The sequence below is a fragment of the Zootoca vivipara genome, chromosome 3 (assembly GCF_965207765.1).
Source record: "Zootoca vivipara chromosome 3, rZooViv2.hap1.1, whole genome shotgun sequence".
Taxonomy (NCBI): domain Eukaryota; kingdom Metazoa; phylum Chordata; class Lepidosauria; order Squamata; family Lacertidae; genus Zootoca; species Zootoca vivipara.
The window spans coordinates 50098986-50171074 of NC_142586.1; the positions used below are offsets into that span (position 1 = coordinate 50098986).

The 72089-nt window shown below is 42.9% G+C and overlaps 1 protein-coding gene across 2 annotated transcripts; it reads left to right on the top strand.

Annotated features, from left to right (window-relative positions):
* Positions 1 to 50984: 50984 nt before the first annotated feature.
* On the top strand, positions 50985 to 56628 carry MARCKS (myristoylated alanine rich protein kinase C substrate). Of its 2 annotated transcripts, XM_035109112.3 has the most exons (3): positions 50985 to 51053; positions 51351 to 51542; positions 53419 to 56628. In XM_035109112.3, exons 2-3 carry the CDS (start codon positions 51444 to 51446, stop codon positions 54178 to 54180), a joined length of 861 nt encoding a protein of 286 aa, XP_034965003.1. In that variant the 5' UTR covers positions 50985 to 51053; positions 51351 to 51443; the 3' UTR covers positions 54181 to 56628. The 2 variants fall into 2 exon arrangements, with proteins under 2 accessions (XP_034965003.1, XP_060128624.1); XM_060272641.2 differs by having other exon boundaries at positions 50985 to 51542.
* The last annotated feature ends 15461 nt before the right edge of the window (positions 56629 to 72089 follow it).

A 72089-nucleotide genomic window follows, 5' to 3' on the forward strand; every position in this document is an offset into this window, starting at 1 on the left:
CAAAATCTTATAAGGGTACATAACCTAAGAAATCCAAGTCTTCCTGTTGTGACTCTGTTATCTGATTTGGTTTTGGGTTACCATATGTCTAATAGAGAAATTTCACATTTGGGTGAGAAAAACAAGAAAACATTTCCCTGGTGAATTGGTTTGAGTTTTAGTGACAGCTGTTCTGAGACTCTCAGAGGATTGGAATGTTATCCCAATTTCCCTCCCAGTTAGATCAGCAGGCACAGTGCAGGTGAGGCAATCAAAGGTACATGAAAAATGGCATTTTATCCGCAATGGTGTCATCACCCCCATCTGTGGCCAGCCGCAAATATGTCAGAGATGGGAAGAGAGCAAGTTTCCAAGGACAAGCAAGCTTAGCCTTCAGGAGCAGTGAATGCAATCTCTAAATCCAAAAGGATGTGAGCAAACATTACATCTGTCTGCCTTCCTTACATACTTGCGTAGTCACTGTGTGTGCAATGTACATACAGCACATCTTTCTCAAAAGGATTTTCTCTCACACGTACTGCAGATTAAACAGACAGAAATCTTGTCAGCGTAACTGGAATCACCCTAGTGAGCTAGCAATGAATCCAATTGTTAGTCCAGTTTCCATGTCAGCAGAAAAACAGATGTATGATACAACTGAGGAGGAGAGAGTTGCTTTCTGTTTGTGGAGCAGGTGCTGTATTAGCAATTGCAAGGAGCTTTCACCAGTGGCTTTCGATCCAGTTGAATAGAAGCCAACTGTAAAGCTTCCATTTCGTACTCTGGAAATCCAGCTGTTCTGCTGCTTGCCTGCAAAAGCTCCCCAAAACAGCTGAAGAAGTATTGGAGACATGGGCACTTTCACATCTTACCCCACCCCTAAAAGGAATCAGAGATGGAGTCACAATCCAGGATGATATTGAGTTTCTACACACACCCTCCTGATGATTATTGTATCTAACACCTCAAGGGATTAAAAATATGTCTTCCTGCACACGTGCAAAAAGAACCTTGGGAAAGATCAGTGGATGGTCTCAGTTATAAGATTATGATTTAGACTGCCAAATAATTTAATTTCAGCTGGAAACAAAAATCTGCATTTAATCATTATGAATTGGAAACATAAGCAGTGAAGTAAACTTTTCTCAAAATGTGTTACACCAAGGGCCTGTTCTCACAATCATATCAGTGCATGGTTGTAAATGCTCGAGCTCTGCCAAAATTCAATCCCAGCTGCTCCCATCCAGCTGAGTGCATCATCCATTATCATATACTGGATTTCATCTTCAGAAAGCCACCACCAACCCTTTCCCAATGCAATCATATGCATGTTACTACAAAGTAGCTACAATTGGATTCCATGGGACTCACTCAAACGTGTGCTTGGGATTGTGGCCTTATGATTTGTACTGGAGTTTCAGAAGCATTATAGATAAAACCTGAACACCTTATGCACACAGACTAGCTATTGTATAGTAAATTAACCACTGATTCGGTGCACACACGCACACATACTACCCTCTCTCTCTCTGAGATTTAAAGATTTAACAGGAAAAAAAGAGGAAATCCTGGGCCATTGGGATAGCTCAGTTGGTACGGTAGAGCATGGGATTCTTAATTTTGCTATGTTGGGCAAAAGTTTCCTGCATTGCAGAGGGTTGTACTAGGTCAGGCATGTCCAACAGGTAGATCGTGGTAGATCACCGGTAGATCAGTGGCTCCCCCCAAAGAAGCTAAAAAACTTTGGCTGCCCTAAAAAAAGCTCAACATCTTTGCCCTGCACCCCTAAAATGACCTGAACCACAAAAATCAGGGCTTTCTTTTCAAATAAAAAAAGTTCAACATCGCTTTCTTCCCTAAAGAAGCTCAACAACTTTTACGTGAACCCCCCAAAACAGGGCTTTCCATCTTAAAAAAAAGCTCAACAACTTTGACCTGAACCCCAAAAAGGGAGGTAGATTACTTCCAGTTTTTAACTCTGTGAGTAGATCGCTGTCTCTTGGAAGTTGGCCACCCCTGTACTAGGTGACCCTTGTGGTTCCTTCCAGCTCTATGATTCTGTGATTGTAGCACACAACGTCAACACATCTTAGTGCACCACAATTGCTGTGACACCAAATGGAATATTCCATTTCTCAAACAATAATAAAATACTCCTTGGGGCAGATTCTTACTTTTTGTATCCTGACTGAAGAGGTGTGAGTTATAGAAACAGACTCAGAAATACCACCCCTGAATGCCATTTCTGATTTTTTTTTCTTTTAAAAGAAACAGAATAGTGCTTAGTTCTGAAACCGTGTGTCCCTCACACTTGCTAGGATAAGTATGCATTTTTTACCTAAGCCATAGCTGCCAAGTTATCCCTTTTTTACAGGGATTTTCCCTTATGCTGAATAGGCTTCCTCGCGAGAAAAGTGAAAACTTGGCAGCTATGACCTAAGCATGTATTGCAAAATACAAAAACCAAAAGCTGAGAAAACATAAGAGTCATGGGATATTTTTTTCCTTTTTTGCTGCAACTCTCTAACACTGGTACTCGTTGCCAGTACAGTACTGAAAATTTTCAAATTGTCAGTTAATAAGATAATGGCACCCTTTAGAAACAAGTCTATATTAATAAAGTTAATTTCCATCCTATGCCTTATGAACCATGCTACCCTGCTGTGCTTGGTTGAGTTCACACTTCATTATTTTAAGTGCTGCTGTGAAAATCATAGCAAAATCATGAGGATGGAGAATGATGATAAGTCTGTTTTGTGTCCCACCTTACCAAGTTGAAAAAGGTCAACCTAGTACTCTCTGCTTACACAGAAAGAGCTGCACATCTAAATTCTGGAACTCTGAAAATGGCCATGGGGCTTGACTTTCACATGTATTTTAAGGTATGTCAAATGGCTCCACTTCTTGTGACAACTAAATAATGTGTGACTCAAGATTTCATAAGCATTGTCAGACAAATTCAGAGCATTGCTCGGTAAAAACCCTCCAGCACAGCAAAACAATTAAAAAGAACTTTCATCTTATCCCAAGCAGTTCACACACATGACTCCACCTAAAAACTGCTTTTGATGACCATAGTTTAAGACACACTGGGACTTATCATTGACCTTGCTATTGACCTTGCTTGCATGTCATGATAAGTCCCAGTTTGTCTCAAACAAAGGTTTGATTGTGAACACAACCACACAGCACCTGCGCACCGCAAACAAACATCTGAACCTGGAATGTAGTTTGTTTGTTTCAACAAACAAGGAATGGTATGCCAGAAACAAACCACAGTCTGGATTCAGATGGCACAGCAAGCCATAGTATGACTTGTTTGAGTCACATGGACACCACACTGGGTGAAGGCCGGGGAAGACAAGTCATATGGGACCCTAAACGACAGTGATTTATCATGACCTGCAGACCTGCTGTTGACAAGTAATGTCACTTTTGTGCCCTAAGCACGAATTTGTTAAAGGGGGATTTGCAGAGTTCTAGGCCTAAATTCCAAGTTAAGCATGATTTAAATTATTTTCATATGAATTTGGGAATTCTGCACAGCACAGCCATCTAAATCCACAGAAACACAGTGGATTTATCCATTTTCTGAGACTGTAAACCTTGATCATATCCTGGGGTCTATAAATGGCAAGCAGAGAAATAAATTTCCTTAGTGAAAGACCGGTATCAGGCTTTGATACATCCCTCCCATCTTTGCAGACCTTGTTTGATGGAATGTACCGGATTCATGCAGTGTTGGGTGTGGTGTCCCAGGGTCTCAGAGGGATGAAATGAGGGCAAGGGCATTATCCAAATCCTTTCAAGATGAATCATGTGGAATGGATATTCTCTAACAAGATATGTAACTAATAAAATGTCAGATTGGTGAGTCAGGAAACCCTGACAAAGCAACAGGCTATCTATCCAAGTCACCCTGAAGCAAAGGCAATTCAATTGGTCTCAGCAATGATAACACAACATCCATTCTGTGATAGAGGAAAATCTGTTCTTCCTAGAACCTACATGATGCTAACTATATATTTTCCTCTAGTCCTTCCTCAAGCCTCACAGTAAAGCCCTTGCTTCATCCCCCCCCAACCCTCATGATTTCTAGCCCTAACAGGGTCTAAAGTAGACGTAACTTCATTTGCTCACATTCATCCCTTAGCTTTGGCTTCCTTGCCCTTCCTCTTCCTTTATTGCAGGCATGGGGAATCTCAGTCCTGGGGGCCAAATGGAACCTCCCAGGACCTCCCAGGACCCTCAATATGTCCCCTCCCACAACCCCCTCTTCCCAGGTTACCAGCCCTGCTTTGCACCTTCCTGGAATGTTTTTGCTTGGCTGCATTGTGTCCTTGAACTTGGATCATGCTTGGCCAGGAGAGGGGAGTGTAAGTGTGTATAGAAGCCAGCCTACTGCACAAAGGCAAAATGTGCATGTGTACCTCTGACCACTTTGTCTCTGGCCCTAGAATGTGGCCCCAGAAAGTTCACCCAGAAGGAAATATGGCCCTCAAGGTGCTTTATTCTAACCTGACTGTCAAATTTTTTGATTGTAATGAAACTTGATTGGTGTGTGTGTGTGTGTGTGTGTGTTATGCTCTGAAGCTAAACACCCACCCTATCCAGAGTGCCTGCCATTTTAAATGCCAGGAAAACAGAGAAGAGAGAGAGAGAGAGAGAGAGAGAGAGAGAGAGAGAGAGAGAGAGAGAGAGAGAGAGAGAGAGAGAGAGAGAGAACTCTGGGAAGACCACCCTTGCCCCTTGAGTCCAGATGTATCAATAAGACAGAAAATGTTTCTAATTGTGGTGCATGCTTGGTACTGCAAACATTATACACTCTCCCAGCTGATGAGTGCAAAGTGCTTTTAAAGTGGTTTCTCTCATTTCAGGGTGCCTGCATTTCTGATACTGTGGGTTGGCTTGGGGCATCTTTTGTGTCAGCAATATTTTCTGCCAACAACAAAAAAATAAATAATCCATTTTGAAAACGCTGAAAACTCTGCTCTCCTAATGAGGACATTTCAAAGGACTTTTTCTCTCTCTTCGCATTACAGAAATAAAGCTTTCCATCCCTAGCAGCTGTACTCTTGAGGTTACAGTCAAATAGTTTGTATCTTTTCTAATCCAGACGTCTGTGGAAACTGGCCCTTTCCAGCCACGGGACACATATTCCAGGGCTCCCCCTGACATAATCTTGCCTTCTTTGCCAGGGTTCTGAAGTCAGGCCAACTGCGCAAAATGTGGTTCAGGAATGCAGAATGAAAGATGTAGCACTGACTCACCATAACAGAAAGCTCTTCCTCAGCAGGATGAAACAATGAAGTTAGGTACAGTTTTCCTTCTTTGCCACTTATGTAAGTAAAAAATAAATAAATAAGGTTGTCAACCAACTATAGAGTTTCCATTCAATAATCCAGCTTGATCTTAATGGGCTAATTGATTAATTAACTGACAGTCACACTAAAAGCACTATGTCCATCTGATTTATAGGCTGGTTCATGCATTAAGACTCCAAAACATTGTGACTCCATGTGGAGGCCGTAAGATTTGGAAGCTGCTTATCATTTCGATTAGGCCAACAGCAGGGGGCGTTTCCACAGCCATGTCAGGGGTCACCAGATTTACACAACCTGGAGAAAAGGGCTGATTTATATCTAAGCAGCTTGTAAATCTCATGGCTCCATGGGAAGCGGAGAAGTTTACTTGCTGCTCCTTAAATCCTGCTACCTGTAATATGCTAGGTACTGTACAGAACACAGAAGTGATGAATATCTATGCAAAGTTCTTCCACAGTTATCACTGAATGGTGTCAACACTGTAGAATGAGCTTAGTAGCCTTGAGGTAACCCTGCCCTGAAGCTAAAAGGATTTCTGTCATTTGCTCCTTTATTTTCATTATTCTTTAGTGGACAGCTTTAGGCAGCTTAAGGCATAAGAATAAAAAGCTATTCATGTTTTAAAATATGATGGCAGCCATTTACATTTGCTTTGGTATAGCTAATTAAAAATATGTTCTGTGTCAATGCAGCTGTGTTTTCTTCGTTGACTTCCAAAGACAATGGACACCTGGCAGTTTCCTTCTCTTCCTCCTCCTTATTGCTGTTTGTTTGATGCAAACCTTCCTAAAAAGGGGGATCTTATTAAGGAAGTGTTCAGAGACAACACTGGCATCAACTACCATCTCAGTACAGGGAAAACAATGCTGACTGATTGCAAGTTGAATATTAATTCCATTGATAAGATTTATTTATTTTTTTGCAACACAGTGGCTCTCCAGATTCTTCTGTATGATGCAACTATGAAGCAGGTTATCCATGTACTAACAGGAGTTGGGTCTCAAGGAAGAACACCAGCATATGCCAAGAGGTGTTCTGGGCCGTAGAGCTAGGGATATTAGAGTGACCCACAGCTTTCACTTCCAAGCATAGGAACATAAGAACCTGCCTTCTGCCGAGTCAGACCTCTGGTACATCTAGTTGCAGATTGTGTACACTGACTGGCAGCAGTTCTCCAGGATTTCAAGCAGAGATATCTCCCAGTCCTATCTGGAGATAGCAGGGGTTAAAGTTAGGACCTTCTACGTGCAGAGTAGATAACTCTACCAAGGGCCGGATTTAGGTTTGATGAGGCCCTAACCTACTGAAGGTTATGGGGCTCTTTATGTCCAGCTGTCCTTTGTCAACAACAAATTGTCACTGTTTTTTGTGTTCAATTTATGTGTTCGAATTTTGTGTTCAATTTATGTGTTCGAATTAACAATTGAGATAGTTTTGAGAATTTACATGCTAGATTAAAATTGATTAATTCATTGAGAAGGGGTTTGTAAGAAAAACACTGGGGCCTAATTTGAATAATAGAGTGCCTGGTATCTGGTGGGCAATCTCCTCCTTTATTTCCACACTGTGGCTGCAGACCAAATCACCTGCCAGGAGAGCTATGAGATTCAGGTGAGAGTCTTATGCCTTGTCAATCCCAGCAGGTATATAACAGAAAGACCAGCCTGCCCAGGCCTGCGGCTTCCCCAGGTAAGATGCAGCCTTCTTCCATCCTGAGCACATTTATTTAATATTTCCTGGCGAAGGCAGCAATGGGAGTGACTCCCTATATGGGTGAGTGCATGAATCAGAGCTGGGTTTGTGGCCGAGGCAGTAGAAGCATCCCCCCACTTACGCAGACATTAAGGCCCAGACCCTATTTTAAGAATAACATTACAACTTCATTTTCCTAAGAAATAATGCTTATTCCACAAAATGTTTACAAAGTTCAGCTATTGCAAAAGTTTTTCAGTGTTAATTTTATGCATTTTTTAGAATCACCATGGTATTTAACAATAACATCTTATATCCTTTAGAGGGGAAATTGTGAATTGCAGAATTTTAAATACCCGTCATCATCGTTGGCTTCACTCAGTTTTCTTTATAACACTCTTCCATTTTCTTCTAGTGAGGATGGGGGATGGGGAGGGGCCTAACAAGTGGAGTAGCCTAGGGCCTCTCTTCATCTAAATCTGACCCTACTAATAGGTATCTAAAGCCATTTGCCTAATAATCTAAAGCCTACACAACACAAAACAGTGTTGCTGTCTGTAGGTTTTATTTTATTTATTTTTTATCTTATATTTTGGAAATTTACATCAAGTTTTTTTTTCTTTAAATTTTTTGGGGCCCCCAAGAGTGTGGGGCCCTAAGCTATAGCTTTAGCTTATACGTAAATCCACCACTGACTCTACCACTGAGCTATGGCCGTTCCCCATTTAAAACCTGCCATTTGCGGTAGGAGTGACGAGCAACACAGATAGGTCCAGGAGTGAAGAGCAACACAGATAGGTCCAGTCAACAGCATCTTTTCAGGTAAAGCTCTATTTGCTGTGGCCTTCGTCCAATGTCAATCAAACTGCATGGTTGTAGTGCTATCCAACTATGTATTATTTAAAATACTTAGAAACATATTTAATATTTAAAAATTTTAAACAGCATATGAAAGAATATAAAACATACAATAAGTAATAAAACAGTATAAAAACAGAATCGAATTCAATTTCACACTTTCAGAGTGACCAGTAAGGCGTGTTCTCCTTCATGGAGAGCACATGTTGCGGTTGGGGCTGGCAAAACACCCTCCTCTTGCTGTTGGGGCGGGTTTGTTTGGATGGCCACAACTGTGATTGGAGATTTGGGGTCCTTGGGGAGATTTCTATGCTGCCAATTTTGATTGACAGCCTACTGGCTTTATATTCCGGGCTCGCAGAGGGGAGGGGGCTTTTCTTTCGCTGCGAGCTTCGGATCACCCACCCACCCTCCCTTTAGTTAGGCTGTTGCGCTTGACCTTGCTAAGCCTGTCATGGGGTCATCTGCTTTTGGGGCAGGGGCGTGGTAGGAATTTTTCCATTTGGCTGTTTGGCTGGTGCCACTTGGTTTTTGCCTACCGCGTAGCAATTCGTCACAACTTGTAAAGGTTGCGGTTAGGCATTGGTTAAATAAATTGGTTGGTGGAGTGGTCAGGATTGGCTGTGCCTGACCCTCCAATGGTTGCTGTAGGGGAAATGGTTGGCCATGCCTGACCCTACAGTGCTGCTGCTGCTGCGGGGAATTCCGTTAAAAGAATTCAGGGGCTCACCATGCTTTCGTCCGTACCCCCTACAAGGGGCTAGGGCCACGGAAGAGCCCCTGGAAGCAGTTGAGGAGAGTAGAGTCTCAAACCCCCGTTTCCATTCTCTCCTCAATTTGTTTTCCTCGCCCTGAATTCCGCAGGCAGGCGGAACCAATGCCTAAGCAGCCACTCACATTTTTTATTTAAATAAAGTTGTGGCCAAAATTATGCCAAAAACCTTAAGCTTAAATTTCTGTGTGAAGTGTGATTTATTGGGGGGGGGTGTTTGGGGGACCTCTATACGCAATATGTGTGACTAATATGGCTCCTCTGAAAATGCTCGTGTGAACAAATACATTTTTAGCACATGTTAAAAACATAAAATTGCCGTTGTTTGCCTTATTTCTAAGGGGAGAGTGTTCCCTACAGTCGGTGCCAACCCTTGATCTTTCCCGCAGTCGTAGAACAATGGTCACTACAACTGCAATATTGTGGAGAGACTAAAGCTCAGACACGAGTGTAATTCAGAACGGCAAAATGTCAGGTGTCAAGTGGGAGATGGTTTTAGCTGATTGTTCAGTGCAGGCCAGTTTTGCTCTGTATTAAGGCCAAGGCCAAGAATGTGCTTTCAGGGATATTTAAGGGGAAATAAAAGCCAGCAACCTTGTCGGAGCATAAGCCTCAGCTGGGGGATGCAGAATAAATTGTTTCCATCTAATGTGCTTTAGGTTAAGGCAGAATCTCGGTTTGTTCCATAGCAACATAGGATTTTTCCCAAACACATGATTAGCATCTATGGCGAAGCTGACAGCGAGGAGCAAGAGATACAGGTGATGTCAAATCCATTTTCAGCGCTTTCACCCTTTGCTGCGCCTTTTCGCTGCTCACTCCCACCCAAATGTGTAGAACGTGACACATCTTTTCCTTTTTGTTAAATGTTAAAAGATGCCACTTTTGCACACTCACCCTGGGCATGCTGCTCCCAGGCAATGTGCTTCTATCAAGTGAAAACTCAAAATAACCATTAGTGGATGATACATAAACGCAGAAAGTGAGATACAAAGCATGTTTCTCTCCCCCCCCCCCCGCTCCTCCTCCCCCTCTATCTCTTGTGTTTCCTACCTACCCACCCACCCAAAAAAAATTAATACTTGATCTGGACAGGGATTGGGATATAAAAGTAGAAGATACAGGGCCAGGGTGGTGCAGTAATTACAGTGTCAGATTATGTAGTTCACCAAGTGACCTTGGATCAACCATTTTCCCTCTCCCTATTCCCTGTAGCAAAACTGTGCCTCACTAGGAAATATCAGTTTCCAGAAGGGTAGCCATGTTACTCTCTTGCAACAAAACCAACAAAGAGTCTCGTGGCAGCTCACACAAATTTTATAATGACATATGCTTTTGAGGAGCAGTCAACAGAGGACTAATCTTCATACATCTGGAGAAGTGGACTCTAGTCACCAGAATGGTTTTTACAGCACCACCAAACTCTACCTTCCAATCGGGATTCAGGCCTCACCATGGGACTGAAACTGCCTTGGTCGCGCTGGTTGATGATCTCCAGCGAGCTAGGGACAAAGGTGAGAGCTGTTTCCTAGTTCTGCTGGATCTCTCTGTGGCCTTTGACACCATCGACCATAACATCCTTCTGGACTGTCTAGAGGGGCTGGGAGCTGGGGGCACTGTCATACAGTCGTTCCGCTCCTTCCTCCTGGGCCGTGTTCAGAAAGTGGTGGTGGGGGATGAGTGTTCAGACCCCTGGGCTCTCACTTGTGGGGTGCCTCAGGGTTCCGTTCTCTCCCCCATGCTTTTTAATATCTATATGAAGCCGCTGGGAGAGATAATCAGGGGGTTTGGGCTGGGTGTTCATCAGTATGCGGATGATACCCAGCTCTACCTCTCTTTCAAATCAGAGCCAGTGAAGGTGGTGAAGGTCCTGTGTGAGTGCCTGGAGGCGGTTGGAGGATGGATGGCAGCTAACGGATTGAAGTTGAATCCTGACAAGACAGAAGTACTATTTTGGGGGGACAGGAGGCGGGCAGGTGTGGAGGACTCCCTGGTCTTGAATGGGGTAACTGTGCCCCTGAAGGACCAGGTGCGCAGCCTAGGAGTCATTTTGGACTCACAGCTGTCCATGGAGGCACAGGTTAATTCTGTGTCCAGGGCGGCTGTCTACCAGCTCCATCTGGTGCGCAGGCTGAGACCCTACCTGCCCGTGGACTGTCTTGCCAGAGTGGTGCATGCTCTGGTTATCTCCCGCTTGGACTACTGCAATGCACTCTACGTGGGGCTACCTTTGAAGGTGACCCGGAAACTGCAATTAATCCAGAATGCGGCAGCTAGACTAGTGACTGGGAGTGGCCGCCGGGACCACATAACACCAGTCCTGAGAGATCTACACTGGCTCCCAGTACGTTTCTGAGCACAATTCAAAGTGTTGGTACTGACCTTTAAAGCCCTAAACGGCCTCGGTCCTGTATACCTGAAGGAGCGTCTCCACCCCCACCATTCAGCCCGGACACTGAGATCCAGCACCGAGGGCCTTCTGGCGGTTCCCTCATTGTGAGAAGTGAGGTTACAGGGAACCAGACAGAGGGCCTTCTCGGTAGTGGCACCCATCCTGTGGAACACCCTCCCAGCAGATGTCAAGGCAATAAGTAACTATTTTAGAAGACAACTGAAGGTGGCCCTGTTTAGGGAAGTTTTTAATGTTTAATGCTGTACTGTTTTAATATTTGGTTGGAAGCCGCCCAGAGTGGCTGGGGAAACCCAGCCAGATGGGCGGGGTATAAATATTATTATTATTATTATTATTATTATTATTATTATTAATTATTGTTATCATTACTTTTTGCAGCAAATATCCATCATTTTTCTTAATGCCCTGTCAGGCAAGTTCTTTGCAGACCAGGCCCTACATTTTTCTGTTGTGAATACTCTACAGTATAAGCTTCTCAAAAGTGAAACTCTGTTGTCTTCATTAATTATTACCACATATAAGGGCTACGGTGATTGCAGCATCAAGTTCTTTTGTTTTTTAAAGGCTAATTGGAACAATCCAAACAGTAGCATTTGAATTACGTAGTCTACCAAACATTCCACCAATGTTGGGAAAGCCTCTGAGAAACATTTCGGATCCTTGATGTCCTATCAACCTTTAAATGTATTTGGGGAACACACGCTTCCTTTTTGTCTGGAATGTGGAATCCTGATTTTATTGTTGACTCGTAACTATGTGCTACTTAAGGTGGAAAGATCTGGTATTCTATTGCTCCATTTTTGGTTTTTATCTGCCTCAGGTTACTATCCCAAACTGATATGAAGATAAGATTGTCTCTTCAAGGTTGCTGCAACTTCAGGCGCCTTTGTCATTTGCAAGTCATAGGCATGTTCGGTTGCCTCACTCTACCTGGAATTTCTATTGTACAGTATTAAGTCTCCATACTGAAGTGATTCCATATACTTTAATGCTTAATGGATACTTAACCATGAAAATGGAATAATGACTGTAATAATCACACTCAGAGAATTGGGACAAGCACTGTCCTTATACTTTAAGAAGGTATTAAGCCATAAACTTTAATGCACCATCTTTCACAAGACTTAAATATGGGGTACAACATCTTTGGCTGTCTAGTCTCCAACTCTTATTCCCCTCAGCCATCCAGGCCTAGGGTCAGGAATGATGGAAAGTGAAGTCCAGCAACATCTGGAGAACCTCAGGTTCCTCACCCCTAATTTAAAAGGAATATTACGCAACAATTAGCTGTAGCATAGCATGATGGTTTGCAATGTCTCTACAATGACTTTTCTCTTCATTTCCCTTGCCCCTATCTGAATAGAAATATTCAAAGTGTCTTTTCCAACTTCTGATTTGCACTCTAACCATATTCTAGCCATGCAAATGCTAATGATGCTTCCTTTGTTATCACTGTTGTTTCACAGATAATTGATCTCCATATTACCTTTTTTAAAAAAAGAAGAACAGCAAGCAAAACTTCTTGAACAAAGGGATAGCTAAAATGGAAATGGTGACACAGCTGTTTTCCTAGCATGTCCAAGCCTATAAAGTTCCTGTTAACATCAAATAAATGGATACAGCATATAATTTGTTTCTTTTGAGGCTTGGTTCCCATGAAACTCTTTCTGCTACTGAGAAACAAATCCTGCTGCATGCTATTCTTATGATCAAGCTTCGTGGTTAATGCTCAGAAAACTTCTCTTCCCTATTTTTGAATAGGATAGTAGTATACTGTTTCCGGCAGAAAATGCCTCCCGGAGCAATTTTCTTGTGTCTCTGTATGAAAAGGGAAGACGGCATTTTAACACAACACACAGGTGGGCAACCTTTGTTCCAGAAGTTGCATGCAGCCCATGACCTCATTTTATTGTGTGTGTCCCCCCCCCAAAAAAGCACCTTCTGCAGCTTCCCCATTCTTCTAACACCATCAGAGTTCCTTCCTCCCTGGTTGTTTTCTGCTTATTTTTCTTAGCTTTTTAATGTGTGTGTGTGTGTGTGTGTGTGCGCGCGCACACACACACACACACACACACACACACACACATGCTGCCTGTTTCTGTATCATTTCAGAACAATTGGAAGGGACAGTATTTTATTGGAGAAAAGTAACATGGTTGTTACTGCATGGCTTATGCTGGTTCTTAGTTTACAAACTGCTTTTTTTAAAAGAAGCAGTCTATGAGTCATTACATAAATAAGCATTAAAAAATAAAAATAAAAACTTTCCCTTGGTTGTATGGCAAGGGGAAAAGGTTTTCCTCCACAGCTGTCTGAGAACAAATTGGTAGTTTCTGCTCTGTATGTGTGCTTGTGGTCATGCATCAGACTAGTCAGAAAGGAAATCATCATAATCCTCTGTAGCCTTATTTGAGTGTAACTCTACCTCTACCCAATCCTGTGGTGCTTACTTCTGAGTAGACCTATAGAGGATTGAGAATTTTACTTTGAGGTGGTTATGGTAAAAACTGAAGAAAAGTGGTCTTTCACCCAGATTTGTGAATCCAAAACATCTTTATAGCTAGCTCACCCCATCATCAGTTCTGACTCAACACTTATGGCATTAGTACATGCCATTAGTACATAGATTGTGCAACAGGGCCTTCTCTCCCCCTCCCAGCACATGCCCCTCCCCAAAACCACAGAACAGATATAGGGGTTGCATGGGGGGAGAGCACTAGCTGAAATCCTTGCCCTGACAGGAATCTGTGCTACATTGGAGATAACCCATACAGCCCCCGATAAAGACGGCTTACTCCCCAGCCGAGGAATACAGCCAACAACAGCAAAAAGTTTTCCCACTCCTCCTCTAACAAATTATTTCATATGCATGCAGGGAAGACTGCAGGAGTGAAGGTGTGTGTGATGTCAGCAGGGCCTGGTCTTGAATGGTGGCAACCTATCAGATTGGGATCTGACTTTGGTCCAATTAAAAGGGATCTTAATGTGGGCTTAACTGCCATGGTGAATATGCTCAGAGACTGTGGGTATGTACACATTAGTAGCTTAGAATGAAGTGAGGTCCTTCTCCCACCACTGTGGGGGAACGCTATGGTGTTCCAAGTCACATTTGCATGATGTTATATACATCAGGCGGGGCAAGGGTGTTTTTCACCTTAAGCACATGCCCTGTTTTGTTTCCCTGCCCCTGCAACCCACCCACCCGGGAACTCATATTCATGAAGCTGTCATCTGTGCATGTGCGCTCATCTGCTCATATGCAATGGCTGTCTCATATGTACACACTTGGCTTAAGTACAAAGACAATGCAGTTTAAGTTTTCAGGGCAGACTGAAGCTGCTTTGAGAGGGGGGGGGGGAATTCATCAAGTAGCAATATTTCTCAAGAAACCACAAGATCCATATGGAGTTTAGATAACATCATGTGCATGAAACTTCCGAAGCTAGCAGTGTGGGAGCACCGGATGTGGAGAAAGTAATAATGTGTGCATACCCTTGGAGATTGTGTGTACACATGCACAGACACGCACAGCTGCAGCCCGTTATGTGTTTCACAGACCTACCAGAAGGGCTGCTGCTCATCAGTAGAGCACAAAATTTGCATGCAAAAGGTCCCAGGTGTGCACCTGACATCTCTAGGTAGTAGGTAGGGCTGAATATGCCCCTTGCCAAAAATCCTGGAAAACCACTACCTGTCAGTGTAGAAGATGGTACTGAGCTGATGGAGCAATGATCCAAATGCCGCTTCCTGGATTCTTTCACTATGGGGGAATTTGGTCCATATCAACTTGTTCATGATCACAAGAACTTGGCTGTTCTACTGAAGGCATGTTCAATTGGGGAAAAGAAGAAGAAGCAAATATCATTACGGGATAATGTGCCAGTGAAAGGAGCTACTTAGGAGGTGAATGGCGGCTGGCAGTCTGTTCCAGCTGGTGGAGCTTTGTCATATGGACTGAGAGCGAATGGCAGAGAACTTGAAGGAGATATTTAATGAAGCTTATATGCCTTTGAAATGCAAATCGTGCTAAAGGGAACTGTTTGCTTTTAAAAGAAAATGACCTCATTAGCCGGCCAGCAATCACTGCTGCAATGGCAGCACTTTAGATTGCACCAGTAGAGTCATCACTCTGTCGAGAACGACTCACATCTGTGTGTCATTTACCGGGGCTCTCCAAATGCACGCCTTTGAAACCTGTTGCGAATATGCAAGACTGTTTCAAGTGGCACGGCAATTAGTCGATGAGGAACACGTTGTGTTTTGATGTAGCTAATTGTTGCCAGACTATCAGGGTCTAGATTTGTTTGGTGAGCTGACTGGCATGAACAGAATGCAAGCGGAATAAAGATCACACAGCCCTAAATTACACCACTTCTCAAGTTTTTTTTTTTCTTCCAGTATACAAATTGCATTATTAGATTGCATAGCTGTGTGATTTAAAAGAGCTTCTAGCCTGTTTCCCTCCATCTATAACACTTTCGGTATCGCTGCTTGCATTGCAAATTTATGTTGTGGTTGCAGCGGAAAAAATCAAGACTGTGAATGTGGCTACATGTTCCAGCTGTCCCTTTGCTGTATTTTCCTCCGTTAGCTACATGAGATTGGGGGGGGGGGAGAGAAAGTGCTGGCCTTTTCTCTCCCTTCACTTCATAATGCACCATGAGCTGGTTCAGATAAAATGCTAAACCATAGTTTAGTTTCATTTAGTTCAGCATTATGAGAATTTCCCTAGGAGAACCTCAGGTTTGAGACAAACTTATATATAAATAAAAGTGTGTGTGTGTGTGGCCAAAGTCACCTGTGCTCACTTTAATCATAGCTAATAATGAAAATAACTTAAATTATATGGAAGAATCAAGCTGTAATCCTGGGAGTGAGACTGTTAAAAACACTGGGACTCACTTATGAGCAAGCATGCATAGGGTTGCACTATTGTACTTTTACTATTCCTAATAAAAATGAAACAAATGATGAAACAAATGGGATTTTGAAGTTCTTAATGTCAGCAGATCAGGCCCATTAAAATGATAATTTTTGGATACTATGTACAAGATCTAAAGGAAATATAGAATGTGCTGATATCTTGCATTAGATCAGTGTGAATGAGGCACAGCAAAGCAATAACGTTAAGAATTTATTTGTACTTTTTCTAGCAGCAGGAGCAAACAGTTTAACACATGGCCACCTGCCCAAGAGAGTATCTGTTTTATGACTCTTATTAGTTTGCACTACTCCACGAAGAATCTTTGGTTTTTAGTACTACATAAAACAAGATTCAGCAAATGCCATGGCAGATTTTCAACCATTTAATGTCTGGTTCCCTTATGTTCTTCTTCTTTTTTAACAACCTATCTGTCAGTCAATCTGCTTTTAAAATTATGCTGCAAGTTCTAATTAAAACTAATATATCTTGTGTTAGCTATTTTGTGGACATATGCACGGAAAAAGACATCAGCTGATGTCAAAGTTGTGATTAGCAGTGCAATTCTTGCTCAGAAGCAAGAAGTGTAGATTCCAGGTTAAGCACACACGATTGCAGCTGAGGTCTCACAGAAACCAAGAAAGCCCATTGACAATGCCTAATTTCAGTCCCATTGTTTTCAGTAGGACAAGCAGTACAATCATATGTACATTTACCTGGAAGAGATCCAGTGTGTTCAATGGTGGATGTGTTTATGATTGCAACTTTACATATGTGATCTTTGCTGTCTATTTTGTTGTTTCCTCAGCATGTAAACCACTTTGTGTATAGCAATATAGAAAGGCAGTATACATTTTTTTTAGGGGGGGAACTTTAGCAAGATCTAGCTTTAGCTGAATTAGGACCACAATGTTTCACAATGTTTTATTGTTGAAGGGCCATCGTTCTCAGCGATGGTTCATCATTTAGTGGTAGAGCTTCTGCTTTGAATGCAGAAGGTCTTCGATTTGGTCCCCCACCACAACCACCAGGTAGGGCTGGGAGAGCCCTCATCTGAAGTCCTGGAGGATCACCACCAATCAGTAGACAGACCAATGATCTGGCTTGGTATGACAGCTTCCCATGTTCCTATCTGTTTCAAACAGAATAAATGCATTTGCATTCTGTAATTAAATATGCTTCACGCATAATCCTAACCCCACACCCACTGAAGTTCTCAAATTCCTTGACAGCAAGCAGAACAAGCTCTCATTATTTAGATATAGCAAGTCTTGAATTCAGGCAATACATTCAGGGGACTCACCAATGAATAGATGTACATCTGCAGAGGGAGCTTTTCTTCCATCTTGTGCTTTAGCACATGGCTGGATGCATATGAAGTTGCTTTGTCGGGGGTTGGGGGTTGCAGACTAGCTTTCATACCCACAAGAGACAAAGAATGATATTCAGTCACAGAAGGGCACCATGTACTTGTGAGTTTTATAATCAAATTACTCTACTTACCTGGGACTAAGCCCCATTAACTTAATGGGACTAAGTAAACATGTGCAAAATTGGACTATACAATCTCAGTAACATCTCTGTAATAAACCTCTCCTTCTTGCCAAAATGTGGTTTCAGGAGGCACATTGTCCCTGTTGGGTTCTGAAGATGGCACCAGATGGGAAGGCTATCCTAAAATAAGTTATAGAGAAACATTTGATGGTCGGGTAAAAGGCTGCCACAACAGTTTTCCATACAGATTTGAGCCATGCATATTTTTAAAAATGAAAGCCAAGATTCTCATGGTTGTAAAAATGGCCTTGCCATAAATCTTTCAGCTGCCTCTGCCAACCAGATGGCTGGATTTATACAAGGCTGAGTGAACACGTTTCCATTTTTAAGATGTCCCTAACTTTATTTTGTTTTCAAAAGTTGGTAAGAAGATGGAGCAATCCATATTTACAGATGTTTGGAGGAACCTAATACTATTAACTGTCAGAAACGTTATGCTGGACTACATGCATGGTTCTTAAGGCTGGAAGAGCTGAGAAGCTCACCTCTTCTGTCTCCCTGCTAGGAGAGATGTTAAACATCTCTCTTTCAGAAGGCAGCAAGATCCATGTGTTAGATCACAGCTTGTGCTTAACAGATATATTGGGAGAGGGAATTTCACTTGGAGAGGGGTGCTGAACCTTTTCTTTGACACATATTATGTCCCTAAAACTGCGTCCCTGCTGCCTCGTTTCTCCCAATCTCCAATTTGGAGATTGGCTGAGGCAAAGAAAAAGCAGTTTGGAAAAGATATTTCATGGGGCAAGTTCCAACAAAGGAAATAGGTTCAGAATCCCTCCTGAATGTACCGTACCTTTTCACATGCAATGTGCAATGCCTTCAACACTTTATACTTGTCCTGTGATGACCCTACAATCTATGGGTCAACTGGTGTCACATTAAATTCGATTAGACCCTAGCCATATTTTTTATGTGCCATAGTACTATTTCCAACCATGGTATCCACTGAATAAATGCTTCCAAAACCTGCAAGTTACACATGTGCAAGGACTTGCCACACATGCAGGACTAAGCGTTCAACCACTGCAGAATTTTTTTTGGGGGGGGGAGGGGAAGCAAAAGCAAAACACATCCAACAACTTAAGGGCTGGTACAGGGTATTTTTCTGCCTGAGGCAAAGGAAATGATGGCTGTTCCCTTGAAGCCAACATACAGAAGCAATCTGTACTGGCAAATCAATCTTTCTTCAACAGCAGCAGCAAGACTGCATCCTCCCTTGCACCTGAGGGTAGCAGGCTAGATTAAGGGGCACAAGGGAAGTCACACAGTTCTGTCTTCTAATACCTCACCTGAAGCTTGTCATCTGCTCACTCAGACAAAAATTGCAGCAGCAGCAGTGTGGGGTCACATCATCCAGAGCAACACAAGCTGTAGGGCAGGCATCCCCAGACTTCGGCCCTCCAGATGTTTTGGACTACAATTCCCATCTTCCCTGACCACTGGTACTGTTAGCTGGGGATCATGGGAGTTGTAGGCCAAAACATCTGGAGGGCCGCAGTTTGGGGATGCCTGCTGTAGGACATGGCCTGGCCTGGCTACTTTTCTGCCTGCTCGCTTGGTCAGGGGCCTTTTCAAAAGCTTTCTATGACATGTTTATTGGTGGTGGTGATAGTGATTAACCTCATACAGAAACATAGGAAGCCAGACGGCAGGTCTTGCGCAGTCAAAATTATCTACATGGACCTCCAGAGTTTCAGACAGAGGAAACTCCTAGCCCCACCTGGTTTTTATACTTTGCGAGTGGCTTAGGAATCTATTGCTGGTGTTGAGCATTATATAAATTCAATAACAGTAAAATAATCATAGCAAAACCTGGAGATGCCAGGTATTGAGCATTCATGGCAGATGCTCTACCAATGAGAGACAGCTTTTCCCCACATATTAGTACCTCCCTGGTAAATAATACAAAGATTGATAAAAAAAGCTGTGTCTTATGGCAAAGAAGGGTGAACTTGGTTCATACTATTGTGGCAGACAGTGACAGCCATTTACAATGATTTCTTACAGTTTTCATATACACAAGCCCACACATTTAATAGAATAACAGTTGCCTCTGTAGAAGAGGAAGAGGCGATGATGACAGACAGCCGTGTTCGTTCCTCAGACAGCAGCGCTGTAAAATCCAGCACCAAATATAATAGCAGCTGAAAGCTTCATAATGTTAAAAGAGCATACACAACATTATGAATTTAGAGCCGGCAGTAGAAAAGTCCTATAGAAAATGTTGTTTAGAGCAGCAACAAAACTAAAAAACAGGGCCATTTTCTCTGATGGAAATGGCCTTAGACTTTGGATTGTCAAGCAATAAGGAGTTTTAAAGCAAAACAAAAAAGTCCGTGGCCATTTTCATAAGTGGCACTTAAATCTATCTTTGCATTTCCTGGTATTGTCACCTCTCGGATTCAACTATTAAGCCTATATCTTCTGAAAATGCCATGAGTTCCACAAATATGAAGCAGGAGGCAAGAAAGATGAAGGGAACTGGTTTTATCTCCATGATCCTTAGGCCAGAGCGGGCATGTCTAACCACTCACTGAAATGACGCAATATCCCCCTTAAGCCTTTTGTCACAGTGGAGTGGAACTGTGCTGTGATGCCAATACAAGTAAATGAGCTTGTTCATATTTGTGGTTTGCCCTTGAGCAGTGGTTTTAGCTGAAGTGTGAACACAGTCACCATGGGTCAACTGGCAGTGGGTAGGCATCAAGTATAGTTGATATTGTTTCTCAGGGGACATCAAGGCCAAGCAAAGTTTGCTTAGAACCAAGCCAGTGGGGGGGGGGGGCAGGAAAGGCCCAGCGCAAGAGGAAAGGTAGAGGGCTCAGTTTTAGCATCAATGACCCAGCATAGAGGCATCCACAGAGGACAAATGCTTTCTGTTATCATATTGTTGATAGATTCTAGCTCATTAGCACTTGAATGCAGAAAGAAGTAGCCCGTAGGTCACCCATAGCTTGTGATTTGTCATTCATGTGCCAACATGTCTTGTAGCCAAGTTCTGATGTTGCTGTAAAAAACAATATTTTTAAAAATATATATATGTAACTATTCAGTGTTGCTGATCTATACCTATAGCATGGACAAGCCAACTGAAATAGGTATGTGAAACCAGAAAACCCTGCAAATTTAAAGAACACTAACCCACAAAAGAGGGTGAAGTCACTGGCTCCCAATTCACATAAATAGAAATTTGTAGGTGAGGCGGCTGGGGGTGAAGCCTTTTCATGGATTGTACCAACTCAGAATGCATGTTTTGTGGGGCTTGGGCAGACATTCATATACAAATTCTATTTCATTTGAGTTCTCTGTAAAATTCTAGCCTCCCTTCTCTGTCACTCTCTGTCACTGTCGCTCTCTCTGGGGCTAGGAGCAGACATCCATGCATATAAAAAGCTAAGATATCAGCATTGCTGGGTTAGAAGACTTCTCCCTAATCTCTTGCTTTCTGTCTGCAGAAAATGTTGTGTATGAAGCACCAGTCAACCATGCAATTCTTCAGCTGTGGCCTGTTGTTTGTGAATGATAACTGTAATAAACTCATGCCTCTAGAGTGGAGTTTGCTGTGAAGACAAAGCTGTAGGCAAACAAAAATTAGAGATAGCTATGCTAGTTTAATGGTTGCCTTTATTACAACCTGCCAAAATAGAGATAGGCGACCTGTGTCCCAACAGTTCCCACCAGCTCCAGCCACCATGGCCAATATTCAGGGATGATGAGACTTGTAGTTCAACAACACCTGGAAGGACACAGATTCTTTACTTCTGCGCTAACGTGTGGCTGCACTGTGACGGTTTTGTTGGTTGCCATATAATAAAATCATATAAAGTCTGCTATGGTTTTCCTGTTTTTCATGAGTTTTCAAAAGATCCATCTTTTCATAATTCCCAGCTCCTGAGAACCGATGGTTTTGAACCCAACTGAGAGATGACTGAAAAACACTTGAGAAATGTATGTGCTATAGTGTGGTGATTTCACTTTTCTTCTTTGTTAACTTTATATATGAATAAAACATAACTACCACATTTTCATTCACTGTTGAGCCAGTAAAAAGTCAGTATTACAGAATGCTTTCTCATGTTTGATTTGATTATAGCAAAAGATGTAATGCCAAGAGTAATTGGATGAATAACTAAATTGAGTAATATTCTATTTGGATACATAAGATTATTCTAGTGGACATTAGCATATTGGAGATGCACCTGGCTGCTCATTAGTTAATTGTTACGTCTTGTAGCAGTTAAATGACTATTCATGAATATGATATACAGTGGTACCTCTACTTACGAATAACTCTACTTACGAATGTTTCTACTTACGAATGGAGCTCTGTCCGCCATCTTGGATGCAGTTTAGATAGGATTTTTTCTACTTACGAATTTTTAGATAGGGTTGCTTCGACTTACGAATTTTTTCTCCCAATGCATTCCTATGGGATTCGACTTATAAATTTTTTCGACTTACAAATGTGCATTCGGAACGCATTAAATTCGTAAGTAGAGGTACCACTGTACAATCATATAACATCCTTGAGGGATGGGCTTCTACAAATGGGATACCACAACTAAGAATTTCTTGTCTCATGTCACTACTCCATTGTACCTATTGATATGACCACAAGCAGGGTCTTCCCAGTGATCTCAAAAGCTGTGCATGGCTTTTTCACCAATCCCAATACCTTAAATTGGGCCTGGTAGCTCAGAAGAAGCCAGGGCAGTTCTTTAAGGACTTACTACATGTCATCCCATCTCGCTGCCCAGCACAACAATCTGGCATCATCCTGCACCAGTTGCAGCTTCCAGGCCATCTTCAGGGGCAGCCCAACACCGAGGGCATCCCAACAGTCAATTGTGAAGTTATTAGAGCATAATTCATAATGCTCTATACATAATAATACATAAGTCATGGTATCTAGGTCCAGGAATAACCACAGCTGGTGTACCAGCCTGAGCTGGGTGTAGAAAGTATCAAGTGATGGCTACACGTGCAAATATAATGTATAGTTAGACCCCCTTTTCCTTTCTATCTTTCTTTAGCGTTTGCTTGGCACGGAAAGCTTAAATTTTGATAGATGTTGACAGAATGGGCACAGATTGTACAACACCGGGCAAATCATTAGCACATCTCATTTTTATAATTGTATATACAAGTGTCATGTGTTTTTCTTGAGATAAGAGCTTTACCTAGCCTGAACCACAATACTAATTTTGAGTTCTGAGTCTTTTCTGCCCAAGGCTGGTGATCGTGGAAATCCTGCACTTGGAGTAGGTTGGACTAGATGACCTGTGAGGTATCTTCAAAAACCCAGAAAATGTGGGAATTCCAGGGAAGAGCTAGTGATGAAGAGCATCTGTGTAGAGCAGCAGGGATGGATCAGTCAGATCCACTAGCCCAGCAGTGCTTCAGGCAGATGTCAGGACCCTTTCCTTGAGCAGAGAAGGAGGAGGGAGACTAGTATTTTACAGAGAATTCAGATACCCAGCAGTGTAACCCCTCACTTGAAAATGGAAGCATACAAATTTCATTCAACACAGAATGTTGTTCATATGAAGTTGGTTCAGATATTTATGAGTGGTGTGTGAGTCCAGTGTGAGACTTCATTTAATGCATTAGTGAAAAACCTAGGCCATAAGGCTTCCTCCTGATATGATAGCCTTGTATGTGGCAAGAGAATTCAAAAGAAGCCCTCACATCAACTAATGAAAGTAATTATTAAAACTGAATAGCATATTTATTTTAAATAGTGTTTCCATCATGTTTGTTCTAGAGGTGATACAATCCTAGAAGGGCCGTAACATTTGCCTACATTGATGTTTAAATTACCTCATTGAAACAGCTCTCCACACAACTGAAAGAATTGGAACCTCTACTCCTCTTTTTCATGGGGTCGCAACAATATGGTTGAAACTATCATCGTATGTGAGGCCACCACAAAAACAGCTTCCCACATTAAATAACGTTTCCATATTTCTATTTGTGGTTGTCTTGTCTTGTAATGTGTGGATAGGGCCTAAGTAAACCAACAAAACTACAGCTCCCATGGTTCTTAGCAACAATCCATACTGCCATTTATGTTTATACTGTAGATGTGCCCTATAGTGACTCATTACCAATCCCTTTGTGTAATAACCACTCATTTTTCAACTCTATTAATTTTATTTAATTGCTAAGGGAACAAGGGAAATGTCGATTATCACAATGGGAATGAGAACGACGTGGTTCTGCTGTGAACTGTAATTAACTCTAGGCCCAGTCACAGGCTCGTGTGAGCCCCAGAGCCGGACAAATTTTCCCAACCAAAGTTATAAAGGTAAAAGTTTGACTGAACAGTAATGGGGGGGGCATTTTATTTGGGCCTTTCTCAGAATTCAGAGAAGTATGTGAAGTGCCCTGGTCACTCATGGCAGTGGTTGCCAACCTGGCGCTCTGGGGCACACAGGTGTCCACAGGTGCTTCCCCTGGCACCCACAGTGTCATCTCTCCTAGGTTGTTAAAGGGCCTGGAAACACAGCCTTATGAGGAGCAGTCAAGGGAGCTAGGAAAGTTTAGCCTGGTAAAGAAGAGACTGAGAGGAGATATGATAGCCATCTTCAAATATCTAAAGGGCTATCAGATGTTTTCTCCTGCTCCAGAGAGTAGGATCCAAACCAATGGCTTCAAGTTACAAGAAAGGCAAATCTGACTAAACATCAGGAGAATGTTCTGACAGTAAGAGGTGTTTGACAGTGGAACAGACTCCCTCGAAAGGTGGTGGACTCTCTTTCTTTGGAGGTTTTAAAGCAGAGGTTGGATGGCTATCTGTCACAGATGCTTTAGTTGTGTTTGACAGCTCCTTTAAGAATCCTACCAGCTCCGCTATTCTTCTTAGATTAACTGATGCAATTTGTTTTGCTCTTTAAGCTGCTGAGTCTTTCTTAATCACCATGGATTCATGTGGAATATAGAAAAACTGCAATTATAAAATATTATATACATACACACACACATTAGCTTGCCACATGAAATGATTTTTAACACACATGGATATAAGTTAACAGAAGATATTTTGGTCCTGGCAAAAGGACCAAGTAACTGTAAACCATTTTAACCAGGCACCCTGCTATAGGGTTCCACACAGAAAGTATTCTGAAGCAGACCATTTGTCTGCATTAGCAACAGATTTTTATTTCATCTTCTCTTGACAAAACGTAAATGCTGGACTATGTGGCATGGATTTTCCTTTGTGTCATGGAAATAGAGTTTCTATAAAAATATAGAATTTCAGTGCAGCTGGTATAATACTATGTCAAATGTAAAAGTCAGTGGATTTCAACATATTTTTAAAAACAAAAAGCTTTTAAAATATGTATTGGTAGCAAATTTATTTCATATACTTGGTGCAATACTGAACAAATGACAGAGTGCAGATTCAGTGTGTTTACTTGGCTCCTTGGTATATGTGGCTCAATACATACGGTACATTTATATTGAGCATAGACAATCCCTTGATGTGCCAATAAAATGTTATAGGTATGTGATGCAGCACGTGAATCATATCTCAGGCAGTTTTAGGAGTAATTCCTACATATGTCTATCCATTTCCCCCCATAACTCATAAAAGAAACTTCCCAAGATTCAGAGATTAAAATAGGGACACTTGTAATAAGCCTACACTCTTACCAAGAATCACTAACTGACTGATTTCTGACTCCAAGATGCTCTAGTCTTATGGATATCCAGTCTGCAATAGCCTCTCCCACTCTTTTAAAAGCCAAGAAAGTGCCTGCACATTAATAATAATAATAATAAATTTATTTATACCCCACCCATCTGGCCGGGTTCCCCCAGCCACTCTGGGCGGCCTCCAACAAAATATCAAAATACAGAAATCCATCAAACATTAAAAGCTTCCCTAAACAGGGCTGCCTTAAGATGCCTTCTAAAGGTCTGGTAATTGTTATTCCCTTTGACCTCTGGTGGGAGGGCATTCCACAGGGTGGGTGCCACTACCAAGAAGGCCCTCTGCCTGGTTCCCTGTAACTTGGCTTCTCGTAGCGAGGGAACTGCCAGAAGGCTCCTCGGCGCTGGACCTCAGTGTCCGGGCAGAACGATGGGGGTGGAGACGCTCCTTTAATTACATTAAAGACATGCTGGGGGGGGGGAATGATTGCTCTACAGTTCTTAATTGTCCCCACCAACACATGAAGACTGTGAAGCATGACTCAGTAAGTTTGTCTCATGCATTTACAACCAGGGTATCAAATCAATGGGCTAATCTCAGCCCAAAAGCCACTTCTAGTATCCCACTGCCAACATTGGGTTGGGGGGAAATAGTGCCAGAAACATGAAGGAGCTCTAAGACCTTCTTGTAATGATACAATGCCCAGAGGAAACTTCTCTTCTGATCTCAGCACTGCACAATGCAGAGAAAAAAATACTGGGTGTGTTAACAAACTGCATTAATGTAGCTATTGTTCGCTTTGGGACATTTCTCCTGTACCATCCCCACATGGAAGATTAGGTGGGTTTTGGAGAAGGCCAATTTCCCATAGAATGTGCAAAAAATAATAATTGTGTGGTCTAATATTATTCAGAGTTGATGTGTTGCATTTGTACATTGTGCTTGTATATATATACCACTGTCATGGAATAAGATTGTATCAATTACATGTTACCTCCTTTGATAGTAAGTTATAACTAGACTTGAAAGCGGTCTGATGCCACTGTGTTTCTTAGCTAAAAAGTGAACACGTCAAAAAAGGGAATGTGATTTCCAGCAGTGGCCAATACCAAAAGAAAAAACCCACACATGAATTGGACCCCCACCCTGACTCCAGACTGTGAGCTTTGTTTTAGTCAAATATACTTGATGAAGCTGATATGTATTTAGTTTCAATGTAGTATGGTGCTTGCTGAGAGTAGCTGCACCAGTTCAGCTCAGTTATGTAAATTACTTGGACAAAAAGAGTTGACAAAGCAAAGTTGGGCATCAGTGAAGTCAGAGTGACTCTGACAGCTCATCTGCTAAGCTATGTGACAGACCAAGGCTTCACTCAACAGTTAGAAGCACAATGCATGCTGCTTTCAAAGCGAATGCCAGCAAGGAACCAGATGCTTTAAGAAAGATGTCTGAGGCAGAGCTGGAATGAACTTGCTTGCGTAAACTGTCCACTGAATCTTTCTTTGCATATTTGGATGTGGTATTCTGGCTGAACATTCACTAAATCTTTGATACCCAAGTCAACATCTATGATTCAGTTAAGACAACCCTTTACTGGATCAGACAAGTGGCCAATCTGGTCCAGTATCCTGTTTCCCACAGTGGCCAACCAGAGGCCTCTCTGGGAAGCCCATATGCAGGACATGAAGGCAACAGCTTTCTCCTGCTGGTTATCCCAGAAAACTGTCTCTAACATTGAAGGCCGCATATCAATAGACATTCTCTTTCTCAAATTCCCTTTTAAAGTTATCGGCTTTATGTGATGGTAGATAGCTAATAGTACCTGAGAGCTGACGTGTAATGGTATTTCAAGTTGGTATGCAAGGGTATTTGCTACTTGGTTGCCTTTGAGACATACCATGCAATGCTACTTTGTTTTTAAAGGCTGGCAGCTTATGAGAATTTCATGTCTGATGGCCCACAAAATGACACCAACATCTAAAACTCAAAATATAAATTGTGGCTTAAATTTCACATTTCCAAACTGCAAATGTTTTGCATTAGGAATTTTAATGTTGAACATCTAGAACACCTTCATATACGTGGCATATGTAAATTCTCTTGAATGTACACTCTGTTCTACTAATAATGCTGAGTTAGTTGCTTTCTTATCTATATAACAATTTTGTGGAAATTGCTATGTAAAAAAACAAATAAATTCCCCATGTCAAGCTACCCAACCAAAGAGGAAGTAAAAAAGTACAATCCTTTGCACTTGACTATTATTTTTGTTTGTTTATTTGTTTATTTTGAGAGCTGTTGAAAGCTACAGGCAAGACCATATTTCCTCTCAGCCTTTTTATAGCTGCCCAATTTGGGTGAAGAGGGAGCTTTTGCACTTGGTTGCATCTTTAGGCTCTCACACCTGCCTCAGCTATTTCTAGACCTGTCAGAAACTGCTGGGCCCCACCCCAAATCTGCACAAGGTTTCGCCTCAGAGACCGAATATCTTTTTCTTCCCTCAGCTCCTCACTCCCATAAACTTAATACTAGAATTTGAGTTTTTATGAATTCTTCTGTCCTTTTAACAGTGACTAAATTCAGACTTGGCAGCTTAACATGTTTATGTAGCCCTTCCTAAGAAGGGCCTAACTACACATGGCATTAAATGTGCCTCTTGCACTGCCATGTTGTTGTTGTTGTTTATGCAACACTAAGCATACGGGGGCAGATCTATTCTAAATTGGGACTGGTGTGCATAGGAAGGGGAGGTTTAACCATTCCCTCCTTCACTGTGTTTCTGGCAAAATTTCCCCCACTGCACATGCTGCTCTTAGTGATGGGGGAAGCTCACACTGGCACCAATGAATGTTTTCTTCTGCTCGTAACTCCAGTACAGGGGGGAAGGTTTGTCAAGATTGTGACAGGAAGGGAAAGGGCAACGAATGTAGGCATAAACCAGAGGGGGAAAGTTATCAAAGCGCTCTGAATACTTTATTGTTGTCTGGTGCATCTTAGAAACAAGAAATCTCTTCCTCAAGGGCAAATCCCCCTTATCAGCACCCTGTAAATACATACGACAGCAGCAGTCTTCTGTTTTGCCTGGGCCAGCCCTGGGCTATGCAGCTTCCATTGCACTCGTCAAATATGGCACAGCTCACTAGCATCCTCTATGCATTGTTGCAGTCAAAGTAAAAATCCAAATAATCCCAACTTTAAAAAAAGAAAAGAAAAAGGTAAAGACATTGAGTCTACCCTACCATGTGGGTTTAGGAGTGACCTACTTTAAAGTCTAGCCGAAGTCGTTCCTTCAGAGTTCTAAGCTTTTACTTTTACAACCAATTTATGTTCTTCCATTTGCAGAGCGATGATCCGTTTTTTTATCACAGGGGAGTCTGTAACCAACTTTAAGTGTCTGATAGTAAATGTAGGGGTAGTTTAATAGGTTAGAACAGGACTACGCTGTCTTCTTCAATAACACTTCCCCTTAAGTGTTAGAAATATGGACACCAAACTCTTCAGCAAATAAAATGCAGTGTCATAAAAATACTTCATCTACCTGGGACAACTGTCATCGCTAGAACACTAATGGTGACAGATTCATTGCTTCCAAATGGAAACAGAAGAAGCATTATGTACTTGGTGAAGCTGGTTCTATTTATGGAACAATACAGACACAGAACAAGTAGGCATGGAATACGGTTTAAATAGTCTGTATTTTCTATGGTCCGGTTCAGACAATCATATATTGGCTTAATAAGCACAAGACTTTTGACTACACGCCAAGCCCCTTACCTGCTCCCCTTTGTGGTATCTAATAGATGTTACCTGGAAATCGTCAGTTAACTATTGTTTCATATTTTGTCCAAATCAGAAACAATGCTTAGCAGGTTTGGAACAAGCCAGAATCTTAAACCAACTTGTTAAGATCCTGGCCTGATAACCAAAGCTTCCTAATTTGAACAAAGCAAGCAACAGTGGTTCATTAGAGACTAATGGGCTTCATTTGTGGTTAATATGGGCCCTGGTAGGCTAGGCATTCATAGCCAGCAATTATGGTAAGTTTAATGTACAACATGAGCAACTATGAAGAATTAAGATGAATGATACTATGTCCTGACTGTGTAATTTTTGTGTAAGCTGCCTGGAACTTTATGCAAACTTTTGCTGCTTTAGTTGCTGTTAGATGAGACCTTGGCATCATGATAAGAGTCACAGCAAATGACCACAAAGCCATAACAAAAGTGAGAGCATCATATGTTTTGGCACGCCAGTGCTAGAATCTGTGTCAAAGTGTCCTGTTTGCAGAACCGCTGATATAGCAGGGCTCCCAGCTATTCATTTCCCTGCTCCCAGGTAGATTGTGGTCATTCATGGCCTATGTCTTATGGGGGTCTGCTCACATGAGTAATGAAATTAATGCAAAATTCATCAAAAAAGAATCCAGCCCTATGATTAATTACTGATTGATATTAAAGGTGTATTCGGGTTTTTCAGATAGTTCATTGGGGGGAGGGGTTGAGGGTTTTTCCTTTGTCTTTCTTCTGTTTAGCATTTTTATCACGCTCAAGTGTTTTGCAGTACAGTATTTACAAGAACTGTGTAAGGCAGCAAAACATTGCTTCCAGTTTACACTGACTTGCCCAAGGCCATTCAGGGAATTCATGCTAGCTATGGAATTTGATCCTGGGTTTAATGGCTTTCCATGGATTTTGGAAGGCCAACTGTTGAACATCATGGGCTAACAAGTGGAAATAAAATATTTGATCCTGTCATAATATGTCAGGACGTCCCAAGACCCCAATATCAGCCTAATCTGTCACACTAAAAACAACTACCAGCATGGTTTGAGAAGTGGCCATGGGGGAAAAAATATTCCTTGAGGTCAGTTTTCAAATGACCTGGATATTATTTTCTACTAAGTAATGAGTGAGCTGGCAAGGTGCTTGTGAAGGAGATAACTACAGTATGAGAGGAGGCCATGAACCTCAGGGCTTTCACTAAATTGCTTGAGAGATCACATTGTGAACATGTGTTTTTATTTATTTATTTATGTTCTGACAGACATTTCATTGGGTGCTCTGTCATCACACCAACTACTTCTGTTTGCTTGCTGCCTGACCACAACCTACCAATTTTGTTTCCATCTGCCCAAAGGGAAAGGATGCCTCCTAGATTAGGGGTGGGGGACTTTTTTTACAACTGAGGGCCACATTTCCTCATGGGCAACCTCAAGGGGGCCAAATGCCATTGGTGGGTGGGAACAGTGGTCTAGAGTGGGGGCTGGGGGGGGCATGGCCCCAGGCACAAAATTCTGAGGGGGCACAACCAGTCGCCCACACACAGGTGCCGGCTTCCATGGGGATCCTTGCCCGGCCATGACAATGCCAGCTGAGCAGCTCAGGCTCACAGTGAGCAGGCATGGATGGAGGGACGACCTCTGTGCAGGCAGGCAAGTGGCACAGCATGCTCCATTTGACTCGAGTGGGCACTCCAATGGCATTGGTGGCTTGCTCGCCCTGGGCACCAGCAACCCACGCTACGCCACTAGGTGGGAAGAGGCAAAAGTGGGTAGCACAGCCAGTGTGGTCCTTACCTTAGTACTGTGTGTTCAGAGGCATTGTTGCCATAGGGCCTAGTGGCACGTGGCGCCAGGGCGCCAGCCTCTGGGGGGCGCTGGTGGGGCGCAACCAGCCACTAAGCCCTATGCTGGTCCCGCCGCCGCGCTGTGCCGCCTCCTCCTTTCCCCCGTGCTGTGTGCGCGCTGGTAGCGAAGCCTCTCCGGAGGCCGCGCTCTCCCCTTCTCGGCCCTGTGGCTCTCCACGCAGCAATGGCTCAGCTGAGGTGGAGCATTGAGGCCTCCCGGCGAGGGGGAGGATGCGAGCACGGCGGGCCTGTTGTGGGATGTGGCGATGGCGGAGGACAAGGCACCGTGGTCAGGGCCTGGCGGGAATGCACACCGCGCTCCCCAGGAGGCTTCAGTGCTGCTCTTCCCCGGCCAAGGCAGCCGCTGAGGAAAGTGTGTGCGAGGCAGCAGGCGTGTGTGTGGGAGGGTGGGGGGACCCCTGGGGGTGGGGCACCCTAGGGATCCCTGCACCAGGGCGCGAGACAAGCTTAAGACGCTACTGTGTGTGTTGTACAGTGTGCTGTATTTCAGCTGTGCAAAAATCAGAATTTTTACTTATACACATATCCCCACCCCACCACCCCATCTGTTCATTCTCCATCCCAGCAAACAGGGGTATTGTGACAATTCAAGGCCACTTTCTAACCAGAGCCATCAGGGAAAACATGAAGCAATGCCACTGAAGATAGAGTGTGTGACCTTGCATGGCCTGAGAAGAGTCCCAAGAGTCAGATAAAAGGGCCGTTGGACAGAGTAGGACTTACTTCTGAGTATACATGCATAGGGTTGGGCTGGATTTATGTGGAAAGATGGACTCAAATGTGCCTCCTGGTTCTAAACATATTAAGGAGACAATGAAACAAATGATGGCTTCCTTAGTAGTGTAGTGTGCAGGTTAAAATGTCATTGGTGTTTAGATCACACCTGTCCTCTAATTGCAAAGCTCTCATTCTTTTGCTTTGTCTAATGCTAAGGGAAAGGAGAATTTCCAAATATTTATGAAAGAGGAGTTTGTTTACATCATGGTACAATTTGGCATTGTGGTTCCAATGTCAACAGTCTGCTGCTGAAACTTCCAGTAATTTTTATCCCAGGCACTCAGATGTGATGTCACATGGCAGGGTTTTGAGCTGGCGTATGAAACTTGATGAAATGGATTGAGTCGGTGATCTTCTCTTAGTTTATCTTCACAGTTGCCTTCAAAAACCAGAACTTGTGACCAGCACCAAAGACAAGCCATGTAGCTCCTTGGAGGCCTTAGGCTCTGGGGGGGGGGGAGGAGGAAGTTCTAGCAGGACTTTTTTTTTACCCACTTTCTTTTGCTTGATTGTCTGCCACAAACTTTTCCAGTTACTTCAGAGCTCTATTCTGCTTCAGACAGAGCCTCAGATTGGGATGGGCAAAAGACATAAACTGGAATTGGGAGTTACAGGTCTGTTGGTCTGACGTAGTCGAAACCAAAAATAAAAAAAAAATCCTTCCAGTAGCACCTTAGAGACCAACTACGTTAGTCATAGGTATGAGCTTTCGTGTGCGTGCACACTTCTTCAAATATGGTATCTGAAGAAGTGTGCATGCATACGAAAGCTCATACCTATGACAAACTTAGTTGGTCTCTAAGGTGCTACTGGAAGGATAATAATAATAATAGATATTTAAGCAGGTGCCTGCTGAGGTCCATTAAAAAGCAACTGTAACAAAAGGAACTATTGTGAAAATAATAAATTGGGTGGGGGTGGGGGCAATTTTATTCCTACATCAGAGCACAAAATTACCAGTCTGCCCCTGAGTGTTGCTGTTTCCCTATATTGTTCTGTCTCTATGCATATGCAGACAGCATGGAGAATGTTCTCCTAAATAAGCTTGTGTGTATGCAAATGTGCAGGGTCTACATATGTGAAACTGCACAAATGATTTCCCAACACCACCCTTGTGATTCTTAACACTACAATGTTTTTGACTCTAACTCTGGCATTGTGTAAGTGGCTGACTTAATAGTGAAAAAATGTCCTCTGTACTCTGCAAAAAGTCATGGTCAATCTCATTCTAGCTTACGCATTTTGTTTGAAACTCTGTTTATACATGATAAAATATCTTAATGTACACAAGGCCATTAAGTGTTAGATGTTTGAGTACTTCTTGGCGTATCAGTTACGGTTTATACCAAATCATTAATTTTCCTAATATATCCTTGAGGTCTCTTTTTATGCAGTTCATCCCCTCCCCACCCCAAATTTGCATCAGCATGCCAGCCTTGAAACATCTTGATAATTACAATAATGAATCATAGATTTGTGGTATGTTTTTTGTTTGCCTTTTTACAAGTGTTGGAATTTAAAATAAAAGAGCCAAATGAAATGGAATGTGCTTTTAAAGTAACTATTGCATTTCTAATTACATACATTATATTCTGCTTATAAGATCTACAGTTGTGGTCACAATCCTATTCACACTTACATGGGAGTCAGCCCTGTTTCGGCCCAGGAAGCATAACATTTTAGAAAGCTCTACAGCAAACAAATAACAAAAATTAGAAACTAAAACTAATAATTTCCAATATGTCTAATTCTAATTTATACTGGAGATTTCCAGTTAGTCAGGTGAATTTGTTCCATGGTTGTTTGTCTTCTGATTGTATGTCTGTTTCACCCTGTGGAGGAGTGTTTATAAGATCATAGAGATATTCTCCACAATGAATTTACCCTCATTTCAAATTGCTGTTTCTGGGGCTATTTTCTTAAATAATGAACCATTTCAGTTATTATTTTAGGGCCTTTCCAGATTATTGCTTTTGAATGCAAGAAGGACACATTGTCGTCTCTTTGTTGAGTCCAGTCCACATAATATTCCTTCAAAGTTATAGTTCTGTTACAGAGGCATCTTGTTTCTATAGTTCTGGGTGTGTTGTATTCCCCCCCCCCTGGAAAAATATTGATGTGCCTTTTGTGCATCCTTGGCCATTGCAGTGCAGAATATGATTGCACCCGCACAAGTATCAGGGACAGTGATTTAATATGTGAACAGATATGAGTGACACAGTCCTTTCCCCTGCCTATGTCTGCACCATTTGGCTAACAATGCATTTAGAGGCTAAGTCTTCCTCCAGAAAACCATCGCAGGGCAGGAATGCTCACTTAGCCATTAAAAAAATAAAAAAATAAAATGGTTGCACTCCAGACATGCATGCAAATGTTTTGCAGTGTCCACACATCATTTGTATTAAAATGCCACCTTCTCTCTCTCTCTCTCTCTCTCTCTCTGTGTGTGTGTGTGTCCCCACAATTTAATTTGGATTTCCCCCAGAAAGGTTTAAAAATCCTGTTGCCAATGACCTGTTTGTGATATATGAACACCCTGCTTACCATTTTAAGCCCCTGCCTGGAAGTGGCCCCAGTCGGACTACTTGTGACAGACTTAGCAGAAACAGATCGGAAGACTGCATCCAAATAAGATTAATAAAAGCCAAAATCTTAGGCTATGAGTTTGACTTCAGCCTGATGTATGCTGACTTGGGAGTAAGCTTTGCTGAGCTTCTAGCCATTCTTTCTGATGACCTGCCTTTATGCTTCGGGGGAAAACAAACCCATATTGTCAACGGGCAGTTTTAGGAGTGCTAGCAAGGTAAGCATTTGCCTTTCATACTTTTTTAATGATCTAGTAAAAATGCAAAATGTTTCCTAATTTAAAGAAATGAAAGGGCTGGATAGACCAATAAATATTTATAGACTGTTACCAAGAATGCACTTAACAAGTCTTATCTCTGGTGGATAAGATATATGAATAGCACACATAATAGCTCTCTTTGGGCATTCAGAGGCAAAGTGTGAAGGGGGCAGCAAGGTCATGTGCACAAGCCCTGCTCCCTGATGTGCCTGTCCTGTAAGCTAAGAGGCTTTTGCACATTGACTGGGAAGACCTGAAGAGAATTTCTACCCATGGTTAGCTGAAGAGGATTAGAAATCTCTGCATAGTCAGGAACCCTGCATTATAGGCTTCCCAGTCACATGGAGACTTCTAAATACTTTCATCCTTATGTGCTTAGACACCTCCTTTGGACTTCCTTGCTCAACATATGTGCCCATGTGCCCTACACACTTGCCCACATGTTGCTTGAATGTCCAAGCAGTGCTATTTAGTCCTAGGGTCCTTCCAGGGAGCTCCTAGGCTGTGAGCATCAGTCACCTGAGGCCTGGCAGAAGCAGCAGCAGCTGAACTGGGAACTTGTAGGGGCTCATGGAAGTGGGCAGGATGGTGCCAGGCACATAAGAGTACTGGGAGGATGTGACACAGATGTTTGAATGCCAACTCTTATTCCTGGACCCCAGAAAGACAGAAAGGGCATGAAAGGCAAGTGGTATGGTGTACGAGCTCACCCATGGCATCTCCCTCAGTCAAATCTATGAGGAACTGCAAGCATTATGGAAGGCAGGATTAAAAACTCTGCTGACAGATGGGTATGAAAGCAATACAAAGGAATTCAATGAAGACAAATGTCAAACATTCCAAACCGATGTATCAACATCATTTACAAGACCGGGGGGGGGGGATGGGAGGATGGGATAGTACTGCTCTACTCAGAACTGACAAGCCTGGACCCAGAGTCTTGTCAGGGTACCACACTTAGAAGAGGCATGCAGTGGTTCATAATATCCTGAGGATGTGAATTTAGTGGGGGTTTTGTAACAACATTTATGCACCACCTAATTGCAATAGAAACCTTGAAGTGGTTGACCAAAAGAGTAAAGCGATAAAATTATCCGTAAAAACTGTTATTAAAACATTCAAAAACCATTCAAATAAACAATGAGCTAAAGCCAGACCAGCTTTTACATGTCTGAATAGGCCTGCCTAAAGAAAATGTTTTGAGAAACTGCTGGATAAAGTACAGTGATGCCATCTGCCTGATATCAAAAGGCATACCTGTGTGCTGCCACACTTTGGAACTCCCTGCCGTTTGATATCAGGCAGAAGCCTTCACCGTACCATAGAGTTTATTTAGAGAAATCTCACCACATTCTTAGCCTCATGAATCTGGCATCTGATTGGCTGCTGTAGGGAGCAGTATTATGTATCCGCAGTGCCTTAGTATGGAAAGTAATTGAAAGTCTGCATATGAAAAATATTAGCTGATTAGTGCATAAGAGGATGTTATAGATAGCTGGATGGATGGATGGATATGCATGATAAACAAGTGATGAGTCATAACTTTTTCATTAAAGAAAGGTAGGGTTCATTAATTGTATGTTGTGTATTCGCTCACTGGAAGAGAATTATGCATAGCAAATAAAGCACTTGTTTGATACAGTTTCTACAGGCCCCTTGTCCTTCTCCCTTTTTAAGTGCAAAGTAAGATCTTTTTTTTTAATTCAGAAAAAGGCTGGAAGTGATTGGATGAATTCCCATATCTCTGCGTTAATCCATAACCCATTAATTAAAAATGAAATTAATTAAGGATTACAGCCCCAGAGAACATTTCCAAATGATAGTGTGCTGCTAGCTTGCTTGAGACAAGTTAGCTGAACAGATGGAATTGTCACATTTTCCAGGGTGTACACATTTTTCAGGAATTCCTTGTGGTGACTGTTATGTAATACATAATAACAAGTGGTGAGAAAAATGCTAGAAGAGAATTCTAAGAATTGACCGGGGAGGGGACCCAACCCCTGCCCCACTCCACCCCATAACAAAACCAAAAAGTTTTGTGGCAATATTCAGTCAATAGTAGTAGCATAAATGATCACTTATGCATCAAACTAAACAAGTTGTGCAAGTTCTGTGATTAGAATTCCTAATGTATTTTCCTGCTACACAAAAAGCCAGGTGCCCGGAGCCAGATGAAGACAGCATTATGAATGGACCGGGTGCATTGTATCCCCACTGATATTGTGCCCCATCTCCTATTTGTCCCTATTGGTGAAACTGATGGGGGTACATGGCTTGTGCTCACAGGTTTTAACAACTATTAGCTTCAGGTGGCAGTTTTTAGTGGTGAAAACAGCATGGAGGAAAAGTTTAAACTCGCAGCACTCCTGATCAGAATCATTTCCCTTCTGTAAAAGAAAATTACGTTGGGAGTTCCAAGGACAGAATGCTAACACCATGATGCACAAGTATGGTATCAACTGATATAAAGTGAATCAGAAGTATTTTAATTCATTAATAAATTCTGAGGAACAAGCCAGTGCAGTGCACCCTGGACTATGGTGTTGGCTTGGATGTGGGTCATCCAAATAACAATTATCATTACCATTATTATCATTGGCATCATCATGAAATCTTTCAGTCATTTACAGATCTTTTGGGTAGTAATGGAGTTTTAAGATCAGTGAAACGTTGGCACTGTTGTGAGTCCTGCAATATTGATTTCATCTTCCTCTACGCTGCATTAGTTTTTATGTTTCTTTTTTTGCTGTCATGTCCCTTTTTTAAGCTTTAATTGTAAGCTTCCCAGAGAAACTTGGTTATTGAGCAGCATATAAATGTCACAAATAAATATAATAGATAACAAATATTTCATTTTCATGCACCCATCACCATCAGTGTGCATGGTGCTTTGCAAAGTGAAAGAGCGAGGTCGGGTCCCTGTCCCAAGGAACCTGCAAATCCAAATCCAAAATGTTCCACATTTAGCAATAGTCAAAGTAGTGGTCTTCTCAAAATTACTCATTCTCTCATCCTAACCTTCCCACCTCACAAGGTTGTTGTGAAAATATGCCACAGTTCCGAACCCCATGGAAATAGGGTAGGACACAAAGGAAAGCAGCTTTTAATTAGTTCACGTTAAAGATAATGGAATAAATAAATGAGCCGCAAAGCAATTAATTTTTCTTTTCTTTCTTTTTTTACTTTCAGGTGCTATAGAAGTCTTCCACAAGGCATTTCTATCATGTCTACTCAAAGGTAATTCCCACTATGTTTAATGGTAGCAAACCTGTATTAGGATTGCAACAGGGCTACCTCTCTGAAATTTATCATCAGCGTAGTGTAAACATGGACTTTGTCATCAGCCAACCCATAACAAATAGTAAGCTGCAAAGTTTACGCTGAAATCTACACAGAAGTAATGGTGAACCTTGCAAGGGGACTTGGCTTCTCCATCAGTAGCAGTATGTCTAGTGTTTTGCACGCCATCTGGTAAGAAGAGCACGCAAATTGACTGGAGGGACATGGCCATCTGCTTTTGTCAATAAAGAAGCCACATGGATTGCTTGAGGATTGATGCAAGCCATTTGCAGTCCAGTGGATAAGAAGAAGAGGAGTCTTCCTTTCAGCATGAGGAAAATATTTTGAGTTTGTAACTATTGCATCGGGGGGAGGAGATGGGAAATTAAAAAAACACTATTTGGATTTATGCTTACAGGCAGGTGACAGTATTTCCTGCTACAGCCACTGTTACTTCTTTGATGTTCCATGACCTTCTGTTGGACCATCTCCCACAGGTGATGCAAGAGCCTATTGAGTCTTGCTCTAGAGGGCTAGCAAAGACATCTGATGTCCAGGTCTGAATGAGAATTTGAGCTTTAGAAGGATTTACACTTTGTAAGCACTGCCTTAATGCGACCACTTTCTCTGCTAATTGCTGGGAAACCTCTTCCACGGCATCAACAGTAGATCTGAAGAAATGAACATGGTATCTTTTTTTTGTCATTGCGTCTGAGCACTAAACAATTGATCATAGTTATGCCCATACATTAAAGAGTCCTCCATGTGTCCCTTATATTGTGCATTCATGATTATTTGTGCTGATGATAGTTAACACACTATCCTGCTTTCAATACTGTTTGCACATGCAAAGGGGTTTTGGGGTCGACATCCAGCTTCATTTCCAATCAGTGCATGTCATATAACTTCCCGTTGAAAACCTAACTGTTTCCACCAAAATGTTCTAGTTTATTTTCTGTCCTGCTTTTATTGCACTACAACACAACGTCCCTCCAGATAGCAATAAGACAATGATATTGGGGAAACACCACAAATCAAAATGATGAGTTGATGGTCTGAGATAAATCCACCACTAATGTACTAGTATTTCATCAATGGCATGTTAAAGAAGACCTCTAGGGGGTGGGACCAATCTGGATGGGTCCTAAATGGAGTAAGGTCATGTGCTATTTAACACTTGAATTGACTGCTGCCAGGAATATCAACAGTGCTGCATCAAAAACAAACCCTTATGATGTTCAACGTGATGCTATTTTGTTTGTTCTGGAGAAAAAGGTAGAGCATGCTAAGGTAGGTTCTTCTGTTTGATAAAACAAATTTAACAGATGACCAGCTAACAGGCCCCCACTTCCTACCTTACTATTGAAGTTTTCTTGGTTTACAAAGATATGTGCAATGTCTTTCATAACATTTTTACAAATCAGTTTCACTTGTTGAGACATTGGGAAGAAAAGGGGAAAAGAGATAGGTGGGGGTGGGTGACAATGTTTCTATTTTGCTTAATATATGGGGAGGGGGGGTTCCAGCATCGCTTGTGTAGGTTCTCTGCTGTTCACTTGTGTTCCTTTGGTGGAACACCTACCTTACATGGTGCGACGATACCAGGACTTTGCCACCAATTAATATGCGACAAACCCAGTCCCGGCGTTGTCACTAAACTTTCGGGGATCCTTCTTAATATGTGACGAAATGTCCTCCCTCTCTATTACTAAAAATGTGACACAGGAATCCAGGGGTGAAACCACCACCACCCACTTCTCCTGCTGCCTTAAAATAAACCCGTTACTTGGGTTTCTTAGTAAAGAGAGTCTTCCAGCTTACGTGGCCTGGTATCATGAGAAACTCTAGGCTGTTTGACGGAATAACCTCCTGCCTACAGTAAAGGGTCTCACTCAGTTTGATTCCCCACTGCAAAAGTTTGCCCTTTCCACTCTGGCAACTTTGTAGCACCCCAGGTTATCCTCCTAAGCCTCCTCAGTGTAACTCTAAGACACAAACCGTTGCCTCTATTCCCGAGGTAAGTTTTGTCCTCTATTGAGCCACCACTTCTGTGAGTTTAGATACCCACCTGGAATAACTAAGCACATTCACTAACATTTAAGAAAGCTTTATTTAGACTAGATGACTTTTAAATGCGTAATTGTTTCATGTGTACATGCTCTTAGATCATCTTCTTAGTTTCAATTAACAATGGCTAGATAATATAATTGAATTAAACTCCTCAGAACACTTTAAGATCTCCTACGCCTACCCACACTCTCCCTCGCTCCCACAACCCTCTCAACCAAATTAACTGCCTCCCATTCCTTTTAAACTCCTGGCAGTCCCGCCCCTCAGGAATGGAATGCATCATTTATCCAGGAGGTTGGGGTTTAACTCCTGCACCCTGGAGTTCTTTTGCCCACCAGGCCAATCCGTCACACATGGATAGTGAAGCCCTTTGTGATGTACATACCTTCCCCCCCCACTAACACAGGTGTTAATACCTATACAGGAATAACATCAGGTACAATGACTGCCATGTAGCTCCCTGAGAAGGGCATCTGCTTGTGGCATCAGCTGGTCTAGGCTGGATCCCTGTTACACACCATAGGTCTTGTTGTTGATCTCTCATCTTCCTCTGAAGGATATGCAAACAATGTAGACCTCACTTAGCAAACAACGTTAGCCTTCCCTCATAAAAGCTTGGTAAATATTAGTAAAGGGCTGAACCCAGCCTTAAACAGCTAGAGTAGATAACGAAGCTCTGAATTGTGTGGCACAATGCTGGGAGAGGGAGAGAAATAGCATAACAAAAGGAGAACAACATTTGATGGATTGTCCAGAAGTCATAATCCAGAACAGGAGTGAGTAAATACAAGGTGGTCCTGTAAATTTGCTTTTCTTACCCAAATGACTGCCCTGCTGTTCAGTATCGTGGGGCGGGAGGAGCACATCTGACACAAAACAACACCTATATTGTTTTTCACCGGTAAAGCTGAAGGGTCTGTGGAAAAACAATAACACCCCACCTTTTCTTGTGCGTATGCTACATTGCTTTGGGCACAAGGAAGAGGACAACAGAAAGAATGGCTCCAGGGAAGGCTGATACACAGGGAACATCATTTGTTAATGTAACTTGTGATCACTTGTTTTAAATTGTTGCTACTTTCTTTTTCAGTAGGAAGGCTTTCAGCGCATACCAAAGAATTGCCTTTTCAGTATGTTCTCAGATAACTGTTGAGGTCAGAAGTTTTCATTAACTTTTGTGAAATTATCCTGGGGACACAGTTACAAAAGCAGCACACAAGGAGTGGTAGAACCTCAGGTGGGGACGGGGACACGCCATATTTTGTCCATCTTTGGTCCCCACCCTGCACTCAGCTCTTACCCGTGGCTTCTAGAAGCTGTCAGCATGCAGCAGCGGCCACACCTCAGGAAACTGCTTCAACTGGCTGGCTAAACTAGGTGAGGGTAGCCAATGAGTCTCAAACTCTCAGTGAATTAGGAAGGTAGTCCATCTCGAGAAGAAGGAAAACTCTGATCCTAAACCTCTGTTGCCTTGCAGGATATCTTCAGCAGAAGAAAAGGCTAAGGAGTAAACCCAACACTGATCCCAAAGACGGTTGGATGGCATCTTGTATGCCTCTTTCTGGCAACTCCTGCAGCCAAGCTGGTGCCAAACATATCGCTCTGCTTTCCTTTGAACCACATCTGTGAGGTCGAGAGGGGGGTCTTGTCATCTGGGCAGCCCAGGACCTCCAGGCACACTGCCCAGGCTTGTGCCCCAGGGAGGTCATTTCAGTGCTTCTAATGCAGTGGTTTGTCTTCTTCACCATTGGAGGTGGATTCCATTGTATCTCGAGGCAGACAGATGCCAACAACCAACACATATAGTTGCTTTGATCCAAATATTTTTCCTTTGCCTGCTTAAAAAATGCTGTTAACTTTTTGGATTTTTAAAAAAGTCCACTTGCAGTTTCAAGTGAAAAAGGAATATTCTAAACTCAAGACACTTACAGCACCATCCTGGGTATGCTTGCTTGGAAACATGGTGTTCAAAGTGGAGGTGGGCTTACTCCTACATAAGTATGCACAGGATTGCAACATTAATGAGAACCTTTGCAAGCATATTAGCCTGTGTGTCAGCCTGGAACCGGCTGTATTGGATCAGTGCCTGAGAGATCAGTATCAGCAAAGCTGCCGTAGGCCAGAAAGCACCTTTTGTTCTCAGGGCAAAGAATAGGCATGTTTTAGTTCCTTCACTAGAGCAAAATTTTGTATGCATAGCTCATATCCTACCTTTCTCCTCCTAGGGGGTCATAGAAGTTAATTCTTAAGACTATGGAAAACTATTTTATATGAATGGTGCAATCCTATGCATGCTTGCTTAGAAAAGGGGTGGGGAATTTTAGGCCTGGGAACCAAATGCAGTCCTCCAAGCCTTGACCACACCCATCACTAGCTCTGCTTCACACTCAGAGGGGTTTTTGCTTGGCTGGAATGTGTCTTTGAATTCCGATAGTGGATTGAGAAATTGTGTGTGTGTGTGTGTGTGTGTGTGTGTGTGTGTGTGTGTGTGTGTGTGTGGAAACTAGCCTACTGTACAAAGGTTGACCTTGCTTGTTCCACCCACCTCTGCCATGAGGCCCTCAGAACGTTGCCCACAAGGGAATGTGAAGAAGGTTCTCCTCTCCTGACTTAAGTGCCATGGCGCTCAGTGGAGCTTACTTCTAGGTTTGAGTGCAGCCTCTATAATGTAGCCTTAGAGGCCTTTCTATCAGGCCCTTCAGACTCTCTCCAGCCCAGGCTTCCTTGGCGTTCAACTTCCGCTGGCTCTGCTCCACACTCTCCCTGAACTGTACTTGGACAGTGGCCTTGAACTGTGGCAAAACCTTTTGCCTGCCTAAGAGGATGGAAAGAGAAATATAGATGTGCGTGGAAACCTGGAATGTAGCCTCCTGCAATGCTACTCAAAGCAGTGAGCCACAGGACAGGACCATGCCTGTTTGTGAGCCTTCCATCTCCTGCGACTTGACCACATTTCAGGTTGGGTGGGATGCTTCAGGGTTCAAATGTGGCTCTGGTCCCTGGCACATCGGTGAGGGGGGAGTTTTCTGTCCACCACATCAGATAGTTTGAGAAGCATGGGGGGGGGGCTACCATTCAAAAAGCAAGGGTCACATCTATTGCTCTGCCCACTTTTACCTCCAGCTCCACTCACCCTGTTTGTATTATTGTGATTTTATAGGGCAAAACATGTGGCTGAAGATGCTAGTGTGTCCATCTGTTTGGTAGACAAGATGGTGGGTAGTTAGCAGAAAACCTTTTGATCTTGGGGTGGACTTGCAGGGTCTGTACCTGGTGTTGGGCCAGAGAGAGAGAGACTGTGGATGCTGCTTGCTTGAATAAGCCAGGAGGGTTTGGATTCCAGAGAGCAAGTTGTATAGCCACAAGCACCTTGTTAAATAAAGTAAATAAAAATAGCAGATAGCATCATCTGTAAATTACCTAGGGTGATCATGTACAGCTTTGCTCATTCTCCCAGAGGCCACACCATACATTTAAAGCACATTTATAGCACTTTAAGTCTCACAGTTTCCCCCAGAGATTCCTTGGGAAGTATAGTTTATCACCTCCAGACTATGACTCCCTCCATCCTTAAACTACAGTTCCCAGGATTCATGTATGGTGTGAATCGGGGTGTAGCAGCACTAAGAACCTTATTACCCAAGACGCCAAGGCAGATGTAGAGTTTTTCTGACAATTACAAAATTCAGCTGCAGAAACTTCAATCTACAGGTGTTTTGTCCAGATTATGGCTTCTAACTCTTTCATCCTTCAGCAGGTTTCCACTAAAATCCCATTCCATTTATGTATTTTTATTTTTATTTTGTCCTTTTCCTCATGTCTGGGAACAACTATGGGAAAGTTTTAGTGGAAAACCCTTCAAAGTGTAGGTTTACAAAGGAAGCTCTTCTCTGCTTCTCTTCAGCACCAGATCACAGCCTCTTTTTGCTAGACTTTTCCAAAAGAAAAAGGGAAATATCAGGAGGAAGATTGACTCTTATCCGGGTATCAGTTTAGGTCAGGGTCAGTCTCCTTCAAGGGACAGATGGTGAAACTGTACAAGGCAAAACCAGTCCTGGTCCCAGGAATCACAGACATTTTAGAAGCACACCAGGCTACTGATGCCAAGATTCTGCTTCCAGCCACCAGGATACCCAGGTATTTCAAATCTAGGCCCAAATCTGGCTCTCTTGCATTAGGGTCCCACTAAATCTTGGACTATCCTTGTTGCTGGCTATTCAAAGTGAGTTGTTATGTAAGGGAGAGGGGGAAGAGACCAAATTTTACAGGAGGAAACCTTTGGGTTTTGTTTGTTTTCGGCAGGTGCTCAGTGCTACTTCCTTTCCAAGCCTCATATTGAAGAGGTGATACCAAAATACCCTGGAACATGTTTTTCTTGGGAAGAAGCTCAATCAACTAGCAACATAAGTAAGAAACTGCCGGTACATCTCACTAAGTATCAAGGTTTGGCAAGTGGCATTTATCCATTCTGCAAAACCTTAAGATGTGGCCCCTGAAGGTGTTTTGTTTTATTAGTTATTTACTGTTTGATCTCAGCCATTCACGCCATGATCAGAGCCCCCTGTCTGCCAAATAAAGATGTTGAAACTGCCTCACAGCAATAGGCTGTGAAAATGGATATTTATAGCACATTTTACATGATATTCTCCCCTTGGAATATAAAACATAAAACTTGGCAGAATAATTCATCACGTGCATAGCACTTTGCAATGCACCAAAGTACTTTCCTATCTTTATCTCGCTCTCTCTTTTGCCCACACAAAACAAGATATTAAAATTCCAGGGGATTTTGTTTTTGTTTTACCGATCGGGAAATGAGGCTGAGAGTTAGTAACCCACCTGAAGCCACCCATTGAGATTTGAACCCCAAACTCCGAGGCTCAGGTCTATCAAGATCATACCTGTCAGCTCTATCTCTTTGTCTGGCTGATCTACAAGAAGTGAAAGATGCACCTATAAATGCAATAGATCCAAGCTGGATCATTCTGACTCATCAACAGGAAGATCAAGGAGATTCAACAAACACCTCTTCTAATAAGCAGGTACTCACTATATCTACCAAAAAATTGCCAATATAGACACATAGGCTTTTGGTATGCATGCTCAGCAACCTCTGTGTAAGATAAAACACATAATTATTCTGTCCATTTTACATCAACAATGAAGTGTTTTGCCTCCTTAAGCCCATCATCCAGTTCCTGAAATTTTTAACACTTCAGTGGGACTGTTCTGACGTAAGGATTTTGCAGGCAGATGTGTAGAATCCTGATCTATCATCATCATTATCATTCATGAATCACTTCCTATAAAGCATCATGAAGTGATTTCACAATGCAGCAAAAACACACATAAAACAATGGCATATACACAACTGTTTAAAAAATCACATATATAAAGAATCGCGTGCACACACACACACACACATAATACATATATAAAAACAATTTCAAGTCCAATACAGATACGGACTGGGGTAAAAATCAAAGGAGTCTTCATCAGGCACCAAAAAGACAACAGAGCTGTTTCCTGTCTGATTCGCAACTGGGGGAAGTCCCAAAATTTAGGTGCCACTACACTAAAGGCCCAATGATAACATAGTATTTTCAGGATGCCCTCTTCTGCTGAGTATTGTGATCAGTTGGATATATAAGAAATGGGACTCTTTTTAAGGTATCTTGGTGATATCCCAAGGCATTGGGATTTGTTCCCCGGTACCGGCACCTTGAATTTACGCTGGTAGGCAATTGGCAGCCACTGTAATTCAAAAGAAGTGTGATATGATGGTGATATTTTGCAAGAAAATATATACTGAAAGAACCAGCATGAGAGAAGGGTGAATGATTCAGAACACGCTTTGATTCAAAAGGACCGCGAATCAATTCCTGGCATTTCCAAGTAAGGCTGAGAAAGACTCCCGTCTGAAATCCTGGAGAACTACTGCCTGTCAGTGTAGACAATACTGAGCTAGATGGATCAGTGATCTAACTCGATATAAAGCAGAATGCATTGCTTATCTATGCTAGTGTAACATAGTGACTAGAGTGTTACGGGGAACCCTGTTGGGCATCTGCCTATGTGCAGATTTACTTGCACTAAGCAAGTAAATGCACACCAGACTTCTCTGAGCATCTCACAGAAAATGTAGGAGACAAATATGATGAATAAAGCGTGCAGAAGTAAGTTCCAAAATCGATGGTACTTACTCCAACTTAATGTATTCAGGATCAGGGTGTAAATTTTCCAAATTGCATATACTCCCGCTAGGAATCATAAGTGCTCCCTGTGCATATAGCTTATATTTATATCTCAATTAATTAAGCACCGTGAAATCCTTTGGGGAGTAAAGGGATGGCACAATTATTTGAGATTTGTAGTGTGACTTTTAAACGAATGTTTAAATGCAACTTCCTCTTCCATTTGTCTTCTTCCTTTCAGTGTAAAGTTGTCTGTATATCATATCATTTTTAAATGTAAAAAAATGCACTTACAGTGTGATCTTCTCAGGCATGACCCCTGTTGAATCCAATGGGTCTTCTTCCCAAGTAAGCATACAGAGGAGAGCAGTCTTATTCTCTTATGATATTCAGCCCAACCTAGATTTATGCAGACATAAGTTCCATTTTGTTCAACGAGACTTGAATACTGCTACATTAAGATTTGTTTATTTTCATTTACATGGATACTGAGAATGGTGAGCGTGAAACAGGGAACTCCATAGTAATCCAGACACTAACTCTTGCATTTAGCTTGACTTAAGGCAGGTTAAAATGTCACCACCCCTGCACGGAAGTGGACAATTGGTGCGCCACCTGCAGCTATAAGAACTAAAGTATGTGAAGACACTTGCTACACTGTTTATCTAAATTGCTGGGAGCCTTAATGCTGCAGAGTCCTTAGCTGGCTTGCCCAGTGAACCCACAGAGAAGTGGCTGGCTGAGTGTAGCACTTCACTATGGACACAAACTGATTCAGGGCAAGTGGTTCAATCCAGGGCTGTTTGTAGCATTGGACCGAATAGTTTGCAAGAGGCACTGAGACAAACTCATTGATCAGCCAGGAAAGAAGTGAAACTGCTAGCCCGTCTCACATGCAGCAGCGTGGCTGTGAATATTTAGGCCGATGCTTAATTCACACCTGCCTGTATTAGGAACATTTCCCAAATTATCTTTCAAAATGACTAAAACCACACCAGCAGGAAAACATCTGAATCCACCCATGTTGGAGAACAGGACAGCCTCAACATGACAGGCAGGGGTGCAAGCACAGCAGTTTCCTCATCCACTGATCTACATATACAAAGATATTCTGAACTTGTTGAAATTCTACTCTTGCAGCTTTGAAAGGCACCAAGTCCCACCAGAAAGGAAAAATACCCATCCTGCTCTGGTGTCTTGAAAGGGAACTACAGTATCTCCAAATTTAGGCAGCTCTACCACACTCTCTCTAAGAAGAGTAAGTTTGTGTGTGATTTTTTTGTCCACCCTTTTCCTGTCTCACCCTGTTTTTTTCTTTTTCACCTTTTCCCTTTCCTGTATCGACTTCTGGACTCCGAAGTGAATTCTGCTTGTCGCTGGGGTTGCCCAACTACTCCTGTGAGAGCCAAGGCCTCCTGTGTCACCTAAAAGCACAACAAATGCATTATGTCAGGGATATGGAACCTGGGGCCCTCTCATGCGCTGCGGAGCTCCAACATCTATTGGTCATGCTGGCTGAGGTTCCCATTCCAGGTATGTTTTCATAGACTTGAGTTCCTTTCATCCTGTGCACCACATAGTCTGCCAGAGCTTATGCCACAGTAAATGTGTGAAAGGTTTTCAGGTACCACAAGACTCCTTGTCATTGCTGGTTTTGCTGCAGTAGGCTAACAAGCCAGGAGCCATTGCAGCATGAGAGTTACAACGTTGGGGGGGGGCAACCTCAATAAAATTTGGGGAGGGGAAGTAAGCCGCACCCTGCATAATTGATCATAACTGAACCAGAGAGAGGGCCTTCTTGGTAGTGGCACTAGTCCTGTGGAACGCCCTCCCATCAGATGTCAAGGAAATAAATATCCGACTTTTATCTGAAAGCAGCCCTGTTTGGGGAAGTTTTTAATGTTTGACATTTTATTCTGTTTTTAGTGTTCTGCTGGGAGCCCAGAGTACACCATTTGAATGGCAATGTCCATGAACTGGGGGTGAGGGGTAGGCAGCCCCTTCAAATATTTTGGGGGGGGGAGGGTTGAAAGGACCTCAGCCCCTAGGAGTTGGCTCCTTTGTTACAGCGCCGGACTAGGACCTGGGAGACCAGGGTTCAAATCCCTACTTGGCCATAAAAACTCACTGGGCGACTTTGGACCAGTCCCTGCCTCCCAGCCTTGGAGAGAAAAAGGTGGGATATAAATGCAACAAATAATCAACAAACAAAACATGGCTCCCCCTTTGGAAATGATTCCAAGTTGTTCAGAGAAAGGAAATGAGACTCCCTCCCCGCTCTCGGAGCTCCTTTGCTCTCTTGGGGTTTCTTCCAGCTGGCTCCTTTGCGAGTCTCCTCCCAACTCCAGCAGCCCATCTTCCTCTTCACCCAACCCCCCGCCCCTCTTGATGGTCCATCTGCTTGGTGCTGCCGCGCCTCGCCCTCGCTTGCTCGCTCGCTCGCTCCCTCCCTCTCACGCGAGCCCCTCCCCTCCCTTTCGAATCTTCCCCGGCCGTCGCCTAGGCAACCAGCCGATACCGTGTAAATAGGCACCCTGCAAAAGCAATGCAGCCGGGGTAACAAAGGAGCAATAAAGGAGCCGAGCCTTCTCAAATGAGGCTGGCCGAGAGAAAAGAAAGGAGTCCCCAGACTAGCTCAGTTTGCCCTCCCTTTGATGCAGATGCTTGCAAGAGATGCCTGTGGCCGCCGCCGCCGCCTCCTTCCTCTTCCTACTAAGACAGGATTCTCAACAGCGATTTAAACCAACAGCTCCCAAATAATGCAGATGGAAGGGAATATGGTGGTGTTCCAGTGAAGAAAAATCAACAGGCTCCAAAACTGCGATTTTTTACAAGCACCTGGATGCTAATGGATTTATCCATATGACGTTTCGGTTGGGGACCGCCACATGTGCGCGCGCGCGCGCGCGCACACACACACACGGTCGGTTTGCATCAACTAGTGTTGCCGGCTGCCTGCCCGATTTCCCTAAAGGGCGATAAGCCCTGTTTGTTGGCACGATGCAAATCTACAAAAAAGGGGGAGGGGGAGCTCTAGGGGAATATAACTTGGAGAGTGAATAATGCATCGAGCTGAAACAGCGCGTCTAAAACCGTCGTCGTCGTCGTCCCCCATCCCCTTTCCAAAAGAGCGAGAAATAATGATTAAAACAAAGAAATCGCGGTTGGCACTAATGGATTTCCACCACGCGATCCATTTTTCCCGTCCTCCAGGCTGGAGAAAGGAATTGCATTTGAAGGAATACCGCGGGGGAGGCGAGGGAATAAGGAAGGAAGCGGGGAGGGCGGGGGGGGGAGCGAGAGAAGGAAAGCTTGATGTAAAAACCAAATGCCTCGTGGTGTATTTTGCCCACAAGAAACTAAATATTCTTTGACTGAGTGCCATCTTGCTAAAAATACTAGAGTGTTGGCAATGGAGGGGGGGATTACTGAACAGCAGTGAGTGCAAAAATCTGAAGCCATCACACAATGAAGTCCGCAGGGAGGGAGAAGGGTGGGCTGTGGAGCTGCAGCTTTGCAAACCCCCTTTTAGAAACCATCACCATCACCACCACCCCAACCTCAACCCACCAGCCTTTTGGTATCCTGCGTGATGTGATTGCTTTCGAAGCAGCAAGAGGAGAGATCGCTCGGCGTTTGCTATCACTCTACTGTAGCCATTTAAACTGAAGGGGCGGAAAGCGGGGGGGGGGGGGAGAGAAAGCCCAGCATGAAGCTATGCTAGGGTTGTACTCCTAACGATGCAAAGCGAGGTGTGCCCGAAGCTCACGGATTTCGATGGGTGGGGGGAGGGAAGGAGGCGAAGTATAGGATCGGGCTGCGCGGTGCTTAAGATAGGAAGCCCCCTCCCCGCCTCTGTCGAAATCCAGACCATTCCCGTTTGCACACAAGCCATCATGGCTCCGACGTGCACCACATGGAAACGAATCAAGACTCCCGTTCCATTTGGCTAGGAGCGTTTTACAAGTACACGTGGACGCTTCTCTCGCTCGCTCGCTCTTTTCGGAAAACACACAAGCAGCTCTTTTGATGGTATTGGCTTCATCTCATCATCATCATCTTCATTTTTTTAAAGGGGCTTTGCAGTCTCAGCAGCTTTTTTTTTTAAAGATACAAATCAAAGTTAATCAGGCGGCGAAATTTAATTAGACCCGTAGGCTCCTCGCAAAATATTTTATTTCAAACCAATATTGATGGAGGGAAGGGCACTCTCCTTTTCCCTAGCCATGGCAGCGGCGACGGCAGCTGGTGGAAGCATTTTTCACATCTGGCCTACAGACCTAATAACGTTCAACTCGTGATCTCGTTTGGCGAAACTTGATCTACGTGGTTTAAATACCTTCCAAATTGGGACGATTGAACAATTGCAACCAATTAAAGGGGGGGGGAAGCGAAACCTCGAGCCTCCATATCTGTTGAATCCTCCACCCCACCCCCACCCCTCTTCGAGCTGAAAAGGGGGAGGAGGAAGAGGAATGGAAAGGGGGGGAAGGCAGCGGGGGCGAGAAGATGAAATCACAAACACACACACAAGTCAAAGCATTGTCTCTAACTTAACGCGGGGCCGTTGCGGGGGGGGGGGGGGAGAAGGAAGACACGGAGAGACAGACACCAAACAGAGGCTCCCACCACTGCAAGAAGAGGGATACCTTCTCTCCCTCTTCCTCCTCCCCCCCCTTTTATGAGGAGTGTTCGTCCGCCAGCGAAAGGAAAGGGAAATAAACTCTCAGTCTCCCACAGTGCAGCGTTCGATTCTCTCTCTCCCCCCCGGACCTCCCCCGCTTTTTAAAGAGAAATCGGGGTGCACGCTCTAATCTCATTAATTTATTTATATTCTTCGGAGTATTAATTATCAGTCCAAGGCCGATTTCAAATTATTTGCAATCGCAGCTCCATTGTTCGCTCCAATTGGAGGCCCCGCCCCCTCTTTTGTCTGGCGGCGCCGTGATTGGTCGGCGGCGGGCGGGGGCTGCCGTCAGCGCTCGGGAAGCCCATTCATCTGTGCACTTGGGCGTTGGACTCCGCATCTTATTAGCGACCAGGGAGATTTCTCCATTTTCCCCTTGTCTACAGTACGGCTACAAATCTGGGATTTTTTATTACTTCTTTTTTTGTACTAACCTTGGGCTTCTAATATTTTTGCTCGACTTTTTTCCTCCTTCCTTTTCCCCCCTTTTTGCTTCTGCGCTGCTGCTTTTTTTACCTCTCCAGCTTTTAATTTTTTAAAAATAAAAAAATCCGGGAGTGTACATATTTTTAAATAATCGGTTGTCTTCTCTCTTTTTTTCCCACCCCCACCCCCATCACCTCCTCCTCCTCCTCCTCCTCCTCCTCCCCCTCTGGTGTGTGTTTGTGTTGCTGCTCTTCAGGCTGCTGGTCTCCCAGCATTTATACGAACCCACCGCTCTTTGTTTCCCCCCTTCTTTTGGATCTGTTGAGTTTCTTTGTTGAATAAAACCAGCATGGGTGCTCAGTTCTCCAAGAACGCTGCGAAAGGCGAAGCCGCTGCCGAGAAGCCCGGGGAAGCGGTGCCTGCGTCGCCTTCGAAGGCGAATGGACAGGTAAGCGGGGGTGCAATGGGGAGAAGCGATGAAGGATGATAATGGAATAATGTCTCTCTCTCGTTGAAGAAAATAAATGGTGTGCACGGTGTTTCGTTCTGCTCCCACTTTCTTGCTTGGTGGGGATGCATGGCTTAAAAAAAAACCGACTACAGCCCTTTAAAAGAATGGTAGTGAAAAGGAGTGGCTTTTCGCACTGCTGTGGATCCAGTGTTTTAGGCGTAGTAGTGTGGTGGAGGCAGAAATATGCTAGATGCTTGTGTACAGTGAGATGTGTTTTCCCTTTGGCACAGTTTGCTTCTTATAAACTGGCGGCATCTTTGAAGACCTTTTTGCTGTATTCGTGCTCTTGGTTGGAACTGATCGTGTGCTGCTCTCTCTATGGCTTCCTGTCCTGTAGCAGCCCCTATTCTGTTCTTTCTCTCTCTCCCCCCACCCCCAATTTCTCCTCTTTGGCGCGTGAGGAGAGTGTAGTGGAGCTTGGCAGCGATAAGGCAATAGCAAGCGACAGCGGTGCTTGGTGGGTGGGGGGCGCTGGAGAGTTGTCCGTGTGTATTGAGGAAGGGGCTAAGAGACCGTCTTCTCCATCTTGCTTGCTGGATCCTTCTTCGCTCTGTCGGTTGCCTGCATACAAGCTTGCGGCACACGCTGAATGTGGTTGATCGTAGACGGCACTACAAGGACCCCCCCCCAAAAAAGTGCATATTATTGTTGTAGCCAAGGCTACTCTCCCGGCATTGGTGGGAGATTAGGGCGAGATTGTCGGAGAGGCGCGAGCGTGCCGACGGCATCGGGCTAAACATGGGGCAGACCGGGCGCTTTTGCGCGCCTGCAACCGCGTGCATGTGCATGTTGCATGTGGCGGCGCTTCGCTCTCGGCCGCGCTGCACCGTGTAGCTTTCGCCGCCGTGCGCGCCATGCTGTGGAGGGCGCCGGGCTGCACCACGCCTCTTAGCAGCAGCTGCTGTCTCGTTGCCTAGCCGCTCCACCGAGGGGCTGGAAGCGCGCTTTGCATAGAAATAAAAAGGCAACCGGCGCGATGGGGAGCGGAGGCTCCGCTCCTTCCACTATAGTGGGCAGGAGGTGGGGATTTGTCTCTCGGTTTGGCCCGAGGAAGGAGGAGGAGGAGGAGGTGGTGGTAGTAGTAGAAGGAAAGGGCTGGGAGAAGCTATGGCTGCGGACGGAGCTTTGTTCGCCCAGCAGAGGCGATCCTGGCCAAGGCGACGCTTCCTACTGCTTCACCAGCGCTTCTCTCCGAAGTCTCCTCCCTCGGCGCTTCGCTCCACCTTCGGGTGGATTTGGCAAAATGGAGCCGCAGTGCCCTCTGCCGGCGGAGACTCCGCGCTGCGTTGGCCTCGTTTGATTCTCGCAGGGTGTGTTGAGAAAAGGAGGTGGTGATGGGTGATGCGCGCGCGGGGGGGGGGGTGTTAAATAAATCGCAGAAGGGAAGAAGCGTGGACGGCGGCCACGCGGCGCGTTTCCAAACGACGCTGACTTGACGCCGCGCCAAATAGGTGAGTGGGGGGAACCCCGAAGGGACAAGCCGGAGTGAAAAGGGCGCGGGGAGGAGGGGCTTGCGTCTGAATGGCGTCGCCTCCCCTCCCCAGAGCCTGGCCATTGCGTCACGCGCTTTCCTCGGGAAAAGCAGCGGGAAAGTCGCTGGCAACGTGCTGCCATGGCTGGCAAGGGAGTTTATCAAACAAACTGATTTGTGTAATGCTGGGTTCCTTTGAATAGGTTCATATCCCTTTTGACTGAAAGTGCTTCAATGACACAAACAGGGTATATAGTCTTGTGTCAACCTGCGCTTGACATGAGAGAGATCTTCCTCTCGCTCCCCCTTCTCCTCGAATAACGCTGAGTTAATCTCTTCCAGGAGAACGGCCACGTGAAGGTGAATGGCGATGCCTCGCCAGCAGCCGCCGAGGCAGGCAAGGAGGAGGTCCAGGCGAACGGCAGCGCTCCAGCCGAGGAGTCTGTGAAGGAAGAGCAGAGCCCTTCGGAGGCCGCCTCGGAGAAGGAGGCCGCCGAGGCCGAGAGCACGGAGCCGGCCTCTCCCGTCGAAGGGGAGTCCTCCTCCAAGGCCGAGGAGGCAGTCACCCCTTCGTCCAGCAACGAGACCCCTAAAAAAAAGAAGAAGCGCTTTTCCTTCAAAAAGTCCTTTAAGCTAAGCGGCTTCTCCTTTAAAAAGAACAAAAAGGAGTCTGGGGAAGGAGCCGAGAACGAAGGGGCAGGCGCTGCGGGAGAAGGGGGGAAAGACGAAGGGGCGGCGGCCACCCCGGAGCCCACCAGCAACGAGGAGGAGAGCAAAGCACCCGCCCAGGAGGCGTCTCCTTCCGCTGCCGCAGCTGCCACCGGCAGCACGGAGGAGGCCAAGGAGGAGGCTGGGGGCTCTCAGGAGGCCAAATCGGAAGAGACTGCACCCGAGAAGCCTGCCGGGGAGGACGCCAAGCCTGCCGAAGAGCAGAAGCCTGAGGAGAAGCAGGAAGAGGCGCCCGCTGCCCCAAGCGCTGCCACTGAAGCCAGCTCAACTGAGCAAGAGGCGCCCAAAGCAGAGGAGCCAGCGGCAGCAGCTCCTACACAGGAAGCCCCATCCGAGTCTAGTCCAGAAGCTCCACCAGCTGAGTCGGCAGAGTAAAAAAAGAGAGAGAGAGAGAGAGAGAGGAAAATTTGGCAATTTGAGATGATTGAACTTTTCTTCCCCCCCGTTTGTTTGTTTGGAGTGGTGCCAGGTACTGGTTTTGGAGAACTTGTCTACAACCAGGGATTGATTTAAAAGATGTCTTTCTCTTTTTTGTCTCTACCCACAGATCCCATCTCAGATCATTCTGTTACCACCATTCCAACCGGCAGAGGAGAGACTAAACGCCTCCCTCTGCCTCGTTCCTCCTCCTCCTCCCTTTTTTTTTGCATCAGTATTAATGTTTTTTGCATACTTTGCATCTTTTACTCAAAATGTAAACTTTTTTTTCTCTGTCAATCTATGGACATGCCCATATATGAAGGAAATGGATGGGTCAATAAAGGGATAGCAAATGAAGTGATAAGGGGTCACAGTGGGGAATTAGTGGTGCAGATAATTTGCCAAGAAAATGTGCCACAAGAAATAAGGGGTTAGTCTTTTTTTAAAAAGAAAGTTATTACAATGTATTTTGTGAGGCAGATGTTCTATAAGGTTTACAACACTACAAGTCTTGACTAAGAAGGAAGAAGAAAAATTCCAATACTCAGATTTTAAAAAAAAAGATCATAGTCTTAGGAAATTCATTTAAACCATAGGAACTTTCACTTATCTCATGTTAGCTGTACCAGTCAGTGATTAAGTAGAAATACAAGTTGTATAGGCTTTATTGTTTATTGCTGGTTTATGACCTTAATAAAGTGTAATTATGTATTACCAGCAGGGTGTTTTTAACTGTGACTATTGTATAAAAACAAATCTTGATATCCAGAAGCACATTAAGTTTGCAACTTTTTCCACCCTGCCCATTTTATTTTATTTTTGTAAAATTGCAGTAATCTTGGACCTTAAAAGAAAGGAGAAAAAAAAAACCACACACAATTTTAAACTCAACCAAGCTGTGATAAGTGGAATGGTTACTGTTTATACTGTGGTATGTTTTTGATGACAGCAGACGATGCTTTCTTTTTCCAGTTGTCTTTCAGAATAAAGAATAAAAACCAGTTTCAGATGCAATGGTTTTTGTGTAGCATCTTGTCTATCATGTTTTTGTAAATACTGGAGAAGCTTTGACCAATTTGACTTAGAGATGGAATGTAACTTTGCTTACAAAATTGCTATTAAATTCCTGCTTAAGGTGTTCTAATTTTCTGTGAGCACACTAAAAGCGAAAAATAAATGTGAATAAAATGTAGAATTGGCTGTGTTTCTTTTTCTGGATACCCTTGATAGCTTAGTAGATAGCCTGTATTGTCTAAATTTGTATAAAAGAAGGCACTTGTTCGCCACTTAACATTATTCTTTATTTCTAAATTACGGATTGGTCTTCTGGCCTACTTAAAAGCTGTATCTGTAGAGGGAAGACCATTCAGGCCTTCTAAATAGAGATGTGCATTGGATTTTAAATGAATAACCTGTTCTACTTTGGACATTTGATTGGCTAATCTGTCAGATCTGGGGGAGGTGGGACAAGATAAATGTGTTCACAACAAGCTTGCACAAGTTGACTTTAGCTAGAATGGATATGTGTGTAGTCAGAGCCTTGAGGACCACTTTATGGTGCATTAGATTATTATCTCTTAGCTTGAGTTGACTTGACACTTTGGCTGTGGTTGTTTGGGATATCTTGGGCTTAGCCTGAGTTTTCAAACAGGTGTAAGACAGCAAAGGTCCAATCTTACATGCGACTTCTTAACCATTTCAACATCTACTTCAGTGCCTGACTTTAAGCTTGCCAGCCTTGGAAGTTTGGCCTAAATTTTAAAAAAGGAAAAAAAGTTTTTGTTCTACCAAATTGCTGAGCAATACTTTTTGTATGTTACTCCCAAATTAATAGGTGAGCTAACAAACAAACAAACAAAAAAGATTGCTATATTTGTCTACAAAAGGGTCACTTGGTGCTTGCCTTTTAACTGTTTAGTCTTTTGGGCTAATTTCCACCAAATTGCTCAGGGCAAAATACGCCTTAATAAAACAGTAGGCTTTTGTAAAAAACAAAAAAAACCAAACAAAAAAATACAGTGTAGTAATGGTGTTGGAGGGTGGAAATTGATTCAAGGAAGTGTTGCTCCTAGGTTTATAGGTGAAATTTAGTGTTACACTTAACTTGCTTCCATCTATGTTTTCAGCAGTAACTTGCTTTGGAAGCAATTACACTCACTTTATATGAGAGTGGCACATTAGCACCTTGTTCCCTGAAGAACAAAGCCTGAGCTGAATGAAGTTCAATGGATTCCATACTGAATACATACTCTTATTCAGCTGTCCACATCTTTATTTTATTTTTTTATTTTTGGCTTGTATATATACTCTGGTCACCCTGGTATTATTTCTCTGTAGTGTTAGAAATGTATTGACTATTATGCTTTAAATGGCCATGGGATGAAATAAATGGATGTAAAATGAGATCTTCCATACCGGTGTCATTCTTGGACTGCATCTGTTGGGAACACTACATTCATACCTCTTGATAAAAAGTTGACAACAGCATGGCTGCACACCTCTCTTCTGTTACTCTTGGTGCGTCATAAATGTGTGTTCTTAAGTCAGTAAAAAAAGCTGGGCTTTATTTATTTACATATTCTGCACTTAAATGGAATTCTCTCCATCTCCAAAAACTAGCTGGGGCACAGTTTTATATATATATCAAGTCCCACTGCTTTCAATAGGACAGGGCCAGCTGGAATGCTGCAAACTGGGAAACGCGTGTATTGTAAGGTACACGTATCTCGGAACTTTGTGTGGCAGCAGTTCTCTGTAGGGCAATACCTTTGATTTGCCTCTGTATCGGGTCTTCCCAAATCTGGTATTCGCTAGATGCTTTGGACTAACAGGTGTTCTAAACCAAAGAATATGGAGGGCACCAGGTTGGGAAGATTGCTCTGTGCAATACGATATATAGAATGGCTCTTAAACTCTCTGAATTGTGCAGATTACAAGCCCTGGTTTCTTAATTATGTTAAACTAATTATTTCCATCCATCCCCCAAAGATGTCCACTACTGCGTCACTCAAGATTCTTGGTCACTTGTAGAATTAACTGCATAGGTAACAAATTTCTGCTCCTTCTCCCAGAACATGTCTGGCTTCTACAAGCAGTAGCGTGAGTAAAAAGTGCTTTGTTGGCACCAGTACAGTTGGTTAGCCAGTTGGAAGCAAAATGCTAGGTTAGACAGCCATGCAATCTTCTATAGTACTGTAGTCTACTAGATTCCAGTCTACACTGAAGTTGGATAATTCATCTAAATGTTGGACAGTCATTTATTTTCCTAGTACAGGAAACATTGCTGTGGATTTTAAATTATTGCAGGGATTATTTCTCAGACAATATACTATCAGATGTCCCATAGTGGAGCTACCTAATTGAATCTGTGCTGCTGCATAGTAAGTGGAGGATTAAATTGTTGGATGTTGAAAAAGAATAGTACACAATAGAATTCTATGGAACAATTGAGTTTACCATGGAAATGTACTGTTGGATATTTTGAATTGGCAGCTAACTTACACAGTACCTGATGAACAGAAGTACTGAAGCTGCATTCTTACCTTGAATCAGCCCATTCGTTAAATAGCACTTTCTTTCTAAGGTTGAATTAGGTGCTGGTATCTTATTAAGCCTCATGTGCTAGATCGTGATTTCTATTTTTTAAACCAATGAAGAATCGGTGTTGTTATTCAAGGCATGCATATGTGGTGATGGTGATGATAATAATATTTATACCCCGCCCATCTGGTTGGGTTTCTCCAGCCACTCTGGGTGGCTTACAACATATCTGAAAACATAATGACATCAGTCCTTTAAAACTTCCTTAAACAGGGCTGCCTTCAGACGTGGAAGTAAATCCCACTTCTGAGAAAATGTGGTTGGAGCTGGACTTCCAGTTCAAAGGACATGTACTCAATCCCCATTGATTTCAGTGGGTAATGTAACAGTCTCAGAGTTACTTTCCCAAGACCATTGTTGTTATGTCTGAGTTGAGATTTGAATGCAAGGATTTAAGTCTTGACGCTCTGTTGACTGGCCCATCATGATCGCTAACAATGTTTTCTAGCAGCCAGATAGTAGTAAATAATAGTAGGCTTTTAAGATAAGAGATGAGATTCAACATAACATGAATGGATGTCTGTTGTGCTTACATACAGTAATGGGACCTTGCTCCCCTGCAGTCCCCATTCCCGAAATGATTACTCCAGAGGGTTGAGGGATCTTCTGGAGATGATACTTCCCTAGGCTGGAGGAGAGAGAAGAGAAACCAAAAGTCCTGTTGCACAAGGGGGGTTTTGCTCAACAAGATGCATTTGGTTGTCACCAAACTGAGAACTGATTAAAACAAATTCTTCTGAAAGGATTGTGTGCAATAGCCAGTTTGTGCTCTATGAACATCCTGGTTGTTCAACAAAATTTAGCTGTGGAGTCTTATACAGTGGCGTCCTTCAGTGAAGTGCATTGTACTTGTTCCTATACCCACTAGTAGTAAGTTCCATTGAATTCAATGGGGCATATTTTTTAGTAAACGTCTATAGGATTGTACTGGAAACTGCACAGGCTGCCAAATATTTTAGAACAAGGATCATCTAAATTGGGTGGCCAACTCCCAAGAGACTGCGATCTACTCACAGAGTTAAAAACTGGCAGTGATCTACCCCCTTTTTGGGGTTCAGGTCAAAGTTGAGTTTTTTCAGGGAGGAGGTAAAATGTTGAGCTTTTTTAAGGGGAGCCACAATTGTTCAGCTTCTTTGGGGGGAGCCAATGATCTACCGGTGATCTACTGCAGACGTCCAGTGATCTACCGGTAGATCATGATCTACCTGTTGGACATGCCTGATCTAAATCCACCATAAATCTTTGTGTTCTGTAAAAAAAATTAATTAAAATTTTAGGTTAATGGAGGAAAAACAGCTTGCGGCAAACATTGAGGATGATTCCCTAATGTCCTGAAACCAGTTTTTTTTAAAAAGAGGGGGGTGGCTTTCAGTGTTGAAAATCAAAAAGACTTCCACAGATTAATAACCAGAGATTTTCCCCTCCTCTCCCACTCCCAGTGCTACTATTTTTGATTTTAAAACAACCATAATCTTCCTGATCTATTTACAGGTAGGTAGCCGTGTTGGTCTGAGTCAAAACAAAATAAAAAAATTCCTTCAGTAGCACCTTAAAGACCAACTAAGTTTTTATTTTGGTCTGAGCTTTCGTGTGCATGCACACTTCATCAGATACTTCTGTTTCAGTGTATCTGATGAAGTGTGCATACACACAAAAGCTCATACCAAAATAAAAACTTAGTTGGTCTTTAAGGTGCTACTGAAGGAATTTTTTTATTTTCTTCCTGATCTATATTCACTAAAATTAGGTGGTGGTGATGTCACCCTATGTAAAGAATTGTAGTGAAATAAATGGAAGAGCGACAAGTGTTCTGAAATGTTGGACTATGGCCATAGCAGTCCTATTGTGAGGAGAAGGGGAGCATTCATGGCATAGAAACTACCCTATCCAAGCCCTTTGGGGCTTGCACTAGTCAGGGCAGAGGCTGCGGGGTGGCAGATTTTCCCCAAGCAATTTTTGTGTGTTTCCGCCCATTGGTTCCTAGAACCAATACTTTCTGCCCATTGGTTCCTATGGGAGGGAAATTCCCGATGCCAATATCGGGATTGGATTCATTTTCTTCCTAGGTACGATTCTCCAAATCCAAGGCCTCCCTCAGTCTGCCCCAGCATGCCCTTACCACACACATTACCTATAAATAAACATCGACCCAATTCATTTCTGTTAGCTTATCTGGAATATGGCTTGAATGTAGAATGAAAGGCTTTGAAACCAACAGTCAAAGCTGTGATAAACTTACAGTATCCATTTATGCCTGTATGCTCTTGACTAATTATGAGAATTGCCAAATGTGTTTCCTAAAAGCTGTTTTAAAGGTTCTGTACCTAATGACTGTATAATATGTACATTTATTTAGTAAGTGGGGTTTGACAGTGTTTACAAGCTGTTCCGGGCGCTTTACAACAGCTAATCAAAAAGTGGTTGTAACTGAGCTGTAATTTTAGAAAGCACTTGAATATATTCGGGGTTGGCCTTTTCAAAGACCTACAAAAGTATTGACACTCAAGACTGAAACATGTTGAAGAAGAAAAGAATACTTATTTAGAACTGTTTCATTGTGCAGTTGATAGTTACTTGTTAACATTTTCTGGAGACAAATAAGTATGTTTACACACTTCTGGGCACCACAATTGCACCTGGGAGACAAGAGAATAATAATTGTGTGTGGCTACATGGGACGATGTAGATGTAAAACTGCCATTAATCAATTTACCTTGGAGTAAGGAAAGCAAGCTAACGTTGAAAGTGCTAATTTAATCACCTGTATGTGTGGGTGGGTTTGACTAGGGTGCTTCAAAACAAAACCAAGCTGTCTATTTATGGTAATGTGAATATGCTATGAACTAAAATTGAAGAACAATCTTGTTGCATGTGAGATTTCCCCCCATTTGATGCACTTCCATTTTTAAGGAATCAAAGTCCACTAATCCTTGAGCCAAATAAGAATCAAAGCAAGAAAAAAAAGAGGGGGTTCTTCTTCTTTTCCTCCTCCTCCTCCTCCGGTTGGGCACTGAGTATAGGTCAACTCTGCATAAGTCCGATCATTGGTGTGTACCTGCAAGTCTCAGATTGCCTTTGAATGTCATCAATCAACATTGCTTTCTGACCTTCGCTTAACCATTTGCTGGCATTTGCACCCTGCACTACAGAAGACTACTCCAGAGCTATGCTAATGTGTCCTGAGTTCCTTAAGGATTCCATCTGTTTTCATGCACCACATCTAGAAATCTGTTAATTTCACATGCACCAAGGGTGGAGAAGCTCAGGCTTGGGAGTGAAGAGCAGCGCCCTTAGGACTGTTCTCAGACCACGTCTCTTCCCCAGGTCACCCCCCCACACACACACACACAATGTCCCTGCTCCAAGCCCTCAAGTGTGTTAGCCAGTGGAATGTATCCTTGGCCAGGAATAATGCCTCTTGTTTGCTTGGATGAAGAACTGTGTGTGTGTGTGTGTGTGTGTGTGTGTGTGTGAGAGAGAGAGAGAGAGAGAGAGAGAGAGAGAGAGAGAGAAGGGTGGGATGGGGAAACTGACTTTTGTGTTGTTGGAATGCAACCTATTGTACAAAGGTAAAAGTCGTATCTGTTGCTCCATCCACTTTTTGCCTCTGCCTACACTGGCATGTAGCCCATCAGGGAACATGGTCATGATAATGATGGGTTTGTCTCACATTACACCTGTCCCCTACATATGTCAGCATCAAACACTTGATTTGCTGTTTTGTGCTAAACCGGAGGACCATTCTTCTTTGCTTTAAGGGCAATTTGGATGAAACTCTGGGGATATTTCTTGCCCATAATGGTGATAGGAGGATGGCCTGGATGGGTGACATAATTTAGCAAGTGCTTTCTTGATACATCAGGAAGAACTTTCTGACAGTAAGAGCTGTTCAATAGTGGAATGGTCACCCTTGGGTGGTTGTGGACTCTCCTTCCTTGGAGTTTTTTAAAGCAGAAGTGTTGAATGGCCATCTATCATTGATGTTTTAGCTGAGATAATTGAATTGATTCTATGATTCTTCTACTGGTTTTCTGAGGAGCTTGGAGTGATGAAACAGCAGGGATGGTGGTTAGAATGCAGGACAGAAACTCAGACTGAAGCTGACTGAACATGGACCAGACTCTAGTCTGTAGCAGTGATTGCAAAGGAAGCTGACTTCTCCATCACCATTGCATCTGCCCAGTGTCACTCTGTAGAGCTGATCCAAGTGTTGAAGTGCCCATTTCATATTGCTCTCAGTAGTCTCTATTGAGGATGGGCAGAGTGAGAGAGCAGAAGAGCCTTGCTAGCCTGCTGTGACCAATTTGCATATCATTATTGGATATAGTCATTCATAAAATCACTCCAGCATGAACTCCATATTAACTATGGACATTGTTTTGGATGTCTGCATATGGAATGGGAGCAAAGAGGGAAAATGTAAGTGGCAAGATTGGCCAACCACCCAAGGTATGTATGTGAAGTGTCATTGTCCAGGATAGAACAAATTGTTACATCAATCTCCCAGGTAAACCAGTCCAACCTCCCTGATACTTCTCTCTCCAGGCCTTAGGTTGGTAGGTCATTAATCCCACTACCTGCAGCATTTTGCTTCCTTTTACACCAATGCCTATGCAAACATCCAGAACAAAATTGAGTGGAATAACACATAGGTTCAAGTTAAATTATTAAATTGTGATAAAATAAATTGTCTGCTGTTCCCTCCTTGCCTTGCTAATGATAGCTTTGCTGTTTATAACCTCCATTTCTTTCTCTTTTGCAACATTACCCATTGCATTTCTGCTCAGAAGAAAGCCCTACATGAAGTTCAGAGGAGCTTTGTGTCAGGTAAGTGTGCATAGGATGGCAGCCTCTCCCTAGATCACGGCAATTGTCTTCCTCGTCTCTCCCCTGTTTATTGGTTAGCTAGGGAAATCCACATACCATGTCTCTTTTTATTCCCTTTCTGGAACTGCTCTCTAGCACAGATTTGTCACCCTGGATTTTGGACTGGAGGAGAAACTTACTTGCATATGCAGAGTCAATGACAGGCAGCCGATGATGGGCAGATTGTGCTTGCCCTTAAAATTTTTGTTTTCTGTCATTCTTAATTTCGCATGTGAAAATCACGCGTCAGCCCTCCAAAATCAAGCAAAACAGATGCAATGCACTGATCCGTACAGCAAACCAAAACACAGGATTGGTTTCAAAGTCAAGTTATTTGTCACCGAGCTATACTTATGTTAGGAGCGTACGGAAGTGAGATTTCTACCTGTGGTGTCCCTTCACAGGTCTGTTTTGAAAAGTAAATGGATCTTGAATCTTAATGTAGTGTTTTGTGTGCCTGTTTCTCTGTGGAGGATGAAATTTAGATCACAATTGGCCCCTTCAGGGAGGCTTTCAATTTAAACACCTATGTAAGCCAGGTATGTAAGCCTCATATATTATACTTTCACTAGTATTAACCTTCCAGGAAAAAAATGACTGTTATACAAAGCTGATATTAATGAAGCTGAATGCAGCATTTTAATTAAGAATGGTGAGAAACCAAAAGCAGATACATATTTCGAACAGATTTGGTCATTATGTAGAAAATGAACGTGGGAAGAAGTATGGGTTTTATAGAAAGCTCTCTGGTGACACAGTGAGGCCACTGTAGTGTATTACTTCAATGCATCTATTTGTCTAGTTTGCTTGCTAAATACACTGCCGCCACCGAGAGAATATGTTTATTATATGAGTATAAAAGAGAAGTTTCAAAATACTCACGGGGGTGGGGAACACCAAACACTATATTAAGCCAGTTCAGAAAGTCTTGGTAGGCTTTCTCCATGAATTCTGTTCTTAGTGGGCCTGATCGTCAGTCTGGATAGCTCAGTTGGTTAGAGCTTGGGCTTGATAACACCAAGGTTGCTGGTTCGATCCCCATATGGGACAGCTGCATATTCCTGCATTGCAGGGGGTTGGACTAGATGATTCTCAGGGTCACTTTCAACTCTACAATTCAGCGATCCAGCAGGTTTATTTGCAATGTAGGCTGGTGAAGCAGCAATTTGTGTCTCCACAACTCCTTACGTTGGTTCTCTCCTCACCCAATCACCAGTGGAAGCTGGTTGAATGACTGTATGAGCAGGCTGGAAGCTTCCCAGTGAGTTTGTGAGAGCAAAATTTATTTACACTCAGATTTCCCAGGTCTAAATGGACCATTAAATTGAACATTATCTCCGTTGGGCTATGCTTTTTGTGTATTCACCAAAGACGAGTTTAGGTCTTTGTGTCCCATGTGAACATCACTGAATAGCTTTTTCAAAATGGAGGAGCTTTGTGCAGAAGCTCTTATCCCTTGCACTCTTGTGCTGGTAAGGGATGTGCTGGTACTTAAATGTGTGATCCCTGTGATTGTGCAGGGGACAAGGTCAAGAACATTTAGATGTTACAATGTCTGGGGCATGCTGCTGTAAATCTGTGGGTGCAATTTTGAAGCAACATGATGATTTCTTGATGCAATAGAACAAATAGTTTTAGGCAGAGACTAACAAAAATAAGAGAAAAAATAAGTGATGCCTGTAATTAGAAATAAGGTCATGAATCAGCCCACAGTTCAGTATGAAATTAGTACTATACTGTACATAACGTTCCAGGCAACCTCCTAAAAGAGGTATGTGTGACTGCTTGCTTATATATATTTAAATCTCCCTGACAGAGCAAGAGGTTTCCACCCCTTTTGTACTCATTATAATTTTTCTGTAATTCTTTTCAGATGGCTGAATTAATTTTACTGATTCAGCAAGAGTTGCTCTTTGAAAAATGGTATATGATCACTCAGCACCCAGCAGACCTTTTCAGCAGGAAACACCTTTGAGCTGAGCCATGAAACGCTTTCTGCTTAGATATTCATGTGTGTCGTGTAACAGCCAGCCAGCCAGCAAACTAGCTCATAAGTTCAGGGTGATAATGTTGTTTTCCTCCACTGAAACCCCAATCCTAATTCATTTGTCAAAGTACATCTAGGAAACTAATCTGGCATATGTATAACAAACTGATACACCTGGATGGCTGTTTACCATATGGTATTGCTAGTTCTGACCTTGACATTTTTATTCTTAGGTTTTTTAGGAAAACCTTTTGATTTCGACCTTTCAAACAATGCAGGAACCAAGTGTGTCTGAACTTGCTACATATTTCAGCATAATGTAATCAAGATTTTTAAAAACTTAAATCCTTTGCTCACTATTGACTACACAGTGCTTTGCTAAAGTGCACTCATTTACACACACACACACACACACACACACACACACACACACACACACACCTTGAAAAAAAAAATCCCCTAGGTTTGGAATGTTAAGCAGATGGATGCCAATATAACCACCATGTTGTATGTAACACGATGAATGGGATTTTTAAAAGTCAAAATGGCATACCTGAAACCTGTAGCTGGTCCTTGTCAAATAAACATAAGGGGAAAATGTGTTTTCCACCTATTACACTCTTTAAACTTGTATTGAATGAATAAACAAATAAATACAGTGGTACCTTGGTTGTCGAATGGCTTGGCTCCTGAACAAATCGACTCCCGAACGCCGCAAACATGGAAGTGAGTATTCTGGTTTGCGAACGTTTTTCGGAAGCTGAATGTCCAACATGGCTTCTACAGCTTCCAATTGAGTGCAGGAAGCTCCTGCAGCCAATTGGAAGCCACTCCTTGGTTTTCAAACAGTTCCAGGAGTCAAACGGACTCCCAGAACGGATTAAGTTTGACAACCAAGGTACCACTGTACAGGCAACACCCCATTTATGCAAGACTTATGTTTCAAAGCCCCATGTGTTTAAGTGAAATCGTGTATATTTGAAACACCATTGAAAAAGCCTGCAAACACCCCATTCTGTCCCTGCCCCACACCTTTTTGTGACATTTTGCGGTCCCTTCTGGGTTCAGTGTGATGCGCATGTGCAAGGTTGCACTGGTGCACACTTATTGAACACACATAAATGGGGGGTTGGTTGCCTGTACACAGGTAAATAAGATATATAAATAAACAATACAAAAATAAGAGGAGGAATACATTTCGACTGCTATTATATTATCTGCCTCCTCAGAAGTCCCAATATGTTCAATGGGATTTACTCCCGGGGAAGTGTGTGTATACAACTACAGATCTAACTTTTTAAAAAACCCAAAAAAGCAAAACCAAAATATGACTATGCTATCCCAATGTCCACTTAGAAGAAGTAACCATTATATATAAGTATGTATCTCTAGGTCCTTTGAGAAACTTAATAATGCCTAGTTGATGCTGGCATGACAGGGTCTTTTCAGTGGTGGTTCCCCTGTTGTAGAATGCCCTCCCTAGTGAGGTTTGTCTGTCTCCATCATTATTAGCTTTCAGGAGGAGTTTGAAAATGTTCCAAGCATTTGGTGGTTAAAGAATACTGTTTGTAGCAACCCTGAGATCACTGGGTGTAGTAATGTTTTTAATTGTAACTGTTTTTAAAATGTTTTAAGTGCTCAGGATGCTTTAAAAAAATTAAAAATTGTGGATGGGTTTGCTGCCCTAGGCTCCTTCTAGTTTTTTTTATTGCACTGACCACAAACTATTAGCTGAGTAGAAGTGAAACAGCTGGAGTGGAAACATTTGCAGAAACTGTGTTAAGTTTCCTTTTTACACACTTTCATTGTTTTCTTTCAAAAACACGTTTGGGTTGTAACCAAATATTATGTTTTCACCCCAGGGTTTCTATCCCCCCTCCTTCCTCCTGCAGCCTCCTTCTCTAAATATAAGGGTACCTTACAGTATTTTGTGCTGCTTTTTTTGTTCACATTTTACAAAGCTCTGATGAGTGGATGAACCTTTGCCTAGGTCTTATTTTTTTGCTCTTTGAGCCATCAGGTTCATGATATACTGTTGGCTTCTAGTTTCACTAAAATTATAATCCATTTTTCTTTTAAAAAGATCAAAAGGGCAAGAGATGAATTTTGCAACTGCACCCTTCAAGTGATGCCAAATTTAGTCTTCTTGCTGTACTAACTTACTCGTTATCATACAATTAAACAGAGGACCTGATTTTTTAAAATTGCAATGAAATTTCCAAAGCTTTCTTGCTTTCGTTTGAAATAATCTTTGATCATGCTGTTTTAACAGATTTCCAAATGCAATATATTTTGCAGGTGGGTAGGGAACACATTCAGGTCAAACTGAGGCTGTAATTTGTGTCTTTGATGGTGGAATGTGAATTTTTGGTAACAATGAAAGCTGATCAGTGCAGATCATGTGCTTGCTCCAGACGTATTAGATATTTCATGGTGTCCATTTCCATCTAGGGTCAGGTGTTTGCATTGGTACATATTATGTCTATGCATGCCTTCTTTTCCAACAATGATTAGTTTTGTTTGTGGGTAGCCACGATGGGCTGACTCATCTCACATTGGATCACAACTTGGACTTACACCCAAAGGGTAGTTAATTGACTTGGTCGTAAGGCTGCGGTGAAGAGTCAGACAGTGCCTTTTTTGATGGAGCATCTTAATTGCCCTGACCTACTATATTGGTTTTTTAAAATATCTGGAATTGAAAATCCTCCTTGAAATTTCTGGCATTTTGCTTTGCGAGCATTCTCTTGGGTATCTGCTATTGGCCTTTAATGTGTTTCCTTGTGTTAGTTGCTGTAATCTGAGGTGTGGGAGAGGTGTTTGTGTGAGAGAGGAAAGGGTGAGGTACACCTTGCTATACAGGATGCAACCTGCATCCAAAGGATGGAATCCTGCCATTGGATAGTTTCCAAGCAACCTTTAATGTCTTACAAAGAATTTAATTTATACGGATGGCATTTATCTTTCAACTAAAGTGTGCAAACCTTTTATTTGCATTTGCAAAAGCTTTGGAGGATTTTGTGTGCATGGATGCATGATGGTACCGTTACTAGTCACTGATTAGTACCACTAGTCTAAACCACTGAGCCTCTTGGGCTTGCCAGTTGGAAGGTTGGCATTTCAAATCCCCACGACGGGGTGAGCTCCCATTGCTCTGTCCCAGCTCCTGCCAACCTAGCAGTTTGAAAGCATGCCAGTGCAAGTAGATAAATAGGTACCATTGTGACAGAAGGTAAACAGCGTTTCCATGCGCTCTGGTTTCCGTCATGGTGTTCCATTGCACCAGAAGCGGTTTAGTCATGCTGGCCACATGGCTTGGAAAGCTGTCTGTGGACAAACGCTGGCTCCCTCGGCCTGAAAGCGAGATGAGCACCACACCCCATAATTGCCTTTGACTGGGCTTAATCATCCAGGGGTCCTTTACCTTCTTTACCTTTACTACCTATATCAACCATTCCCAACCTGGTTCCACCCAAATGCCATAATCCCTGACTCTTAGCCACGTTGGCTGGGGGGTGAGGTGAGCTGTATTGTGGAGGGCATTAGACTTAGAGCAAGGAAGACTGATGGAGATATTGAGCCACGTCAGACATAACTTTGTAATGTTTATCATCGTGTTTTCAGTCTGATCTTCCCATCCCACATCCTTCCACTCCTCCTCCTGCTTTGGGTTAGTTCAGCTCTGGTGACCTGGCTGATTGGAGCAGCATTTTTAAGATTGCTTCCATTTTTTCCTTAGCAGTTTGATGTCCAGATGAAGCACGGGTCATTTTAACTGCTTGCCCCATTCCTCGAGTAAAACTGTGGCACCAAGATCACTTAAAAATAAGCAGCTGTATATGTGTGTTCATTCCTTCATGCCGTGAATAAAGGAATGCAGCTTCTTTTCTTCATCTCCTTTTAAAACTGGAAAAGTTATAGTTCAAACTGGAGCTTCATTGTTGTGCAAAAGAGTTTCAATCAACAGATCCTTGATGGCATTTGTTTGGAAAGTTATCATAACTTAAACCAGTCTTACATTCCTGTGTGCTTAACACAAATATTCTTCTTTTAAAAGGCCCCCTTTCGGAATCTCAAACTTTGAACAGATTCCAAAGTATGTTGCACTTTTTTTTTTTGCTTTTTGTCTGAGAAGCCCACATTTTCCTTGAAATGACAGAGACCAAAAATGATTGCAGCACAATCATTTCAGGTAAGATAAATCACACACTCTCCCCCTTTTAAAAAAAGAAAGAAAAGAAAATGGCTGCTTTATCTGTGGAATGGTTCACACAATACTTTACTGCCCCTGTGATAAGACTGCCAAAAATCTTTAGATTTGCACTCACATAATTATTTAAGAATGTCTAGCAAATACATTATCAGGATAGCGTAGATACCATAAAATAACTAAGGCTGCAATCCTAATCCCTGGCTGGCAGCATCAGGGCTTGATGGAGCGCCACAGTGTTGCATCAATAGTACCCCTCCCTCCATGCCAGCTTTGTAGGAAGGGAAGGAAAATGCTCCTCTGGGGGCCTATTCCTGTCCCATGAAAACACCCTGGCCTGGCCTGGCCCCATCCCCACCCCAAAATATCATGTTTCAGGAGTTTTCGCTGGCTACTGCAAGTGGGTTTTCTGGTGACAGTAGCTTCTGCCCACCATTTAGGTGGGTGCATTAGGGTGCTGTTTGCTGGCAGGGCTTCCTTTAAAAGACCCCTGCGCGGTGGCAATCAACCACACTTGTGTGAAGGTGCATGGGTTTAAAGTAGGGAAGAGATGCCAATGTCTGCACGCACACTGGTTCCATTTCTGCTCTTCATATATTGAACACAAATGTTTGAAAGGACAAATGTGCTTCGAAGCCTCCCAACAACCAAGCGCCTTCTGCTATCGGGGTTTCCAAAGCACAACGCTCAATAGTAGAGCACGTGCTTTTCCTGCAGGAGGTCCCATATCAAATCACTGTCCTCTCCAGGTAGGAGCAGGAGAGAAATCTTGGAGAGACCCTGTCAATCAGTGCAGACAATATTGAGCTAGATGGAACCATGGTCTGACTCGCTATAAGTGTGCATGCACACGAAAGCTCATACCAATGACAAACTTAGTTGGTCTCTAAGGTGCTACTGGAAGGAATTTTTTTATTTTGTTTCGACTATGGTAGACCAACACGGCTACCTACCTGTGACCTGGTATAAGGCACTGAAAATCGGCATGTGCAGGGGGTGGGCCTTGCTTGCACAGCCTTGCTCCTTTTCAGCACACATTTGCCCCAGACATACGCCTGCAAGATCATAAGATGACACTACAGACATGACACGTTGCTGTATGTTTGGCATCCGCTTCTCAGCTGCTCTCCTGAGAATACTGGTTCATAGGACAAGAGACTTACAGAGCAATTTATATGTACTTGGTAGTGAGCTGCATTCAGTTCAATGGGGCCTGCTACCAGGGAATCCTGGATAGGACTCCAGCCTCAAGAACAGAAGACTTTCACCTGAAGGAAACAAAGAGACAGTTTGGCTGCCGAGACAGGGTGGGGCTGAAGTGAATTCCATTTATGGGGACTTCCCAGGTATCAGTGGTTTGAAATGATAAAAAAAAAACCTTTCATCTTTAACTAGCAATCCTCACCAGACTAAAAGGAAGCTTCAAAGACATAAGTGTTAAGGACTTTCTGGGTGCCACACACCAGTACTGGATGGTTCAGATTTTTTAAATATTTGTGAATGAATCTTCGCTGGAACACTTTAAAAAAGAAGAAGCATACTTTCCAGAATTGCTGGTGGCCACTGGAAAAATTAAGTTTCCATCTGTGATGAGCTCATTAGCTTGTGCTGTTTATTCTTTACCCCAGTTCTATCCATTTTCCAATGTTGTAGGTAATTAAGATAAATAAAAGCTGTGAGCTTTGTAGCCCAGATTATATTTGTTCTCCAGAGAATCACATTATTGAGCCTATATACAGGTTTCTGTAGCTGGGAAATGGCCAAGTCTAAAACAACCATAATATTGATATCTTGTGTAACTTGCTACAGAAATGGTTAAAAGTTGCTAAAAATTGGTAAAAAGTTTGTCACTGATTGTTAAGAATAACAACAGTGCAATCTCATGGATATCTGCTCAGAAGCATGGGATTTTTCTATCAGGTAAGTGTGTATATAGGACTACAACTTAAATACAGCAATATGTTGTTTCCATTTAGAATTAAATACTGTAATGCAATGATAGAATCATAGAATTGAAGAGTTGGAAGGGATGCTGAGTTGTTGGCACAAAATGATTATCAGGCAGAAGGTCTGTTTTCCTAATTATTGGTTATACCTGAAAGTCTTCCTGAAACCAAATGAAACAGACATCATTAAACTGCTTCGCAAGTTGAATGAATTCATTTTGCATTATGCCTACTGGGCCATTCTCCCATGAAAATTGCAAAGCACTCAGCGTCTTTATAACAATGCAGTGATTAGCAGAAACAAACATGGATTTGTCGAGAAGAAATCCTGCCCAAGAAAAAAAATCTGTTTATTAATTGGGTTAACAGCTTAGTAGATTGTAGAAATGCTGTGGATGTAATTTATCTTCATTTCAGCAAAGCATTTGACAATGTGCCCCATGATATTTTGGTTAGCAAACTGTTTAAATTGTATACTAGATGATACTGCTGTCAGGTTGGAGTCACAGCTGGTTGGAAAACTGTAGTAAAACACTGCCTCAAAAATAAAAATACATAATAGATAAAACTGTGGAAAAAGCAAGGAAGTGGGAACAATACATTACCTTCAATTAACCACCCTTCCTACTTACTCATGTAACTCTTACTCAGAGGAGTCTGCTCTTTCCTACCAAGTCAACAACTTCCCCACCTCAACTTCAAATCCTAGGTGATAAGTTAATTTTGTTATCTGTAATATCTTTTGTTATCTGTAAATATCAAGTGACACAGAGTAATACACTCACTTCAGCAAATAGTTTTGGTTTACAGACTCCTACTCAGTATTACAGCTCCCTTTCCTGAATTAAGGCACTTCCTCTTCAGCTTTAGTGGCTAGCTGACCTTTTGAAGATTTGTTTTGCTGCTTTCCCCCCTTTATTACCAGCCTGTTTTATTTGGGTCTCTAAATCAGTAGCGCTCAAGAACAGTGCATTTTTCTAGACTACCTGCTGGGAAGAGAGAGAGCAAAACTACTTCAGAGCGAGCTGTTGAATTAGTCAGATTTTATTGGAAATATTCATGAGGCCTCTTTTTTAAAAAAAGTAAAATCATGGAAAATCATATAACCTGCTTTTCTATCTTGGCTAGGCAAAATGTCTGAAGACATCTTGATCAGCTCATTTTATTAAATGCATTTTAATATGCGTCCTTCAGATGTGCTCAGTGGTACATATCCAATTGTAGAACAGACCATTCCATTAATATAAATTACAGT

What these genes read in the sequence shown, in the direction of transcription:
- MARCKS (XM_060272641.2), top strand. Translation starts at nt 51,444, where the DNA reads ATGGGTGCTCAGTTCTCCAAGAACGCTGCGAAAGGCGAAGCCGCTGCC. An exon ending in CTTCGAAGGCGAATGGACAG is followed by an intron (nt 51,543 to 53,418) that starts GTAAGCGGGGGT and finishes AATCTCTTCCAG; the next exon opens with GAGAACGGCCACGTGAAGGT.